The sequence below is a fragment of the Dermacentor andersoni genome, chromosome 7, assembly GCF_023375885.2.
Source record: "Dermacentor andersoni chromosome 7, qqDerAnde1_hic_scaffold, whole genome shotgun sequence".
Classification (NCBI taxonomy): Eukaryota; Metazoa; Arthropoda; class Arachnida; order Ixodida; family Ixodidae; genus Dermacentor; species Dermacentor andersoni.
The window spans coordinates 50698355-50770443 of record NC_092820.1 but is presented as its reverse complement, the minus strand read 5'-3'; the positions used below and the strand labels follow the sequence as shown (position 1 = coordinate 50770443).

General features: G+C 47.7%; 1 protein-coding gene across 1 annotated transcript; it reads left to right on the top strand.

Annotated features, from left to right (window-relative positions):
• Positions 1-23908: 23908 nt before the first annotated feature.
• On the top strand, positions 23909-59046 carry LOC126534892 (ATP-binding cassette sub-family C member 2-like). Its single transcript, XM_072289452.1, has 4 exons — positions 23909-24115; positions 31868-32034; positions 48797-48991; positions 58753-59046. Exons 1-4 carry the CDS (start codon positions 23909-23911, stop codon positions 58916-58918), a joined length of 735 nt encoding a protein of 244 aa, XP_072145553.1. The 3' UTR covers positions 58919-59046.
• The last annotated feature ends 13043 nt before the right edge of the window (positions 59047-72089 follow it).

Sequence of the window (72089 nt, the reverse complement as noted above, 5' to 3'; positions counted from 1 at the left end):
TTATGGCTAGGGTTCCGTGCATTCTAGTTCTCTGTGTGCAAAAACTGGGTGTGCTGATCCCGGAGACAGTGAAATACCGGACCGATGCTTGGTGGAGATGAAGTATGTATGCTTCAAGCACTCCAGCGCTAATAATAACAGTAAATATATATTAATAAATGAAATAAGTCAATCAATATTGATTCTTTCAAGTTGACGGGTATACTGGAATTGTTTACGAACAGCACATGTACTCACGAGCAGGGGGCGTTGCCATACACGCACAGGACCAAATGTATGTACAGCATTACGGCCTTGACTCCGAAGAGGACAGTGACGCCGGCTGTGGGGGTGTCTGTGCCATACAATCGAAAGACTGAATTGTGATATTCACTGTGTATATAGCTCCATGCCCAAGTGTGATATAGAGAAGTTCATGAAAACGCACTTTGTCATGGGTTAGATGTGATGACGCTACCCTGTGATTATCGTTGGAGAATTCAATGTGGACCTTTGATAACTAGAGAAGAAATGGTGCTAGGTGATTGCTAGGAGGGCTTGGATTAAAGTCCCACACCAATCCAATTAGGTCACTCAACTGCTCCACGATGATCGTGTGTGGATTTAGGTTTGGCCAATATTCGTGCTAAGGTTGAAACCCAACCGATAAGTGTAACAGTAACCACAAAGCTATCATCACTAGCATTACCGCAAGATCCGAATAAATACATGTACCCTTGTCTAACCCTGTGTGATGGGCTACAGCTTCGCTCGTCATCCACGTTCACAGAGTGTAATGGCGCCTTAATTATTCCGGTTAGCTAATTATTATATTTATCTCATTCTTTTGAGGTTGTGACATTGCCTTTGTATAACTGTGCCCTTCCTGCTTGGACCTAATCTTCGTTGCATTATGTACATGAATGAAAAATAAATAAGAATATACAATGTATCTTTATGGCGATTGCTCGGTCAGCCAAGTCATCCTTCCCGCCATTCTGAAGAAGTCCATCCTGCAAACAAATTGATGTTCGAATTGCTGAACGGCGCTAACTCCTACTTGTAACGTTTTGAACGCAGGTTATCATTTAGGTTTGTTTCTCGTGGCACTTGATGATATTGTGGGCGTAATTTATTAATGTGGCCAGATTATAGTATGACGACTTTGGCCCTCAGCATTTATAGACATTTCACACGATTCTATGGCACAAGCGCAAGTGCTATTGTCACTTGGGAGCCGTGGCACATCAAAGTCATTTTAAAGCTGCGCACTTATAGCCGCCCTTAACGCGGACATTCCCATGCAATTTGCGGTTCATGACTTCATGTGACAACTGCACTGTCGTGGCGAACGAAACAGACGGCTGATCGAATGAACTTCTCATAGTTAACGGTAAACGAAGGCTACTTGAAAAGCGTCCAATAAATTCTGCAAAAGAGGCATATTGCGCGAGTTATTTTGTTTTATTTCTGACCTCAAGCGAAACAACCTGCAGTAGTGCGTTGAATCGGGTTTGTTTGGTACATTTCGGAACTTGATGGTAGCGGTTCCAAAAACAGGACCAAAGCGATAGTAGACGGATGCAGCATAGCATTCCTCTGCACTGGTGTTGGTCCTGCTTTTAACCCCGTTACCTTTTTCACTACTTCCCATTTCACGACGAAGAATTCGCATTCTCAACGCATCACGCAAATCTTGTGTCGTTAGGCTTGTAACGCGTGTGTATTTGCTGTTCGTGTTATGTGGAGCCTTTCGCAGCACAACGAATGCGTGCCTTCGCGGTAGGACACTTGTTTGTTACCTTCATAATGCGCTTCTGTCCCATGCGAGTTGCGAACGCCACACAACCGCAGAATGTGTTTTGTGTGGTCACTTATCCACGCCTTCTCACCTCGTGTTCGCGCGACCAGGTAACTATTTAAACGACGTGACGGCGGTTTGCAGAACCTGCGGCATCGGGTAGTGTATTTATACATAGTTTGCGGAAAGGTGCTGTTTATTCAGCATGGAACAAATAAAACAACCACCTGGGTATCTGATGAAGTGACGACAGTTCGGTAACACTTGTTGTTTGAAGGCGTACTTCCGCAGAGAAAGAAGGTGGCCACCGACAGGTGTGCAGCGCGAGTACCGATAGGTATCAAGTGAATTCGTCTGTTTCGAGATTTACTGTGATAACTACACGTCGAGAAACATGAACATGCCAGCTACGTTCCAAATTGGTAGACAAAGAAAGATGTGCTCTAAAAATGCCCCAAGAATGCTGACGAAAGGGTATTGTTTGCCTTGCAGAGAAACACAGACCTATTTTTATCTATTGTGCGGATGTGTGGGCCCTCGCTGGCTTTCTGCTGCTCGAGTTTCCTGCTACGAGCATGTGCCGTGGGAACATATTTTGTCTGGATGAAGCAGTGGACAGATGCAAGCACTACGCAATGGAGTACGTCCGTATGGGTCGGAGGACTGATAGCTATATGCATTTGCGATGGTGAGTTGATGTTCACTGTGTTCCACATAATTATTCATAGAACGTTGTATAGCTTGACTTGTCATGTATTGCCACTCTGTCCGTCCTATTTTATTTAACAAGAAGAAAGGGAACCGAGTGTTCCAGTTCTTGCGACAGAACCATATGAAGCCAACCGTTAATGAAGGTAACGAAGTTTGGAAAAATTCATGTTTTTCTCCCTTCGAAGAGTATACGCGAAAACGTAAAGGAAATTGAAGTGCGCGAAAAGCAACTTGGCGCTAGTGGACGTCGAACCTGCACTTTTAGTATTGCGTGCGCGTTCAATACCCTGATGGGGATATGAGTGAAGTAGTGATGTAGTACAATGTAGTAGCTTCAACCACCTGGTGTTATTAAACGTGCACCTTTATATACTTCATACGCAAGCGTTTTAGCATTTCATGCCCATCCAAATGCGGCAAAAAATTAAACTCTCAACTTCGTGCGAAGCTTCTGATTACAAGATACACTGAGCTGCAGCAGCGATTGAAAAGTGTCCTTCGCATAGCGCGTTCTGGGCAGCAGATTGGAACTTTGTTTAATACATTTGGTGTACTAAGCGTTACAATGCTGTAAGTAATAAATTTCGCTTTTCTGGTATCATCCTAGTGCTGTTTGGTTGTCTGGGGGCCTTCACACTCGCTGTGAGCCAACGCAACCTGTCCCACCGCCTGTACAACGCGATGATCCGGAGCGTCCTAGGCTGTCCTGTGGTTTTCTTTGATGCCACCCCGAGGGGCCGTGTGCTCAACCGCCTTTCCACTGAACTGGACGCCATCGACTCGCGTCTTTTTGTGGGCTCTAAGCAGCTGCTGCAGTCGCTCACTGCAGGGATCGCCAGGATCATCGTGACAGGACTCCAGGTGCCAACGGCAGCAGTTCTGGCAGCTTTGGCTGTCACATTCTACTTATTTGCAATGGTAATGTGCCATTTTAATTCCAGTTTTGTCTCCGCGAACTATATAATTAAGGAGATAAAGGAAAGATGATGTCATTGATGCTAACGCTATACAGGCTACTCGCATTAATGGCGACTCGCAATGGTGTTTTTGCGGGTGTTACGGTAAACATTGTTGCGGTAGACTGGTTGTGCTGTTGCATCAAAACTGATTGCGAGCGCTGGTCCAGCCATATCGCGGCTTTTGAACTTTGTTCTAATCTGAAGCTAAACTACTCTCAGAATAAGATGAAGCCACGTGAAAAAAATTGTCGGGCTGAAAGGGCACTTCACGACTCAAAACTCGAAAGCTGCCGCTCGGTTTGTTCTGTTGAGGGTTGCGCTCAACAACGTAACGCTGACGGCAGGTTTTGCTATATTAACCGATATATATATATATATATATATAGTACTGAGCATTAGATTTTAGCATTTGTAAAGAACAATGCTGGCTGCAACTTTTTTCAGGTCTCTCAAGTGCACTAATTAAATAGTGGTGCTTACGCTGATGGTAAAATAAACATTAGGCGGATTAGTGGCTCGATTTGTCCCTCCTTTTTTTTTTCGAAGGCGAGGATTTCATATTATCGGCTCGTGGAGGAGAGGGGGAGAGAGAGAGAGAGAAGAATACAGGAAGGCAGGGATGTTAACCAGTCAATAGTCTGGTTGGCTACCCTACACTGGGGGAAGGGAGAAGGGGAAGAGAAAGAAGGGAGAGAGAAGGTGTAAGTACGTGTACGGACAGCACTTCAGTTAAAGTCGCTCGAGCAAACCAGAGGTTCTGAGAAAACACAAAAGTGCCTTCACTGCCTTCTGAGCCGATGATCGGTCGGGACGGTGCTCTAATATTGTCTGTTCGCTCAGAGGACGATGGTCTAGTTTCCTCAATGTGTCGGACAAATACTGTCTTTGTGCTTGAAATTGAGGACAATGGCACAATATGTGGTCAATGTTCTCCTCGCATGCGCAAACATCACATGCAGGACTATCAGCCATTCCAATTAGTGCTGAGTAGGCATTCGTGAAGGCCACTCCAAGCCATAACCGACACAGAAGAGACGCTTCACGCCGGTGCACACCGGCTGGAGGTCTGAGTTGAAGTGATGGGTTTAGTCGGTGCAGTCTTGTGCGCCTTGTATGTACGGTATTCCACTCTGCTAAGGAGATCGTGCGTGCCAGAATGCCAAGTTGTCTCGCGGCGTCGGTCCTTGAGAGTGGAATGGGGACGCAGCGGTCTTCTTGGTTTGACGTCCGAGCTGCCTTATCGGCGTCATCATTACCAATGATACCGCAATGACCTGGTATCCACTGAAAAGAGATATCGTGGCCTTTTTCTCCTAAGTGATGGACAAGTTCCGCGATTTCGCACGTGAGCTGATCGTGATTCCCATGTCGGAGAAATGAATGCACACATTGCAAGGCCGGCCTTGAATCGCAGAAGACTGCCCATTTTCTAGGACTTTCAGTATTTATCACTTCAAGCGCCTCGCGGAGAGCCGCGAGCTCTGAAGCTGTAGACGAAGTGACATGGGAAGTCTTGAATCGCTTGGTTATTCTCATTGCTGGTATAACTACAGCGCCGCCGGAACTGGTTGATGTAGTTGATCCATCAGTGTAGACGTGTGTGCAGTTGCTGTATTTCTCGTACAACAGAAGTAAAGTTAGTTGCTTGAGCGCTGATGATGGCAAGTCCGACTTTTTCTGAAGTCCTGGGACTGTAAGGTTCACTTGAGTACGGCGCATACACCATGGAGGAATAGAAGGCCTTGCCGCAGGTGTGTAACCTGACCTGAAAGAGGCACGGCGCGCGAAGACAGTCGCACTGAATGTCGTGTGGGGCCTATCTACTGGGAGACTTGCTAGGTGGTGGGTAGGGGTCCGGGCGACGTGTCTTATGTGCACACGCATTGTTTCAATGTTAATGTGCGTTCTAATAGTGAAATCTTGAGCGACTGCAATGACTTCAGTCGTTGACGCACTCCGCGGTAGACCGAGACATATCTTGAGTGCTTGGGCTTGGATGCTTTGGATTGTGTTCAGGTTAGTTCTGCAGGTGTTGGACATGACAGGTAGGCTGTACCGCAGGAATCCAATAAAGAGGACCCTGTACAGTTGCAGCATAGAGTGTATTGGCACTCCCCAGGTCTTTCCTGCAAGGAACTTAAACATATGGCAAATTCCTGTCAGGCGTTTTTTCACATAATTCACATGAGGGGTCCAGGAGAGATTTTTGTCAAGGACCACCCCCAAAAATCTGTGACTCGTGCTGTACGAGATGATGTCTGTCGATGGATATCACTTATGGAGACATTGATTTCCTGGTAAATGCCACCGCTGCGCACTTCTCGTAAGATATACGAAGTCCTTGTTCTCGAAGGTAGGATGATGTTAATATAGCTGACTTTTGAAGCCGCGCGCGAAGCTGCAGTCGCGTCACAGCCGACGTCCAAATGCAAATGTCGTCGGCATAGATGGAGAGCCTAACGGTGCCTGGCAGGATGTCGGTGAGTCCAAGGAGTGTTAGACTGAAGAGCGTTGGGCTGAGTACTCCGCCCTGAGGCACCCCACGGTTACTGTAATGCTGGGAGGTCGGGCCATCCTCGGTAAGTACGAAAAAGGATCTCTCATGTAGATAGCTACTTATCCAAAAATATACTTTGCCGCCAAGTCCTACTGCCTCTAACGCGTTGAAAATCGCTTCGTGCGTTACGTTATCGTACGCTCCTTTAATATCCAGAAACAGGGCAGCAGATAATCTTTTGCAGGACTTCTGGTGCTCGACGTACGTCACCAAGTCGATAACGTTGTCTATGGAAGAACGGCCACGCCTGAAACCGGACACTGCATCTGGATATACCTGGTAATGTTCGAGGTACCATTCTAGCCGTGCTAGAATCATCCTCTCCATTACTTTTCCGATGCAACTGGCAAGCGCAATTGGTCGGTATGATGCAATGTCTACAGGCGACTTGCCAGGCTTGAGCAGTGGAATTAGGCGACTGGTCTTCCATTCTTGGGGAACCGTACCTGTCTGCCAGGAGCTGTTGAACAGGAGCAGGAGCACTTTTCGCGCCTCATCGCCAAGATTACACAGGGCACGGTAGGTTATACCGTCGGGTCCTGGTGAAGATGAACGCTTGCACAAGGCCAGTGCAGCTTCGAGCTCGTCCATGGAGAAAGGACTATCCATGCGGGAGTCGCGTGAAATCGGTGAGTGGCGGAGCGTCGATGTTCCAGCGCAACTAGTTTCACCAGCAATCCTCCTGCAGAAAGCTTCCGCTACGTCAATCTCGCTGCATTGTTGGTGAAGGGCCAAAGACTTGAAAGGGTGGCGCTGCTGAGGGGTTCCACGGAGACCACGAACAGTTCTCCATATGTGAGACAATGGTTTTCGTGGATCCAAAGATTCGCAGAATGCTTTCCATCTTTGTGATGCAAGTTTGTCCATACGACGCTGAATCTTCTTTTGAGTTCTTCTGGCCAACCTCAAGTCATGTACAGACTTCGTGCGCCTGTATCTTCGCTCTGCACGACGACGAATTGCGCGAAGCTTCTCTAGCTCAATGTCGTATTCGGTGCGTGTAGACGTTCTCAGAAGCGAATGTTTCGTAGCCTCTAGGGCACCTTTTATGATGTCCTCTAGGCTAGTGGACAAGTCATCACGACAGCCGTCTTCGACAATTGACTTGAACATTGGCCAGTCGATACATTGTGTGACGGCGGCTAACCTGGAGTCTGTCAACCCTTCAACCCTAAGATAAGTGGGTAGGTGGTCACTTCCCCGCGTTTCAATATCCGGAAACCACCTGACCTTTCTAGTGAAGGAGCGTGAAACAAAGGTCAGGTCCAGGCAGCTACAGTAGGCAGTTCCACGTAGAAAGGTGGGGCTTCCATCATTTAACAAGCACAGTTCTTGTTCGGAGGCAAATGACACTAATCTTCTGCCTCTCGAGTTTATATTAGAACTTCCCCAGAGATGGTGGTGGGCATTAAAATCTCCAGTAATCACCAAAGGCTGCGGAGTCGCTGTGGTGATTCGCCGTAATCTCTCGCAGTCCAACCGACTTGAGGGCGATATGTAGGCTCCAATTAATGTGAAAGTGAGCTTGCCTTTCTTCACTGTCAGACAGACGTATTGGTTTTCTTGGTCAGGCGACACTGGGTGATGGACATATGTAAGATCACGTCGCATGAATACGATGATCTTGCTGCATTCTCCGTGGGTGGCGGACATGAAACATTCATACCCGGACAGTCTGATGTTATCTGATAGGGGCTCGCAGATGACGATGACTGGGAACTTATTCGTGAACACAAACTGTCGAAAGTCCGACATGCGTGACTTCAGTCCTCTGGCGTTCCACTGAAATATCGACGCGTTTCGGACTTCGTCACGAAACGACGGCTTCTGGAGAGCCATGATTTTAACCAAGAGCTGCAAGTACTGGACTCAAAGTGTCCAGCACCTGTAGTGCGCTTTGCGCAGACGAAGACTTCATGTTGGTAAGTATAACGCGAATGGCACTCATGAGCGACCGCAGAATGTTGATGACCTGGAGATCATCAGCCAGCGTCGCTTCAACAGTTGCAGAAGCCGTTGAAGTCGGTGCGTTTTGAGGTAACTTAGCAGGGAGTTGTGCCCTCGGTAGCTCAGGCCATTCTTCAGGACGGGCGAGCCTCTCCTCTTTGTTCGCTTTCCTTGAATCTGTCTTGGTGGCGCAGTGTGGAGATGCGGCAGCCCTTCTGACTGTAGCTGGCGTGTACCTATCTGCAGTAGCGGAATTTCTTGAACGTTTTCGGTGCCGATGCCGACGTCGCCGAACAGCGGTAGCAGCCTCTCGATGCGTTGAATTGTCGCGCACCATGCATTTTAGAATCGTGAATTCCTTCCGCATCCGCGGGCAATCCTTTGATGAGGCCTTGTGAGGACCTCTGCAGTTAGGACACTTTAGAACATGTGCGCTGCAGGCGTCTTCTGAATGGGACTCAGAGCACCGCGGGCACACTACGCTGTTCACGCAGACACCCTTCACGTGGCCAATCTTGCAACACTTGAAACACTGGAGGGGCTTCGGTACGAAAGGTCGTACTGGATGGCGGACATGTCCTACTTTGACGTGGGAAGGAAGGCTGTCTCCTTCAAACAAAATCTTCACACAGCGTGTGTTTCCCAATCTGGAAATCCTTGTAATCAAATTGCCTTCTGTCGTTGGCTTTATCAGCGTTGGCAAGTCGTCATTAGGAATGGCAACGTCGACGTCATAAATGACGCCCGCAGTACCATCGCCGCCTGTAGGGATCATTGATCGCACCTTTACCTTGTCGATATCAGTTATATTACGTAGGTGTTGTAGGGCACTGCGATGTAGCACATCAACTGCCAGGACATTTTTCCGCGAGTTTATTCGCACGTCTTTAATTTCATTTGGTGGAGGAGAGGGAGCCAGAAAAAAAGTTACCACTACCGGAAAATGGGTAATGGGGGTAAGCAAAGCTTGTTCTGCGTGCACCTGACCTTCGTCAGGGTTAAGCAACGCGCAGGTAACTGCCAGATTGCTTAGACCTCCCGCTACATCAGCTCGGGATCTTCTCGTTGGTATCGGTTTTCCTGGGCGCGGGCGGCTACAACGGCTGAGTCAGCGCAGCGATGGCGAGCGCTTTCATGGGCAAATTCTCGCCGCCGCTCATCGAACGCTGCCCGTTAGTCGGCGGAACGCACAACGCATGGCCATCCCATTGGTTTCTCGAGACTAAACTGACTGGAAACGAAACCGGTGCAGCGTGCACCAAACTCTCTCCCGCCCTTTCCCTTCCCGGCTGAAGCGAATCTGCTCTGATTGGTTGCGAGCGTGGCGTGAGCGCGCGTTGGAATGGTTCCGAATGGCTCACGCTCCGGCGCAGCTGTTAACTCATCAAACTTCCCTTTCCCACAGCTGCTCTGATCGGGGAACGAATGAGTGGAGGCGTGGTCATGTCGCCACCGAAATTTGTGAGCGAATACAAGCTTCGCTTGAAAATAAAACACTACGGAAAGGCAAGGATGTCAGGACGTCAATGTTTGGGTTAAGTTAGGTTGAGGATGTCGCTTCGTCCGAATGTGCGCATCCAATGTACCGTCAGTGTTGTATAACAATAGGCGGTCACTGCTATTTCTTTCGAGAGCTTTCATGGCGATGATCTTAAGTTAGTGGTAAATAAGTTTGCTGTCTTAGCTGCAGGACTAAGCATCTGACATCTGTAAGCGCAATATTAAAGCATCAAAAGATATCAGGTTTAGATTGTTACGGCAGCTTAGCTATACCATTATTCACAAAACAATGAACAGCATTTTGATTGATTTATCAGGGCTAACTGCGTTAAATACCTTAATATGCTGCTAGACAACCTTTGAGAGGGCAGTATAATATGCGAGGAAAGGGTTTGCTTACTCATATGCGCCATCACGCGTCTAAGAACTACCATGAATAGCGTGTATAAGGCATGCATATCTTTTGTATATTTGAAATGGGCTCTATGACAAGGAGGTAGAACAAAAGGAGCTACAAGTATCGTTCTTGCTTGCGTGCGTGGTCTGGTGCAGACAGAGAAAAGCTGAAGTGGGTGGGCTCGTCAGTGTGAAAATACGTCAAAATTGAGGGAAAAAAGGAAGGATGCTGGGACAGATGTTCATTTTTGTTCGGTATCATTGATAGCTTTCTGAAGTGCTTATCAGGCAGCAGGAGAGGTTGTACTCAACGAAAAACATATCGTTCGTTTCATAATACGCAGTTCTGTGTCCAAGGTAAATATTGCTCAGAGGCGCGTTTTGGTCGACTTCCCTTATTGACCTAGTCCTCCTAGCGGGCAATCATCTGGCGCCTTATCCTAAGTCAACATAAGAAAAAACGTTTCTTATGTTTTTCATTCATGTTACTGCTACTATAATATGACGAAAAGCAGCAATACAACCTGACTCAATGAGCCACCCATCTGACCCACTTTCAAAGGCTAGCTCATTCATCTGTTCACTTATTACGGCTGAGCAGCGAAGAGAACTTCCATGTTGTGTGTATCATGACTGATTTTACGAAATGGCAAAAATTATTACAGTTCCTAGAATGTGAACGTAAACCTGTGTAGAATTTCGCCTTATTGCAGATATTCGTATTCGGAACAATTGCTAATACGTACTATAATACCAGTTGCTCCGAAATCAGGTATCCGCAACAACCGCAACGCTACAGAGTCTTATTTTTTTGCTCATACTAAACAAATTACGAACCTAATTAATACATCCAACAGCGCCGTCGTTAGCCGTCTGAATGCCTTCTTCTTTCTGCGAAATTCCTGACTGTCATTTTGCAGGTGGTTCTGGCCAAAGCCTCGAATATGGCGCGCCGGTTTGAAAGCGTACACGTGGCGCGGCTCCTACAACACGTGGCTGAGACACGTGACACGCTCAGCGTGATCCGTTCCTACGGCGTCGAGGATCGCTTCTGCGCACATTGCTACCGACTCGTGGACGCAGCGATGACGGCCTTGCTGACGCTAGCGGACTGCCTCCGGTGCTCCCGTTTTATCGGTGGCTTGTGTGGCTTTGTTGTCATCCTGGCATCCGTCGTGTTTGCCATTCTTCCGCCGGGACGCATCCAGAACGTTGCAGCGGATGGAAGCTCTGTTGGGCTTGCTCTTAGTTCGTCTATGGGAGTGAGTTGTTGCTTTTTGTATTTCTTTTTGTATTTGGTAGTATGCGCAAGCATGTATTGCTCTCCCTGCGTAATACTGCAGGCACAGTTGGGCACAGGGCTGAAACTTGTCATGCGCTGCTATACACTTACGCACGTTTCAAGGACCTACGGTGGCCGCAGAACGCATTATTGACCCGCGATGGTGGAAGCCACTACTCGTTGTGCCAAAACGGGCCACTATGACCGAAGAGTAAATTAACATGTATGCTCCGAAGCTAAATATCAATTTTAATGTTGCACGCGTCCAGCGTATAATGACAGAAAACAAGGTAGCGACCACTGAAATATATCGGCATTGGTTATTATTAAATACGGATCCCTACGTTGGGAGCATCTTTTGTTCATTCCGAAAATATTTTTCTTATTTTTCCAAATACATACTAAAAACGAGTAAAAAGACATGTCTGTAGAACACCGAAGTAAAAAGTGAACGGTAACATTTTACCACTACGCATTAAAAAGCATTTGATGTCGACAGTTTCTGCTACCTTATGCAATCTCCTGCACATGACTCTTTAAAATTGATCTATTCAGTGATCTTGTTTCATTTATAGACTAGTTTCGCATGTGAGTCAGATTGATTACATTTGTGTACGATTTAAAAAAAAAGCACGCCAGCGTTGTAGACAGCACCGCTACGTGGTCTCTGTGCTGTCCCATTGAGTGCAAGACAGACATACAGACAACGAACTTTATTTTACCATTGAGTGCAAGGTTATTTTCCTTCAGTGCCAATATTCTATGTGCCTGATGCGCCGGAGGTTTGAACGCACCGCGCTGCTACCTGTGGCTAATGAGAAAATTTGCTGGGTGGTACAAGTCGCAGCTCTTCTCCCAAATACGTTACGCTGTTTTTGGGCTGTACAGCCGGACTGGCTCGCTTTGTTTGTGCGTTCAGGCTGCACTGTTTCATTTATGCGGGTGTTCAATGCCGCAAGAGGGACCTTCGCTCGCTGAGCGTACGTGGTCTCTCCCCACGCCCACCGTGCTTCGCATAACAGTGCACAATGTTGTAGCAAAGATGCGGTAAAGTTTCTTGAAGCTCGGGTGGAGTCTTTCTTTTTCAGGAACTGCCACGCACAGGTATTTCCAAGACTATAGCGATTTCCTTGTGCCGAGTGGCACAGGTAATATAAAGCAATCCCCATAAAGCGGTAGAGACTCCTCGTGAATGTATTGCCCATAGGATAAACAAGAGAAGATGGAATCACGTGGTACATACACTCAGTTACGGCGCAATATACACTAAATATACATAAAAAATGGTTATTAAAGATCTGCTCTAACATTATATGTTGCTGTTAAGCCAATGAATGACAAATCAAACAGTGGCGGCCCCATCTATCATCTCTGTATGAGCTAAATTCCTACGGGTGAACGCCAAGGCTCGGAGACACAATGGCGCGATGTGGCGACGCCCACTTCCTCGAAAAGTGCAACTGCTGCATAGGTGAACTTCTGTGCGGCATTCCAAAAGGCAGACAGCGTGGAAACGAATCAGAACTGGTAAGACTGAGTATTAGGGACAACACTAAAGCAGTGTATTGTTACATTAGCTTAACCAGTTCGTTACATTTGTTCTCGGGTGCCGTGGTTCCACGTTTATACGCGTTAAACAAGAAAACAGATCGCAGCGGTCTGTGGTTTCAGCTTTAGGTTGCGAGGCTTCAGCTGTAGGTGCTTGAAAGTGGCACCGCAACGCAACTGCATCAACGACTTCTCCAACGCGGCATAGGTACACAATCCGGGCATCACTTTGCTTCTTCTTGATGGAAGGTACCGTGCAAAGTCGCCCATATGCGAAATCCTCCAATACCCCGCCCGCAGTACAGCTCACAGGAAAACGTAAACAGTGCGGTTTCGCATTCTCTATCAGGACCTCGTATCTCATAAAACCAGAAACAGGCAAACGCGGCATGGAGAGAGCCGGAAAACCAGCGATTCACTGCACAGCCTGCACAGCGCATTAGGCCCCCGGCATCCAGATTAGGTACTTTAACTTTTGAAATCCCCTTTATACTTTTTTTGTATGCGCTTACGGCTGCTCTATACTTTTGCCGATTTAGAAATGTCCGTGTGACAGATTGGCAAATTGGTACCAGTGACAGCTTTCGAGGGTTTACTAAAGTGTTCCGAGAAGGTACGTTCTTTATATTATCAAAAAATTATCTTCGCACTCATGTCACACGGAGAAATGTACTGAGGTTTGCACTGCCTAATCAGAACTGACCGACTAAAGTAACAACGTTCTACGCCCAATGAAGAATGTATTGATGAAAATGGTGCTAGAAACTTAAAATGTTCTGCCAATCATATGATTTCATTGCGTGTTGAGTGAATCATTAGCTACGCTGAAGAGAACTTTTCTCTTGCTTCCCAATAACAACCTTCATAGTCTTTCCGCGCGTAAATTACCATATTACAATTGTACTTTAGTTTTTTTACTATGTTGACGGGTAGCTGATGAATTAATTCGACATTCTTAATCGACGTAAGCGTAAATATTCCCAGGTAAATATAATGAATGAAATCAGAGTTCTACAAATTTTGCACCTTTTCAGCACTCGTTCTGCTCAGTTGTGTTTTCCCGTAGCTCTGGATTTTTCGCCCGTTTGGCGCGCCATGATCACCGCTCAGAACGTGGCCTCTGGATGGACTGGTGCTCCTCTCGGGGTCCTTCGTCGTCAAATACCTCTACTTGGCGGACCTTCTGAGTAACAAAACGTGGTCGGCCTCCTCCAGCCTGCGCCCTGCCAGCATCGGGCCAGATACCAGCAGTATTCGCGTAAACTGTCGCCCCCACCTTTTTTTCCTGCTTGGGACACAGCACCGCCTGCTTTCGTTGTTCAAAACTGCCTTCCCGCGGATGCAGGCGCGCCTACGCTCTCCGACATCGAGGCTATACAAGCTGTCCTCACTATGGTGGAGTTTTCAGCGGCAATACACCTGTCGAAGCCATGCAAGACACCAGGACCGGTCGGTATACCGTATCAACTTTATAAGAACACGGAAGGCGAAGTTCTTTATGTGCTATTGGGGGCCATAAAAGAAGTTGGGGGGGGGAGGGGGGCTACAGGAGTCATCCCTGATTCTTGGTGGCATGCAGAAAGGGTCCCTATTCTCAAACCCGGAAAACCCCGATACACTATCGCTCATACGCGCCCAACAGCGCTAGCCTCAGCGTTAGGCAAGCTAGTGGAGCGTATGCTCGCGACACGTATTGCATGATGGCTCAAGCGATACTCCTTTTATCACCTTGGCCGAATCGGGCTCCGTGCTTATCTCAGTGCAGAGGATGGCCTTGCGTACCATGCTTCTATGGTCCTTATCATATGCCGTTCCCGAAGAATTTGCACCATTCTGGAAACGGACATTCGTAAAGCATATGACCATGTGAGTCATGAAGTCATTGTTGGAATTCTCGATTGGCTTCAGTTCCCTAGCCCTGTCTGCACATTCGTCGAAGCCTTCCTGCGCGCTCGCACCTTTTCCATTCGCCTGGCTGGCCAAACAGCAGGTCTCTTCGTCGCACATCGGAGTGTCCCACAAGGATTTATGCCCACACCAGTCCTTTTCAACATTGCCCTCCTTCCACTAGCATGGAAGCTAACGACGATACATAACGCACAGTACGCAATGTATGCAGATGACATCACTGTTTGGTCAGTTCATCTTGAAATCTGCCACCAAAAACAAGCGATCCAAGAGGCCCTGAACGTGACGCACATTTGATGTGCTCAGATAGGGCTTGAAATTTCCAAGGACAAGACGACGTACATGTCCGTAGCATACAAGTATGGGTGCCATCTTCTGGTACTTCAGCCTCTGCAGCCACTTCTGGACCAGTAGCCACTACACGAAGCTTCAACTCCCGTGTTATCGCCCTTGAAATGGATTCCTCCGGATCAGGGTACCATGGGTCAAGAATGCAAAGCAACAGACCGCAGAAACGATATAGTTGATACGTTTAGTTGCGAAGGAATCTGGCAGAGCGAGCACCAACATGGCGCGCCTTCTTGTACGTTCTATACTACAACCACGACACGTCTACAAAGGCCAGTTTCATCATCTCACGAAGACAGAATGGGCTCGCCTTGAGGCCACTAATCACGAAGCCATGCGGGCCGTGACGGTACTACCACGTCTCACTCCGTTGCCAATCCTACGGGTGAAGTCCCAACTCAATACTATTGACGAACTCGTCAACCAATGCGCATGCAGCCTAAAGCCATCAAAATTCGGCTCGGACGCTTCACCAGCCCGGTACATGGCACATGAAATAGACAATCCAATTTCTACGGGAACCAATGTCGCTCCGTGGAACAGGGTACAATTGAGTGACAATAAACCTCTTGGTCATCTGTTTAGCCCGGTTCCTCGCCACGCGAGTTCCAAAGTTTCCCGCCTTCGCTGCAGCGATGATAATCAAGACAATGCGACTCATGTAGCATGCACTGATGCTGCTGTTAATGACACCGTCATTTACACCACTCTCGCGTGCCCATAGATAACAGAGGCAGGCCACACGTTCTCATATGTTGCCGATCCTGCACCACCGGCCTATTTTGCCGAGCTTTCCGCCATACGAGACGGCTTGTCCAGATTGCTCCTTGCTGTTAAAGCTGCTCGACATTCTCAGCTCATCATTCGCACAGACTCGACTCAAGCCATGCACGACATACCTAGGGCACCTCAGTCCACTCTACTCTCACATTGCATTCACCGTCTTGCTGCCACTACGAATATACTGATACGCATATAGTGGGTGCCTCGAAGAGCCGTGCCTGGTCTCCTTGAAGCAGGTGTGGTAACCCATCCACAGATTACAACGTACCCACTTCTGAATTTTCCGGAAGGCGCCTGCAGGTGCCTGATCTGGGAAAATGAAAACATCCGGCGTACCACACGAGCTATTTTACATACGTGTGGGTCAGACCTCCCTGGTGGTTTAACTCGCCGAGAGGAGGTTACGCTAAGGAGGCTGCGTGTCGAGGTCATACTCAACCCGTCTGTGACCGCTCTCTGGCCACAACAGTAACATCGTCTTTACGGAGCGTCATGCTCATTTCGTGGCACAAAAATCCAAAATGTGACAGTACTTCATATAAGCCGTCTCCGTCACTTCCGCGCAACAGGCCTTCGGCCTGGCCGCCCACCCGAACTTGAACGTTGGATTCATGGACCATATAGTCCTTCACTTCTAGATTTTTTGCACGTGTTAAAACTGTATGAGTACTTTTAACATAATTTCTATTATGCCTAAGGGCAAGCTTTCAAAAAAAAAAAAAAAACTATCCGACAGATAGTAACCATTGAACCGATACCATCTTCCAGGAAACAGTCTTTCGACTTATAAACCTTAATGATCAAAGCCTCACCAATAAAGTCGGCGATATAGAGCATGTGCTAGCCAGTTATGACCCCCATGTAGTTATTGTTTGCGAAACATGGCTGCGGCCAGAAATACAAGGTAGCGAGTTGTTACCTCCAGATTTTAAGATAATACATAATGAGAGAGAAATTAGAGGATGAGGAGTTCCAATTATAATACAGGAAAATATTGAATCTTTAAGGATGAACGGTATCCCTAATCACGATAGCGCTTGGTGCCAAATCAAACTGGGAACTACTTCAGTCATAATAGGAGCAATTTATAGATCCCCTAACCTATCAATTGAATATTTAGAGGCCATCCAACACTCCTTAGAAAAACAGAAGGTGAGAAACTAAAGGATCATAATTGCCGGGGATTTTAACTTGCCAGGGGTTGACTGGAACTCGATTACTATACAGTCACGGGAACGAGGTGACTGCGAAGTGTTTCTCGATATTGCTTTCGCTAACGATTTAACAAAGGTAGTACAGGAAAGCACTCGAAAAACGGGAACAGTACAGTCCATATTGGATTTAGTATTTCTTGATGGACGGTTTGAGAATTATCTGGTAGCAGTTGAAGCTGGCATATCAGACCATCATCTTGTATTTCTACAAATCAAAACCAAGGTTCCGGCAACAAATCCCAAAGAATGCACTACGCACGTTCCCAGTTTTCATAAAGCTGACGACACGAGCCTCGTTCATTATTTGTCGTTTCATCTAGGCAGTGTGAGCTCTGACGATGACGTCAATGTGTTGTGGGCAAGATTCAAAACCATTATCTTGCACTGCATAAACTTCTTCGTACCAATAAGAAAAAAGAGAAGAAATAAAGGAAACCCCTGGATAACGCGAGAGAATGTTCACCTGAAGCGAAAAATAGGAAGAGAAAGGAAAGTAAAAATCGTGGAAAGATATCTAACCTATCAGCACAGCTGCGAATAAAGCTTAGGCAAGCAAAAAAGAAATATTACGAGGAAACACTTCCTAACTTCATGGTATCGTCTCCGCAAAAGTTTTGGCGTCGCTTGTCGCCAACAACTCAAAGCCAATACAGCATTCTTGTTAACAACGAAATCATAACTGACTGTTAAAAAATTGCGTCTTACCATAACCAGTTCTTCCAGTCTGTCTTTTCAAATGTTTCTAATACTACTGCTCGAACTACAGTAACATCATTTTCACACGTGTCTGATATGCCAGAAGTACGAATTAGCTACGAAGCAATACTATCGCTGCTGCTAAACATCAGAGAACATAAATCTGTAGGTCCGGATGGAATTCCAAATGCCTTTTTGCGAAGATACGCTGAATTGGTTTCTAGATACCTAGAAGTTATCTTTAATGCATCCTTGCAACAAAAACGGGTCCCAGACGACTGGCTTATTGCAAAAGTTATCCCGATATATAAAACCGGTGACTAGCAGAAAATACAAAATTATCGACCAATTTCTTTAACCTGCGTCTGCTGCAGACTCCTCGAACATATAATATTGAAAGCAATATATAAGTACCTAGAAGATAAGAAAGCACTACATTCGAACCAACATGGCTTCCGGCAAAAAATGTCAACTGTCACACAGCTGGTTGAAACCATCCACGACATTTCAAAAGCAATAGATAACGGAAAACAGGTTGATGCGATATGCCTTGATTTTTCAAAAGCTTTTTATAGGGTCCCTCATAATGAATTAATTATCAAATTGAAACAGCTTGGAATAAATAACAATATAGTGGAATGGGTCAGGTCACATCTATCAGGTAGGACGCAGTACGTGGAAGTAAACGGCTACCAGTCCGATCGTTTATTTGTAACTTCAGGTGTTCCTCAAGGGTCTGTCCTTGGAACGGTATTATTTCTCGCTTATATTACCGATATTTGTTCAGATATTAATGAAAACGTAACTGTGCGACTGTTCGCCGACGACTGTTTAATTTATCTAGAAATATGTAAGCACAAGGATCAATAAATGCTCAGCGAGGCACTGGCGTCTGTTGAAGAATGGTGGGAAACACCGAAAATGCAAGTAAATAAAGGAAAAACTTGTTTTAGTGTTACAAACAAGGTTAAGCACGTCCAAAATTTTGATTATCAACTAAGTTCCACTTTGCTAGCTACCTTTAACAAATGTAAATACTTAGGATTAACAATATCTGAAGACCTCGACTGGACTCAACATATCACTAATATTTGCTCTACCGCTGAAAAAAAGGTATGGTTCTTACGTCGCAAATTAAAGCTCGCTCAAGCCCCCGTAAAGTTAACAGCGTATTTAACAATAGTAAGGCCTACACTGGAATATACAAGCATCATATGGGACCCCTACCAAAAAGGACTAATTCATAAGATTGAGCGAGTGCAAATGGGGCGGCTAGATTTATTCTTTCAAGGTACTTCCGTACTGATTCTGTGACATAGATGTTGCAAAAACTAAATTTGCCCCCCCCCCCCCCCCCGCTCTTGAAACGCCGTCGCATACCCAGACTAAAATTATTCTTTTTGCTTTCTCAAAATTTATTTAACTTTGATGCGGCGCAGTACCTAATTCCGCGACAAGTCCGAAGCCTACGAAGTGACCACCACAACAACTTTCTAGTCTGTCAATCTCGTGTGAACACATATGCATACTCTTTCCCTAGAACCATAAGAGACTGGAATGATTTACCGAACGCCATATGTGATTCTCAAACTGTAGAACGTTTTGAAACCGAAGTTACAAAATATTTTCTAAATGAATCCTCATGATCTAACATTTCTCGTGTAAGTTGTAGAATGTAGTATTGTTATATGTATAATGTTGCGATGTATGTGATGTAATATGCATTATGTAAGTTGTAGTATGTAGTACGTGATACATTTTTCGGCTGCACATTGCTGCTTTATGTTTCACATAACGGTTGTTTAGTCAGAGTTTGTATTATATTTATTTACAATGGAACGCTGTGATTATGTATTAGCTATACAGTGCTGCTTTATGTAAGCCATGATGCATTTTGTGCCATATTTGTGCCCCACCCTTGTAACGGCCCAATCGACCAACAGTACCTACAAATAACTAAATAAATAAATATTTTTTTAGATACCTTGCCTTACCATGAAATAATGGCACATTACCTTATGTTAGTCGAACCAAAACAATCATTTTCTAAGTGGGGAATAGCGATTGTTGCATTTGACATTATTTATACAATTTATTTTGCTATGACAAAAGATAAATTACAGAGGATTACATCGCAGTGCCATAAGGCATTATAGTAAGGTCAGTAAATAACTATCATGTATTGTCATATTGGCCACATACTTAAGAAATGAACTGCATCAGATCGCAAGACAAAAGAAGCAACACTTTGGTACGAATGTATATTTTAACAGCGATGCTGTATAAGCTCGTGTTTAGGACGGCGAACGTGCGCATGGAGAACTGGCCGATGGACGAACTCATCGCGCGCGCCGACACTGCTTCACCGTAGCTTTGCCTCGCCGCGCCCTACGGAGGCCGCACATGCGCAGAAGCTGATCTAAGCCGTGACGTCACCACGGGGGTATAAAAGCAGCTCCTTTCTGCCGCCGCTCCGACAGAAAAGCCGAGTCGCCGGCGAAGAGAGAAAGGGGCGAAAGAAGAGCGTCGCTCCCGAAGAAAATGAAGCGCGGCGCCAAAGCCGCCGCGCCGCTACTCGATGCGACGACTTCGGTCCGATCCCGAATATCGCACCGGTATAGCGGCGGCGAAACGTCAGCGAGTTTGCAGAAGATCCGGAGTTAAAAAAATTATGGGGTTTTACGTGCCAAAACGACTTTCTGATGATGAGGCACGCCTTAGTGGTGGACTCCGGAAATTTCGACCACCTGGGGTTCTTTAACGTGCACCTAAATCTAAGCACACGGGTGTTTTCGCATTTAGCCCCCATCGAAATGCGATCCGGAGTTACGAGCTCGCGTTACCGAGCAAAAGCGTGCGTGCAACCAGTCGCGTCGACAAAGAGATAAGGGCGGGCGAGTCATAGAGCACTTTCAGCGGCAAGTTAAGAAACCCAATGTGAGGTGCCGACGGACGGTTTGCCCGCGAGTTTCTAAGCAGTGAGTTTGGCCACGGTTGCGGAGTTTTTGATAGGCTGGTACTGAAAACAAATAAAAACGTTCTAGATACTTTATAGACAGAGTGTTGATTGCTCTTAGTGGGCTAACGACGAGACCACGTAGAAAACTTCCCCGAGAATCAAAGCATAATCACGCGTAAAGCTTGGCGAACTATCCAAGCATAATCCTGCATATACTTAGTCGAAGCAAGCATAACCTAGGTGGGGCCGCCTCCTTCGTTATTTGCCCAGTCATTGCGCGACTAGTGCGAAGCTGCCAGACTTCTATGTCGAATTAAAATAATTTTTTTTCTTTCTCGCAGGTTTCGCTTCTTGTCATGGCGTCCACGGGCGCCGTGTTCTTTTTTGTCCAAGCATTAGTGTCCTTCGAGAAGTGTCTCGAGTACACTCGATTGCCGCAAGAGGTAAGTGGTGTAAAATGGTTTTAGAAAAGTCAGTAGTTATTTAAGCGCTTTCGCGGCATAAAATTAGAATTTGCGGCAAAGGAGAACAATACATATACTGTAACAGAATGGATAACAGGGCCAGTCATTTCCTTTTAATAAAATTTTTCAGTTGTAAGTAAGCGCTTTGTACTGCCTCCTCTCTTCGTTCCTCACCTCTGCGCGCTTTTACGGTTTCAAGATGCAAACTAGAGGATGTACAAAAGCCTTTGTAAACAAGTTGTCAACATTGTCCCCCACTCCACCAATGTTTTCTGGTGAGAGCTGACAATCGGTGAAAATATGCGTTCGCAAATTTATCCTCATTCCTATAAAAACACTCAGTGCCCTTCCACTCTGTAAGGAATGATGAAAAGCGAAGCTGTGTATATGGATCCCTTAATGGCCAATTGCACCTCCGCCGTGGGTCGGCCTGGCGTTGCACTATCTTCGGGATTGACCCACGTATGGGGAGTTTTGCGCGCACCGAAGAACATAATCCTCGGGGAACTAGTCGTTAACAGCTTCGCTGTAAAACTGGTTAAGCCTTTATGTTTTTAATTTAGTTAATTAGTTAATGATGACGAGGAACGCGGGTGCTGTGGCGAGTGCTGTGGCGAGTGCTGTGGCGAGCCAGCTGTGAAACAAGACAGCGATGCTGGAGCCAATCTTGATGATAGTTGTGCGTTCACACAAGGACACGGTCTTGGGGAAACTAAGCCCTTAAGAACTTCGTTGTAATCAAATGCCTGGCAAACGCATTCCATATGCATCGATAAATAAATATATAGTAATGGGATATTGTGTCGGTAGAACATATTAAATGGAGCTGTGTGTTATTGACTTCCCGAGTATTTCGTTTCGCAACGCAAGAGGGTTCGGGTAGCTTTTGTCATTTAATCGATACCAAGACATATCAGAAGAAATTTGTTTTTCATCAAACTAGGTTGACGATGACGAATCACGGAGCACCATCGACAATGCTCGGACAAATGCGAAAGGATGTGACAGCAACCAGATCATCGGCTTTCGCCCACTGCATGACACAACGTGGCCTTCTGAAGGAAAGCTCGAATTCGACCACTATTCTGCGTCCTACAAGCCAGGAATCCTGCCAGACGTTCTCACCAATTTGTCGTTTGTTGCGCATCCTCGAGAGAAGGTATTTATTTATATCTTCACATACAGCTTTCTTGGGCGCATAAATAACCTAAAAAAAATTTGACTTCTTTTTGAAGAGGATGATAAGTTGGTTTTCAGGGTAGAATTTTCATCAAAAGTATAGATATGTTGTGAAGATAGAAGGGTTGCGTTCTTGGAAACTAGGGTGGTACATACGGGACGCAAGAAAATTGTCCACAACGAAAACAGACACGCAGTACACGCACACATTATATATATATATATATATATATATCGGACCCCTCTGCTAAACCCCTTTCTCTCGTTCATATATATATATATATATATATATATATATATATATATATATATATATATATATATATATATATATGAACGAGAGAAAGGGGTTTAGCAGAGGGGTCCGATATTTATTAATCATATCATAAGAAGCCAACAAACACTGACACCAAGGACAACATAGGGAAAATTACTTGTGCTTAATAATTGAAATAAAGAAACGATGAATTAATCGAAATTAAAGTGGATGAAAAAAACAACTTGCCGCAGGTGGGAACCGAACCCACAGCTTTCGCATTTCGCGTGCGATGCTCTACCAATTGAGCTACCACGGCACTGCTTCCCCATCCACTTTCTTGGGTATTTATGTGTCCTAGTAGGGCTCTGGGAGTATGTATATATATATATATATATATATAACACTCTTGGTTGGGTCAACCTATGCCAAGCAAATCAAGCGGCATTCAAAAGCACTGCGACAACGGTGAGTACAGTGACAGCGATGATTGAATAGTGACCTAAGATATAATGCATACATGTATAATGTATAGTGAAAAATGTATAAAAGCGCGTCGATTTTTATACAGTGCTCATCAAATGTTCCAGCGTAATCATTGGTTCCCGCGTGTCTTCCAGAAACCACTCTAGAATTTGTGTCGCGCATATAATCTGATTACAGAAAGTTCGACTAGAACACACACAACAAATACTATGAACGATAACATTCGAGTGAGTTGCAAATTATGCGGGCGCGTCTTGCGCTGACTAATAACCTTGAGTTATAAGCGGGCGAAGTGAAGTCCCCGGAAAAAGAGATATGAGTGTACGTGTCAATATAAACGCGCGTCAAAAAAAAAAAAAAAAAAAAAACATTCTCACGGCCCTTTTACATAAATAATTTCGTCAACCTTTCATACAACAAATCGACGAACGGGAGAACTGTTCATCACTGTCGCGATACGTGCTCCAAAGCAGCAAATATTTGCCTGTTTGCTATAATGGTGTTTGGTTGAGATGTGTCTCAACCGGACTCAGATGCTACCCGACCAAATCTGAGCTTCTGCTTTAAAGAAAAGAAAAAGGCGGCAGATCCAAGGGCTGGAAACTGGTCTCGGAAAGTGACATTCACCTGTTCACTCGGAGCGGTGACCCGATACCCAGGGTCGACACCATGAGAGTCCTGGGTATGCTCGTCAAATGAGGTGGCGACAACGGCACTACGTTGCGCAAGATCATTGCCAAGACCGACAATGCTTTTCGCCTCGTGCGAACGCCTTTGTGCTGTGTCACTTCACCTACACGGTGGCAATGCACAACTGGCTCAGAGCCGAGCGGGAAAAGCTTAATGCCCTCATTAGAAAATTTGTCAAGAGAGCCCTCGCGCTGCCCGTCAGAACGCGTACCGAGGACCTCCTTCGGCTCGGCATACACAACACCATGGAGGAGATAACCGAGGCCCAGGAACGGGCCCAGCTAACTCCGCTGGCTACCACGCCGGCCGGCAGGCATATCCTCGAGATCGGACTCGCACCCACAAAGAACTTTGCAGCAAACGCCAAGATCCCCAGAGAAATATGCGAGGAGATCGTGGTCGCCCCTTTGCCCCGCACCGTTCCTCCAGTTCACAACGCAGGTCGTCGCAAGGCAAGAGCATTTGATATACCGAAGCAAATAAACAAGGACAAGATCGAAGCAAGCTTCGTGGAGGCAACTGCATACCGTGACGGCAAGGCTTTTGCGGTTTCCGCCGTGGACATGCTGGGAAAGTCATCCACTGTGCTTCCATCCGGACGACAAACCCCGAGGTGGCCGAGCAAGTGGCCATTGCAGTCGCCACGGAAGACGGTCGGAGATAAAGGGTGTATCGCGATTCGAAAATGGCCATGAGGGCATCCCAGAAACGCCGGGTAGCCCGGCAGGTAATTCAAATTCTGAAAGGTATCAAGCACGGCGACACCTCCATACACTCCAACCTTTGGTTCCCTGCCCACGTCGGGGCGATTGAGGGAGTTCCTCCGAACCCCAACGAGTCTGCCCACGAGGCTGCGCGTGGCTTTACCGACAGCGCTGCCCTCGGATCGGTCGACTCTCTCCCCGGACACAGAGACGCTCGTATCATGCACAATGAACTTACTAAATTCTTTTACTTAGAGAGAAGGGTTTTTTGCCGCCCAACTCCAAGCTAAGCAGGCCGCAGGCGGTCACCCTCAGACTTCTGCAAACGAACTCCTACTCAAATCCGGCGTCCATTAACAGCATATATCCCGAGATTTATCTGGATTGTTCTTGCATGGCCTGTAGGGAGGTTGCTACTTTGCCTCATATGCTCTGGGAGTGGGAGTCACTGGGTCCGAAGTTCACCAAGGAAGAGTGGGACGCGCTCCTGCGAAGTCCTGTCTTTGAGGACCAAATCCTGGCCGTCCAACGCGCCCGCGAAGCCGGCAAGCTAGACATGTCAGTCCCATCTTGGGATTTGCAGGGTGCGTGTTTTATCGCGTTTAGCTGGACCCAATAAAAGTTTATTTACTCACTCACTCACTCACTCACTCACTCACTCACTCACTCACTCACTCACTCACTCACTCACTAATGTGTCTGATGATCGTTTCCTGCGAAGTGCTTCAATGATCGCTAGGTTCAATTTCTCTGTATTTTTACCCGTGCAACTGACAGAAAGCACAAACATGAGAATGGGACACACACGGCGCTGACGTACAACTGCGTTTTTTGGGAACACACAATTGCTTTTTGACGCCTTACATCAACTTCAAGCCTTACTTTTTCTGTTGGACAACGTTTCCGAATTGACTGGGCCATTAGGCATGTGGATGCAGTCATGATGCCGTCACGGTCATTGCATCGTCGTAATTCCTGCTTCGTCACCTGATACTCATCAAGCCATCGTTGCAATGCCATCGCCTTCATGCGGTTTTTATGCATTCATTGTAATACCGTCGTTATGACGCCGCCTTGGTCATTCCATCGTATTTACTCCAGTTCGTCGTCACATTACTTTCATAGAGTCGTCATCATGCCATCGTCGCCACAGAGTCATGGTCAGATGATCTTCGTTGCGCCATTGCGTCATCCTATTGTCATCCTATTGTGGACACTCCATCATTGTCATTCCGCAATGGTCGTGCATCGTTTGTCATTTGTTCGTTGTCAAATCATTTTGAGATGCCATCTTGGTCTTTCTATCACCGCGCTAACTTTGTCACCGGACTATCGTCGAGCCGTCATCGCCACGCATCGTCAGGGCGCTGTCATCATCATGTCATTGTCGGTATGCTGTCATCCTCACTCTGTCCCCTTACTAATGTCATCACTTCACAAACGTCATCCTATTGTCCTCATGAAATTATCGTCATACCAGTTTCGTCGTTCCTTTTGATGTCACCAGTTCTTTGAGATTCTACCCGCTTTGTTGTGGCGCAGGGCATCGGAGTTGCGCAGCTAAGCACGAAGTCGCGGGATTGAATCCAAGCGACGGCGGCGGCATTTAGATGAGCCCGAAGTGGTAAAACGTCCATGTACCACGGATTGGGTGTACGTTAGAGAACCTCAGGTGGTAAAAATAAGCCACAGACGTGTCTAATACCCGTAAGGTGGTTTTGGGGGTCGTGAAACGCCAGAAATAATTCGCCGTTCTATCGTAATAGTGCTTTCGTCATTAATTCGTGCTTATGCCAGCGTTCTCATTACATCTTCCTGATTACGTAGTCGTCTGACAGTCGTCATGCATTGGTTATCATACTGTCGCCCTGATGCAGTCGTCATGGTTGAACCGCCGTCATTCCGTCGTCTTGATCTAGTTGTTGTGGTACCGTCTTCGTGGCGCCTTCGTTGTGATAGTGTTCGTCATATAGTGGTTGCCATGCCATTGTTATTATACATTCGTCATATTCCCATTGTCCCCATTCCGTCGTCTCAAGCAATTGTCGTTACAGCAGCGTCATTATTTCAGAATCGTCACATCCTTCACGTCGTGCCGCCACTGTCTATGTGCCTTCGTCGTTCGGTCGATGTCGTTCTTTGGTCGTCTTTCCATTATGGTTACTGGGTCATCGTGAGATGCCGTCATACTCACGGTTGCCCATAAAAAAGTAAGAGTCATAGCAAAGTTCGCCAATACTAGAGAAGGTGCATGTCGCATATACTCAGAGCAAGGAAATTTAAGAATGACCACAGCAGATTCTCAGCAATAAGCATGCTTTCAGCAATATAGTGTCTCATTACACTTATTCTACGCTATTCGCAGTACCGTCGATAGTAATCGTGAGATAGGTGCTGTCCAACTTTTCTTATTTGATTCTGTGTTCCCTGTTATTGCACATTTCCTTCGTGATGACTCTGATGAATATATTTCGTTTCATTTCATTGGCTCAATCGCAGTTCACAATGAAATGGGCAACGTGACCCACAAAGCGCTCGCTTCTGCAGGTCCAACCAAGTATACGCGAGAAAAACATGCAAAAGAAAACCGTATGCACAGGCCCTCTGCACATGCTCGATTAGTTTTAATGCTGCATGCTGACTAAAACTTCAAAGTTGAGCAAACTTTTGCCATAATCTCCATATTGTAATAAAACACTGTCCAATAGAAATGCCTTAGGTCAGGTCATTGTCATCTACCCCTCAACATAAGCCCTGGTTTTATAATTGTTTCGTTTCGTATGTCAGTTACTATTATCTTCGGCAATACAAGTTCAAGATAGCACCACATGAGCACAATTAACGACGCGGGCTTGAAGTGATCGTTATATAAGTCGAGCCTTTGTTTTTTCTTGTACCTTAGGCCGCACGCCCTCCGAGCCTGTTCTAAATGTCTTGATAAGGTGCAAGGTTGCAAAACAATTATCACTTTGAAAATATGGTACATGCAATTGTCCATGCAGCAAATCGGACTTGAGGAGGGCACCTTTATTCGCATGAGTTCAATAATAGTGCTCACCAAATCAGCTGATAAAGCCCATGAAATATTTTAATAGAGATAATAAAATATATTTTAATAGGGTAGCTTTCTGTAGATTTAAAGGTGCAATCATATGATCTAAAATTTTCTAAAAAACTTGGATACTGACAAACTTCGCTCGGCGGGTGCGTTATCTGCGCGTTATATCTTCAAATGGCTGTGTTGAACTTTGAAAGGCACACTGGTGACGATCAGCTGAACGAAATACCGTACTTTACAGCAGTTTGAAGTTGGGCTCCGTTGTTTAGCACCAACGTTACAATAGCGGGTATATTAAAAGCACATAGATGAGCCGGACTCCGTTGTGTCAAGAGCTACGCAAGCTGTATGGGATCGCCTTCTAACCTTTCGCAACATACGTAGCCACTACCGCCTAGGCCATTTAACTTTCCTGCATCTAATAAACAAATCCCCGTGCAGGTTCGAGGTGCTGTGGCGACAGCTGCAGACTCAAACCTTTCCGTGTCATCACCACCTTCCCCTCATCCACCCCTTTATCTACCTCGCCTCTAGCTGTAAATTTTGCTCCTCAACCTAAGCCGATCCTAATAACACCATGTGGGGGTGCCATAAGCACCCCCTTCCCCGTCCCTCTGTAAATTAATGGGAAGCGAGAAGCAGTGGGAGGCTGCTTTGCGCAGCTCCAGGCCCGATATCCAGGAGGCCATCCTTGGTTGAGCTAAAAGGGTTGCGAGGGACTACCATGGGTAGCACTGTCACCCTTCTGTCCTCTCCCCTCAAAAAGAAAAAACAAGTTTTAAGGACCACCACCACTACATAACGACCGAAAATATGGGCTTCCTTTCTGTGTCCTATAACCCGCATTGCTATTTCGGTATATTCGAGTGTTTATTCAGGAAAATCGTGCCTATTAGAAGTGTAGTGCATCTGGACGGATTTACTAATAACTGAATGCTTACGAGACGCATAATAAGTGACGTACCTTATTATTGCCGTCTCTGTGAATATAATTCTTGATCAACAAGTGAAAAAACCAATAATATTTGAACGTCTAAGGGTTGCGCACAGCCTAATAAAAGTACCATGCGTTTCTAAGTATACGTGTAATAATAGTGAAGAAATATAATCAAGTGCATGAAACATGGCTCGTTTCTTGCCCTAAATATAGTAGCTGTCATCCCATAAAATATAACCAAAGTCAAACGCAGAACGAAACAGTTCACACCCTCAACAAGCAACGGTAGCACACTGGCTTTTGGTGATTGTGTTCTTGTTAAACAACCACCTCCAATATTATTGCGCGCAAACAAATCAAACTCCTGGACCTCGAAAGCCATGACAATACGTGGAAAGGCTCGAAACACCTTGAATAATTGACTTTTATAACTTTTCAGTAGTCCAGTTTTAATTTCGTTTCCCAGAGGGCGTATATGTCAGGACGTCCTGACACAGAAGGTCACCACTGGGGAGCACAGCGTCAGGACTATGTGGCCCATACTCCACCTTTCCCCGTTGCCTGCTATGCTGCTATATCGGTCCATAAAATAGGCAGCAGCCTAGTTGATGGCCTACAAAGCCGGATCAAGTAGAAGTCCATCGCGATACGCATCTCTTGAATGACGTCAGGACATATAAACGAAAACAAAAGTGAAACTGATTCTGGGGCTTGCTGTATATTTTACGAGGCTGGAGTTCATGTTACCACTACTTAAGACGAAAAGACACAAAAGTGAAAGATGTCCGGGAATTTTCAGTGAGGAACAGCATGCACGCCTTCGTGTTATATAAAGTTCCTGAGAGGAAAGTAACGAGCTCTGTGTATTAGACATTAGAGTGCATAGCAATCAAGACAGTAATGCACAGCCCACTCGGAAGCATGATGGAAGCAAATGAACGTTTAATCAGTACTCTAGTGTCTTTGTTCTACCCGCCGCGGTTGCTCAGTGGCTATGTTGTTAGGCTGCTGAGCACAAGGTCGCGGGATCGAATCCTGGCCACGGCGGCCGCATTTCGATGGGGGCGAAATCCTAAAACACCCGTGTACTTAGATTTAGGTGCACATTAAAGAACCCCCGGTGGTCAAAATTTCCGGAGTCTTCCACTACGGCGTGCCTCTATTCAGAAAGTGGTTTTGGCACGTAAAACCACATAATTGAACTGTCTTTATTCTTGTGCTCAAGACGCGGGAGCATGATCAACTCGACGGGAGCTCAGCACGTGTTGGCTTAATGAGATGCTTAGCCATTTGCTTGAGACGGGCCATTCATAGCGGCCAGATCACACGAAGATTTCATACGACTACTCAAATAGATGAGGATAACTGGTCTCCGAGAAGATCACCTCCATAGACGCCAATACAACATATTTTCAAATGAGATTAGGTGTAAGTCTTTGCGGTATTCAATATCTCTTTTCTACGTGCGGAACTGCCTTTAAAAGGTTTCTCTATCTATTTCGATTTCAGGTAGGCGTTGTCGGGCGCACCGGCGCAGGCAAATCGTCACTGCTCATGGCAGTTCTCAGAGTCTTGAACGCATCCGCTGGCTGCATCCGTATCGATAATGTCGACATAACAACGGTGTCGCTCCGTCGACTACGATCCGCTGTCACCATCATCCCACAGGCGAGAAGAAAATTCACTTATTTTGGCTAAATCTACATGACAAGCCAGAAACAATGAAAGGGGCGGGAAATATGCACCTTAGAAAAAGAAAGTCAGTGGAAAAAATATGATAAGCTGATGTCTTCGCCAACCTTTGACTTTATGCGTAGCATTCAAGTTATTAATACGAAAAACGTTCTCATTATTGTGTTCACCTTTTTTGCTTCAAATAGTAAGAAAACCTGTTTGAAAAGATCTGAAGCTAAATATTCCTTCACTGAATATTGGTGCTGGAGCTGCTGGGCCACCTCGATAGCAATGTGCTGACAAATGCTGTGACATACTATACAGAATACATTCCGAAAACTTCAAACAGGTTCAGAACTCGCCTGTACCACAACTTCCGTGCCCAAGGGTAATCCACTATCAGTACCTCTTCTTTAAACAGGTGGGCTTTCGACATCATCATACTTTCAATTAAGGGTAGTTGAAATTCTAAATGGAAAAGAAGGAGTCATCCAAAAGAAAGTCACAGAAACAGCGACAGTGAATTGGACATTGGAACCACAGAATGGAAGGAAGACCATGCAGAGTTACACAAAGGGAAGAAAGAAATTAGAATGGAAAATCTGTACGATAACACAAAGAATCGAGCTGATTCCCGAAGGACAACAACATTCCGGAGTAAATAATGGCAATAAGATGAGGCATGTCTGTGCTGCAGCGAAAATCGGGAGTTCACACATCTTAATGAATAGTGAGGGCCTAGTAAGGCCCTAAGTAAGCTACGCCTTCTATAAGCGTTTATGTTTAAAGCGGACGGAAGCATCAACTGGTCAGTAGCTGGGACAAGTAAGACGCATTTAGGATATTGTGAAAAAAAGCAGGGAAGTTATTGATAGGACCGGATCCGTTGCAGGCATCGTCAAAGGTATAAGTTAGACAAGTTAGGTAGAGAAGTTCTGATGAAAAGAAAGAGATTAAGGAAATGTATACAAAAGTGCTAGAGGTTCCCTTATGAACAGGCTAGGCGACTATTTATCATGTCTCTGTGTCAAAGAGGGGGTCAATACGTCTTAATGGTCATCATCATCCTTTTATTCGCTCTTACTTTGTGTCGAGCAGATTCTTTAGTTGCATTTCCACAAGTACTTATTGAATTGTTAAGCGGTCGCAATGCGCCGGCTTTAGAAATCATGATGCTCGCATACGCATATTATCTTCTTCCGAAATCTGAGCTCCCGAAACAGAGAATGTGGTATGGGCGGAGGGAGGGGGGGGGGGGGGGCACTACACACGTCGTGATTGTAACAATCGCTTGATTGTGGCTCTTCAATAAATATACGCCTATATGGCAGTACTTCTACAAACGCACTGTCAAAGTGGCCTGCTAATAACGAAACTTTATGTGTTGCTTTAAATACAAAGATGCCTCCAACACCGCTAATCATACACCACAGGTGTTTCAATATCTCCCCAGCAATGTGGCCACATGAATGGATGAGAGAATTATTGTTTGTGATGTCGTGAACCCTGCTAGCCGTGGATACGGCACCCAATGCAGGCCCTCGAAAACTTGCTTTCTTTAGTACCTTCCACATACAAACACGCACGTAAAATGTGATTCCGTATGTCTGTGCAAATATTAATAAACTGCAAATAGGATCTAACAAACTGAACAATTATGCACCATTCTCTTTCTCATAAAGTCTGTACGCATACGGTGAGAAATGCCGCTAAAGTAAAAAATAATTTGTGTTTACCATTTTAGAGATATATGTGTTTTTACGAACGCAGCAGACGCTGCGTAAACCGGCAATGGGCGATCTAAAATTTCTGACTAACTTTTATATAATAGGACCCTTACTTGACACAAGGCGCACTGCGGGAAGTTTTGGACCCGACTGGTAGTCACTCTGACAGTGACGTGTGGCGTGCACTGGGACAAGCACACCTGACCGAATTCGTCTCGCGCCATTCCATGAACTTACAAATGGATGTGGGAGATGGTGGCAGCAATCTCAGGTAAGGCGCTGAGGCTCTCCTTCCATAAAAGCTTTATGAATTCCAGGTATTTGTGGGAATTCCGGCATAGCGAAGCTTCCGTGCACGCTTACGCGATTGTTGAAGCATGTATAGAGAAATAACAATGATATGTTACGTACCCATATGGTGAAAACGGTAATACCACGGTGAAAGAATTGACAGGTGCCTCAAGGATGCCCGGGAATCGGTTTCTGCCTTGCCCATAGTTTCCGCTTCTCTCCCTAGGGATGAAACACGATAGGGGGACATCACTTTTAACCGCGGAAACAAAGAACTCTAAGGAGGTGATCCCCGGGAGTGTGTCTATATAACTGCGACAAAATGAAAATATTGTGGCCATACAGTCCAGGTGATCACTGCCCAATGTGATCGCTGACCAATGTCATCAAGCAGCTATCCTCGGAGCATAGACAAACTTGACCCCAAACCGCAATGAAGGCACGCCTAGGAGAAAACGGAGCAAACGCATACATCAAGAGCAAATAAATTTCTCCTTGGTAGTGCCTAGTAAAAGTCAGATATTCAAGAAGCAAAAGCCCTAAGATTTTCTCTCTCGCACACGCTCTTACTCGACCCGAGCCTGCGCACAAATGTCGGGCACCTCGGAAAAAGCCACGCCCCGATGAACATACTCGGAGTTGTAAAGACGCGGAGACCTGTCCGCGGTCGCTGCTCGAAGTGCCGTGGTTTTGGCATAACGGGTCGTGTGATAATGGATAACAATAATGGATAATGGATAACAATAATGGAGCCACTTCCACATGCGCGGTATGGAAGCGGGCTATAGCGGTCGATGCGGACGCGGTCGAACGGCCTAACAGGAGGCGGTAGCTGCTGTAGTGCACTAAGAGGTCGCTGCTGAGGGCTCTTGATTTGTTGACAGTTGGTGGAAGGCCAAACATACTGCTTCACAGTATGGTTGGTAGGTTTCACGTCAGTAGTATCGTTCACGAAGCCTTTTGAATGTTTCTAGGACACCGGCGTGGGCGCTTTCAGGGTCGGCATAGAAGTACGCGAAGATAGCGGAGCGCTTGTCACGATAGATAGCCAGAAGCCATTTCCAACCATTGGACATATAGATGCAACAGTAGAGGGTGCTGTCTTCCACGGCAAACTGGGCTGCTTGATGGCGTAGCGTCTACGTTGAAGGAACGCGCGATGGAGCGGCAAGGTAGTGAAACAGCGGGACAAGCGATGGGTCATTGCGCTGCTCGGAGGGCATATGAATGCCCTCCGAGGCTTAGGTCGGGGCTTAGGTCGTAGAGGCAACAGACAGACAAGCCACATCAGGTATCATCGGCGTGCAGGATGACGCGTCAGTGTCGGAATGCTTTTGACCGGAGTGGTATACGACAGAAATACCAGATTCCTGCAAGCAAGGCGCCCAACGACAGATACGACCTGACGGGGCTTTCAAAGAGGAGAGCCAACAAAGGGTGTGATGGTCACGGATGATGTTGAAAAGACGTCCGTAGAAGTAAGGCCGAAACTTTCCCAATACCCAGAAGATGGCGAGGTGTTCCTTCTATGTGATAGAGAATTCAATTCAGCATTCTTATGGGTATGACTGGTCTAAGCCACGACGTATTCTTAACTCGTGGCTTGCCGTTGGAGCGAGACCGCCCCGAGGCCAGCAACACTGGCTTCGGTGTTAACCTCTGTCGGCGCAGTAGGGTGATAATGGCGAAGAACCATCAGGGAAGTGAACGGTCTGCTACATTTTCAAGGGCTACAGCGTGTGCTGACGACCACGTGGAAATGCCTTTGCTTGCGGTAAACAGATTCATCAAGGGTGTGGTGTTAATGGTGAAGTTCCAGACGAATCGACGAAGATAAAACTCAGGCCTATAAAACCTCGAAGGGTCTTGATAGATGTGGGCTTAGGAAGATCGGAGACTGCGCGAAGCTTGTCGAGATCGGTAAGTATGCCGTCTTTCGAGACAACGTAAATCAATATAGTTATTTTTGGGCAGCGAAGTCGCAATTCTTAAGGTTGAGCTGTAAGCTACCTCAATGGAGGCATAGTTAAATGCCACGCAGACGGACGAGATTTGACGGAAGATACTTTGAGAATACAACGAGGTTATCGAAAAACATAAACAAGTTTCCAACTTTTAGCCGTGAAGAAGGCATGGATCATGCGCTCGGACGTAGCGGACGCATTACAGAGCCCGAACAGCATAACGGTAAACTCTTACAGACCTTCGGGAGTGACGAAACTTGTCTTTTGGCGGTCAGCCTCAGCCATGAGAACCTGCCAGTAGCCACAACGGAGATCTAAAGAGGACAAGTATTGTGCACCTTGCTGACAATTATGACCATCGTCTATCCGATGCAGTGAGTAAACGTCTTTTCTGCTAATACTGTTTCGGCGGCGATAATCGATCCAAAAATGCATCGAGCCATCTTTTTTGCGCACTAGAACGACACCTAATAACCACGCACTTTGAGAAGGCTGAATATCTCCGCACTGCAGCACGTAGTCCACTTATTCCGTACTAACTCGGCATCCTTCTCCGGAAGCAAGATGCGAATGCTGTCGCAAGGGTGCATGTGAACTGGTGTCAATGGTATGAGATAAACATGTCATGTGACCCAAGGGTGGTTGGTCGTAGTCGAACGACAAAAAAAACGAAGTCGTTAAGGAGGGTAAGAAGATGCGTTTGATTATACGAAGAAATGTCTCTGGCGACGGGGGCAGTAGGAAAACGGCTGAAGGCGCTGTTGATGAGACAGAAGTTATGGCGTGACCATGTAAACAGGAGGCGCCATCATGTACGTCAATATCTTGAATACACATGACAGCTTGCGCACATTCCAAGGTCTCGCCACCCAGTATTGTTACTGGGTACCGGCGCAGAATACATGTGGGTATGAAAGCGGATTCAGACCTAATAGTGAAGACTGATTTATAGGTCCATGCGGTGACCAAGCATGTCAGTTGGCGTAAACGCAACAGTGGAGTCCGGCACGGCAGCATACGACAGGGTCACAAACACCGAGGTCTCAGCAGGTAAAGCAGTATCAGCGTCAACGAAGACTCTGCGAACGCCGAGGTCGACGCTGACCGCTTTTGACCCACACAATGACCAAAGGGCCACTTGCGCGCAAAAACAATCGATGATTGTCTCAACCGAGGTTGAGATCATGAGAACAGGATGCCAGCACAAAAAACTTCGATCATGTAGATAACGTGTTGGATGACTTCGCGAGTGGTCCATGGTCGTCATGGCGTAGTAGTCTCTTTAACTTAACCTTTACCTGGATCTAATCGTAATATGCACGATATGACTAAATGGCATGACGGTGCTCTTGACACCAATGGCATGAATGTAATTATCTAGGCTCTTGCATCGTCGTGATGCCCTCCTGGTCATTACCTGTATGATATGATGATATGTATGCCATGCATGTACGACCAGACAAGAATTACCTGCATTCAGGGCATGCATGCCATCTTACAACATGCAGGCAGGTGGCGTTATTCATTTCGATTTACGCGTTGTTAACTTGGGTAACCAGTTACGTACTCATGTTTATGCATGTTCATGTTCTCATGCATAGATGTCATACATGACGTTCATGTTCATGTCATGCCATGTTTTTGTTTTCTTGCGCGTGAAGCCATGCGTGCGTATTATTCCTGTTTGGCATGTCATGTGATATGTCATTCTTCATATCATGCATGCAAGTTGCTCTTGTCAAGCCGTAACACCCTAGTCATTCATGTCGCGCATTCTTGTCATTGCATGAATTCTCATATAGGCTCGTCATGAGAAGGGTAAATTTCGCGCATGCCATGTTTCTATTTCATACCTGACATGCAGTATCATTCTTGTAATGTCACGTGATGTCTTTTTCATTTGATGTAATTGCTGACGTATTATTGACGCTATAACATTCATAATGTCATGTCACACATGGCATTTCACGAGGGCATATCAATCACGTCATGTAATCCTATTTGCAGCGATATGTGTAATGTTATGCCTGTTACCGAAGGAGCGAATTGGGATGTTGGTGGCATTCACAGTGACAGAACGTCAATGTTAGGTCTTTAGAAATTGGCTTCTTTGCAGCGTGGCAGAACTGTTTGCTGTCATTTTAGACTACTTCATGGAACACGGCGAATAGCGGTGTGCGCCACGATAGAAAAAAATAGGCGGCACTATGCTCCGTATTGTAGCGTTATACAGGGATTCTAGAGTTCCATAGGCTGCCTAACGGAACGCACGACATCGCCTGTGGTGGTGGGGAGGGTACGCGCACCTATGGGCGTCTTGCGCTGGAGTTTGAGGTATAGTAGCGGCGCCTTGTGGCGGTACGCGATACGTTATCTGGATAGTACCGGCTTGGGTAGTATTTAGCCCTCGCCGTGGTGAAGCACGTATCTAGACCGAGTTTTGCGTCGATTTGCGCTTTTTTTTTGCCCTGTTGCGAGTGCCAAAAGGCTCGTCACTTCTCACAGACCACGGCCACGACAATGCGAGCTAGCCGCAGCCTATAGTTTAACGAAAACGGACTCTCTGTGAGATGTAATGCTTGAAGCAGAAGGAATCGGTGACGCCAATCCGGGGAGACTTAGCTCAGCCTAGAAAAAACGCAATCGTCTTTACTTCTGCGTCGTGGGCTGCCATGAACAAGAAGGCCCTGAATCTCAACATCAGATTCTACCGTTTTCCTTCAAGGCCTCACGAAGTGGAGCATCGGGCGTGCTGGATAGCTGCAGTTCGTCGCGCTGGGTAAGCGAAACTTCGCGCCATGCTGACTGCTTCGCCTGTCTTGAAGCTTGCTTGATTATCTTCGTTCTAAATTTCGGTCTTTTGCGCCTACAGACTCGACGGCAGACCGACTCACGATTTCAAGATTTCACGAGATTCACGATTTGAGACCCGGCCACAGCGTCAATTAACAATTCAAGTGGTGCGAAGTGGTGAAGTGGCCAGGTGTGTGCAAATGACCCCAAATTATCGGGCTGATTCGGTGAAAATTCACTACCCCACTACGAGCAGCACAGGTTAGAGAGTTAAATGGGCGCATCCTTGACCTCAAGCCAGCACTTTCAGGCAGCGCAGCAAGGCACATCGATGTTTGAGCGCAGTCATGAAAAGCTACATCAAGCGAGCAGCGCACGAGCTCGTGCTGCAGCGCGATTCGCACGTAAGTTACTGTGAGCTCATATGTATTGCATCAGTTATTTATCAGTTGCTAAGGGGCAGATGGCCGCTACTACAGTGCAGTCATAACTACTTGTCTAGCGGCATGCAGTCAACAAAGATTGCAGGAGGCCCGCCGTTTCGCGGCATGTCGAAAGACCGCTGCCATCGTGGCGCGTACGGTCGTGCGCTCGAGCAGTTCGGTACACATAATATCTGCTTATCGCTGCTGTGAATTCATTTATAGCAAGCATTTTCTCGCGTTTGTGCGCCTGAACCTTACCTGAAGTTCAACTTCGTACGCGACTCGCTTCAATTGCGATTGACACCACGCTAAAACTTCGCCGCTTATTTCTTGAACGGCATACACGTATTCGGCGTTTCATAATTTATTGCCTTTACGCAGCGTGCCACCCCTTAAAAAATCTTCGGCGTCTGGTATTCGCGGCAAGCCGTTGTACAACAAAACCTAAAGTGGCGGGTCCATATTGTAAACGTGCTTTTCGAAGCAGACGACCGAGCTTGGTACTACCCAGTTCAGGACAGAAGGCGCTTTTTAGCACAATTTGCGCAGCGCCCCCTGGGCAATGCAAGAGCCTCACAGCTATGGTAAAATTTGGGAAGCAAAAGAGCTGGCTTGGATCAACGCATCTGAGTGCGCACGAACGCTCTCATCCATGAGTGCGCGCCGACCAGTCTCACTGATATTACTCGGTGGCCAGCCTTTTTACGGCGTTCCCGTGGACGCTGCCACGTTGGATCACGTGGTGACGCGTCCATTGCTTGCCTCAGCTGCTTACGTTGCCTCTGTCTTTGCAATGAACGTCCATGACGCTGGTACGGCTTTGAAAAGCTGTTTGATTCTTTATTTAGCAAATACTTTTAAGCAGCGGTTTGTCACGTTTCCGACTCGGTAAAGTTACCCGGACGGTCACTGTGTAATAGTTTATTTTCTGCATATTCGCTTGCGAATGTGCTCAGTCGCGATAGATTTGTTTTTTCTCGGCACAAGGCTTGTAACGTAGATATTCTGTATGTTGTGATAACTTGTACCAGATAGGCATTATCGCTAGTCACTCGCTTACTGTGCGGACCATTACGAAACGTTCAGCTTCGAACATTAGTGTGCTGTTGGGGTAGTCGGCGTCATCCATGGTTTAATGCTTATTCAAGTGTGCGTACGTTAACTTAGTCTTTACACTTGGACGATAGAGGGGGCGTGAATTTGCATGTGTGTTGGGGCGGATGTGTGTGGATAACTTGCGGGAAACCTATGTCGAGAAGCGGCGCTACTCCCTTTGTCACCGTATAACGAGCGGGACTCCATCGTCCAGACGTACTGGGCTTGAAGTCCTTTCCTTGGCGATTAGCGCTACATAAAACGCTGGCAAATGAGGGAATTTTCGTATCCTCGAGGGACGCCGTGCAATACCAGGAGTCGACAACACAGGCAATCCGTATGTAGCAGCGGTCGGGGAGTTTGCACACATTCATTCCATTCCCTAATATGCGAGTCACAATTTTGCAGCCAACTACTGCAGATGTCTTCACTTCACCGCTCCATATTCTGCAGCATGAATGGAGCAGAGTGCGTTAGCGAAAACCCAGTTGCATTTCATGAGCTTATTGCACAGATGCAGGGAAGAAGAGGTAATGGTTTTATTTTCATGCGCTTTCTTTGAGGCAGCGTCATGTGCGCCGCCGAAAGCGCCATTTCGTTTCTCTAGAGCAAAGTGCTTCGCGGAAAGCGTAAATGTACCGTTGCGGCGTTGCAGTTTGGTCTAGCGGAACGAGATGCCGCTTTCGGTGGCGCAGCGCACGTTGCCTCAGGGAAAGCGCACGAATACGAAACCATTATCCCTTGTTCCCTGCTACTGTGCGATCATCTGTCCGAACAGCAACTGAGTGTTCGCTACCGCACTCTTCTGCATTCATGCTGCAAAATGTGGAGACGCGAGAGCATGAAATAGCAGGATCGCGGCGCTGGAACACGGTAGAAAAGGCCATTGTTTTCTTATCTTAGTTGACAAATACATGAGGCGGAAACAAGGCAACGAAATGGGGGTACCCTTACATCTACGGTACGAAGTAAAGTTAAACATTAAGTACGAGGCTTTTCTTTCGAGGAGCCCGAGCAAAAGCCGCTTGGTCTGAAATTTGAGCTCTTTCCACCGCGTGTAGGGATCTAATACTTAGCAGACACGATCGTTAGCGCGCATTGCAAGCAGTGTGCTCGCCTGCCCAAAATGGGCAGGCGTGATGAGGGGCCCTTACCAGGTCCCATCCCAAATTTTGATTATACGCTGAAAGTTTTTACGTGTCCCCTATGGAGCATTCCGCCACAAAAATTTTTGACATCGGCTCGTTATTAGCCGAGATAGAAATATTTCAGTGCTGCAGACCCATGATTTCAGCTGGCAAGCTCCACTGCCAAGCGAGACACTCTCTCCAGTCGCAGCGTCTAGCCTTCGAAAGCGAAATTCCTTCCAGGCGTCCTCCCACACCGCACCCCAAGGATCACGTGGCGCATACGTCACGGGCCCCGCCTTCATTTTTTGTGCTCGCCTTTTTTTTTTGCGGAGCTGAGCATTTTTGCTAACGCCGTTGCACGCGAGCTGTTGTGATTGTCTCGCTTCGCGCAGCGCGGAATTTAGCGAGGGCATATGAGGACATATGACTAGCGGTATATTTCAGTGCTACACGAATACTGAGGCAGGCACAAGTGGATCGCAGAGCATTGTGACGTGCTGGAGCACGGTAGAAAACGGCATAGTTTCCATAACCGCGCACGTGACTCTACTACCAAGGGAACAAGCAGACGAAGCGCAAGTGCATTTCTTTTGCCTCGGTGCCAGTAAAACAAAAATTACGCAGAGACTCCTTTTGAGTGTTTTATTATTTCTCTAAACTTCAATTCGTCAATTCAAGCAACAGATAACACAAATAACAGATATTACATTGAGCAATTCTCGAAGTCACGTGTCTCGATGATTGACGCCACATTGCGAACACGACTACGTAGGCGCAGGAACACGTGTACATCACGGTCCGGTTTGGAAGACGGTCGCCGCGAGGGAAAGGGACAACGGCGTTTAGATTGAAATTTCAGACCTTTCCGCGGCACGTAGCGATGTAATACATTGCGAAGACAATCGTGAACGCGCATTGCATGCTCTGCGCTTGACAGCTCAAAATGGCCAGACTTGGTGAGAGGCCCTTTAAAAGAAGACGTGTGAAGTAGTTGGCCGCAAAAATACATGCTAGCATAACGTGGCATGCATGGAATGAACCTGCCAGGTGAAATTCAGGGACTGCTGCTATATAAGCACTGTCTTTGTTGCTGGCCACTTCGTGATGTACGGCTTTTTTCGAAGCCAGCAAATTTCACTTATTTGGCAGTGTTTTATTGCTAACCTCCAAAAAAGCACGTCAACCCTTCAACGTTGGGAAAAGTTCGTACCGCTCGTTACACAGACATTAGGGGACTGGCGCCACTTTCTGACGTACCAAGCTTCACGGACATTATCTGCACACATCCACCCCTGCTCACACTCGAAACATACACCCATTCTAGCTCCAACCTATGAAGAATATATGAATGGACGCACTTTTGAATCAATGCCTCGAAGCTTCCGTCACCGCAAGTAGGCCAACAGTATATGAATGCACGAAGCTGGTCGTTTCGTCACAGTCATCAGAGTAAGCGAGTGACTAGCGATAATATGCCTTTGCTACAAATTATTACAACCTACAGAACATCTATGCTTCACGCCTTCAGCGCAGCAAGAAAAACAAAACCTATCGCCATTGAGCACACCCGCGAGCGATTAGCGCGAAAATAAACAATCCCATAGTAATCAGACCGACGAATGGTACTGAGTCAGAGACACGACAAACGTCTGCATCAAAGCCTTTGCCTCATAAATAACGAATAATAACACGCTGATCTTGATCAATTCATGAGGTAGAACGTTTGAGCAGTTTAGAATATATTTCTAGACTAGCTTTTTTGTACGACTATTGCATACGTGGCTCGCACTGTTTGGACAAAGGCGTATTGAACTCCGAAAGCTCATAAACTTAATCTGAAGCTGGGCCCAAACCTTTTTGCCGTCTACCCAGTCACCGTGTACGATTTCAGCCTGCATAAAATGTTTCCTCAGCCGCACCAGCGTCATCGGCATGTATTGTAAGCACTGAGGAAGATGAGTACAGCAGTTGACGCGTCCACACGTGATCAAACATGTCCCACGCCCACGGGAGTGCCAAGAAACGGATCTACAGAATTCCCAACTAGAGCCATTCTGTGCTACAGACCCTCCTGAACAGCGGCACTTTCGGTAGCACATGATTATATCGGAGGCAGCTCGGTGCCATTCGTGCAAATTTGTGTAGGAAGCATGGTCTGCGAGATTGTGCATCCCGTGCATTTGTTTGGACATGCTTCAGTTCAGGGCCACAACTGCCTCAAAAATACGAAGGGCAGACATCTGCACGTGAAATTGCACATTTTTCCCGGCAGGTAGTGCAATAATGAGAGGACGAAAACCTGCACCATTCACTGCTGTTGTTTACAGAGTCAAGTTTAGGTCGCGCTTGCTCGCTTTCGCATTCAAAATACTATTTCGCACAGTTGGGTGTTTTCAGTGTAGCAGGGTGCGGCCGGTGCAGTCGGATACGTTTCGCCTTAAATCAGCGCTCTCTCGTCCTGCACTTCTGCGCATGCGCTACGGCAACAGCTGTGCGCCGCGCTTCTTCGGGTCACGTTCAACGCGCTAGGTAGGGGTAACCTTCGGCGATGCTGGCATCGCTGGCGAGGCGCATCCGAATGCGCCGGGCGCAGCCTGGGATACTGAAGACGCCAGATTATATAGGGTGTACCAGCTAACTTTAGCCAGAGTTTAAAATTATGCCGACGACTCTGCGACGACGCGACCAAATGCAGGTAGCTGGCTATTCCATAGAAGAGGTCACAATATTTTACAGCGAAGCTCTATACGATGTAAATATACCTGGTAGCGAAGTTTCCATAGGAGCCCATACTTTCAAAGCATGGCGGTCCATCGGCGGATGGATGGATGGATGTTATGAGCGTCCCTTTTGGAACGGGGTGGTGGGTAGCGCCACCAAGCTCTTGCTACTATGCTGCCTAATATCCTGCCTAGGTTAACCAATGAAAAAAGAAAAAAAAACACTATGAACTGCCGCGTCCAAACTTTCTGATCCCCTATTGCGAAATGTGCTTTTGTACGTCTCCGTCTTTTGTCGTTTCGCTACTTTTCTTCCAACAATCCTCCAATCGCCTCTTACTAATGTCTATTGCTGACCTGTTTGCTTTACCACTGCTCCCGCTGAACCCAAGGGCTTCAAGGAGGCCAGTGGTGCCTAAATCGACCGCTGGGTAGACGTCTTCACATTCTAATAAAATATGCTCCGTCGTTTCCCTAGCTTTACCGCAGCAAGCACATGCTTCTTCTTCCTTCTTATATCTCGCTTTATAGGCGCGTGTTCTAAGGCATCCCGATCTCGCTTCGAAAAGTAATGAGCTTCCCTTTGAGTTATCATAAATGGTTTCTTTCCTGATTTCGTTTTTTCCCTCTTAAGTAGTTACTCATGCCAGGTTTCTTTTCCATTGCCGCCACCCATGAGATTAATTCAGCCTCTCTGACTTTCCGCTTGACCTTCCTTGTTGCTGTGTTGCCCACTCCACAGGCCGCATACTTGCTGGTAAGCTTCCTAGTTCTTTTCCTCCACTGTGAATCAATGTTTTGCCTGTACAGATACCTGAACACTCTCCCAGCCCATTTACTTTCTTCCATATTTCTCAGCCGTTCTTCATACTCAATTTTACTGCGAGCTTCCCTCACTTCAAAACTAGTCCAGCCCATATCCCCCTGCACAGCTTCATTTCTAGTCTTCCCGTGAGCGCCCAATGCGAGGCGACCCACTGACCTTTGGTTCCCGTCGAGTCCTGATTGTACCCCTGATTTAAAGCAAACAACCGCATTTCCAAAAGTAAGTCTTGGAACCATTACCCCTTTCCACATACCTCGGAGGACCTCGTACCGGCGGTCCATGGGGCTTAGCGCCATCTGTATGTGGTCGGAACACTTCCGGCGGAAGAAAAAATAATGTGACGCCATGTCCGTTAAAAGCAGAATTGACGTCATTTTGTTTTCAAAGGCACGAAATTTGTTTTGTTATCCTGCTTTTGGAGCTATATATTCAAATGCTCCGCCATTTGACTGGATGGGCGTTTCGAGCTTTTAGCGCGAAAAGCGATGCAGGAAAAGCCAGCCGCACGGTTGTCGAAATCGCACCCCTGCCCAGAGCATACTTTCTTTGGAGGCCGACGAAAGCTTTAGGTGCAGAGTGCTGATCCTATCGTCGGACGCCAAGCTCGTTGGCCGGCGCAGTCGCACGAAAACAACTACACAATTATCTGGCGGACGTAACTCACTACTTTTGACTGAACAGATTAAGAAGCGATGAAGCTACCCGCGTCACAAAATTCAGACAAACTTCGACAAGCAAGAAAGCGCAAACTGTGAGGGGGGCGTATTTCAACAGGTGAACTTTACGAGTGCGCCTTTCTGCCGATTTCAAGACGTGCATTGCATTGCGAGTGATGCGAGCATTTCGGCGCCCATCGTTACAGGAAGCGTCAATGCCCCCTGTAACGATGGGCGCCGAAAATAAATGCATTTATTAATAATATTAAAACTGAATAATCTTGTATTTTCTTAACTCGTCACGAATATATAAAATTGACCACAAATTTTATTTTCGTTGAATGAATCTAACTGTGTCTCGCTTGAATTAAAAACGCTTTTTTCTTTCCCAATGTTTGTTCCCTCCAAACATAGTCGCGCTTCAATCGCTGCTCCATTAACCCCCCTTGCTGATGTCGGTGACATTCTGCACTGAACCACTTTTCGCCCGAAGCTTCGCGACCTATTTGGAACGACCTTGCTGTATATCTCTACCGTGCAAAGAAATGTTTGTGCCGTTGTAGTGAGCAAAAAACTCCCCATACGTGGACCGATCCCGACGATAGTGCAATGCCGGCCCGACCCGCGGCGGAGACGAAGCAGGCGTTAAGCACTCCGCATACGTGTACCTATACCGAAGATAGTGCAATGCGGGGCCGACCCTCGGCGGAGATGAAGAAGACATTAAGCACTCCCCATAAGAGGACGTGTCCCAAAGATAGTGCCATGCCGGGCAGACCCTTGGCGAAGGTGCAGTTCGCATTAAGGGACCCCCCCCCCCCCCCCATCCACAGGTTCGCTGGGAATCTTTCTTCACAATGTGGAAGGGCACTGCGATATTTTTGTACTCTGCTTAATGCCATAATTAGTCCAGATTTAATAACAAACTTCTGAAGAAGCGAAGTTAGGCAAACATTCCAATTAGAAAGTTGTAGAGAGCTGTGCGAAACATCTTATGAAACAGTTTCTAATTTTCTATTTGTTAGGTATAAGTGTTTTCCCGTTTATTCAAGATGCCTGCGAAATAAAAAAAAATACCACGTAACATTCCTCTTTGTGGGTCGTGATTGCTTCTCGCAACTCGCTTCTCGCAAAATGTATATTATGCGCTGCAAAATTCCTAATAACGGCCACGAACTGAAAGCACCGTGAAATTATCGGTATAACTGAAGGTGGCCTAGCCGTGCCATTATCATTTTTTTACGCATACATGTTCATTCGTATTGATCTTACATCGTATACGCACATAAGGCAGTATAATTACGCGCACACTGTTATTCAACGCCTGATATAGGCCCGGTTCTTCATCTCCAGGTCTTTCAAAGATTGTGCAGAATTGACACCATACTCTGGCCTGTTTAGATGGACTACACCTGGGGCAGATACTACTTTAAAGATATTTGAATTTCCACGGCCCCGAAAAAAAGATTCAGTTGTTGATATTTAAATTGCTATCTTTACGTTGGAGGCTGCAACTGTGTAACCTAAATCTAGCAGTGGTGATTTGAATACTGTTGGTACCATTTTTGATATATCCAGCGTTAAAACGTTATAATGTTTACATTAGTGCTCCTGTCAGCATTATTCGTAAACGTTCTTCCAGAAATCTCAGATAACGTTTATGGACACAAAATTAAGACAAATTGAAACACCAAAGGTAATATACGTATTGCAAAGGAGAATATGCGGTGCCTATGTGCTTTATTATCCTCTAGGCCAGTAGTTCCTGTGTATCTTCCTCTCCTTCTTGTTCCTTTGTACTGCCGTTTTCGCCCACGTGCATACATGGCTCCAAAGCGCAAATCTGCATGTTTACCCTCTATGCCCTTTCCCTTGTTATTGTCTCTTTTCAAACGAGATGTACGTGTCTTCGATGGCCACATGTCCCTCAATATGGCTGCGTGTTAAATGGTTGAAAGCAGCCTGAGCAAACTAGTGCACTAAAAACAAACGCTGCGCCTAGATTGAACTTCCGATGAGTGTTCTGTTAACCCATTTACAAGCATCGCATTTTGGGGCCTTCCCAGTATTTTAAAGGCTGTGAGAAATACGAATTCTTCTTGGAAAGCCACAAGTGCGGCATACATTTTTTCATGCCACTGTAATTTTTAAGTGAGGCTAATATGTGGTTATTCTGTTGTGGAAATGTGACATGTGATGCCTAATTTCACAAAAAATCAGGAAATCACACAGGTCTCGTTAGTACACGTCTTCAGGTTCAGGTATGTTCAATTATCGGTGAAAATGGGCTTCGAATTTTTAAAGGGACCCGGAACCACCCCTTAGGCTTGGGGAAATAATATGATCCGCGGGTAGCACACGCTGCTGTGAACTTCTCTGCAAAGTTTTGCTGTCGTACTCGGAGCGTAGAGCTCACAAGTGGATCGCGAAGTCACCCTTTTCTCAAACGTTATCTTTTCAACAGAAGCAGGCGTCCTTACTTTTATTAAGCAGGCAGACTTTATAATTTATTTCGTAATAAAGCCGATTCCCATACGTTACTGCTATTGGTAGATGCGGTCGGCTACATATTGTAGATACCGCGGCCGCCACGGAGTGCCGCCACGAGTCTATGGGCTAAGCGCACTGCGGCTCCGTTAGCACAGCCGCGTTTGACTTAATGTTTAGCGCTTCCTAGGCACCAAAGTCTGAAGTCATAAGGTCTACGTTAATATCCAAAGTGAATGTTGAACTCCGTGCCACGGTGAAAATTAGAAGGCGGAGCGTTGTGGGCACGCCCCATTGCTCCGTAGCCGTCGCAGTGCAAGGCATTGAAGAAGGAACGGTAGCACAGCGGAGGCCGCTTCGGCTCAACGCGTTGAAGTAGCTTCTGCGGCAAAGTATTTCTTAAATAGGCTACTTTCACAACAGGCTACTTAGACTTCGATAAAAAAGTGGTTCAGGGCTCCTTTAAGGCGAAAGCTTTACGTGGCTCATTGCAATGGCTCATACCTAAAAAAATCGCAACCATTCCATTGCGTGAATGTGGGCTACCGGCAGAGCTGTCAAAAAAGACAAAGCACGTCACTGAGTGCAAATGTTTACTTGTTTTGGAGCTTTTCCGTATCGCTCTTGTAGAATAGCCTGCGAACGCGCCCAATCGCAACTAATAGCAGCTCAACATGTCGAGGTGTCTAAATTGAAATAAGCCAAGCGTCTCGAGGCAATAGCTTGCCCGCAAGGATCTTATAATCGTGTTCTATACCGCTTGTGAATGTATTCGTCCGGTCCAGAGCGGTTTCAGTTTGAAGAATCAGTGCTAGACGTCTTGTGTTGGAATCCTGCTGGCGGATAATTTTATTAATGTTCATTTAGTTATTTATTACACAGTGCTTTGTTGAAGATGAAGAACTTATAAAGTAGAAGACACGCTTAAAGCCAGAGGAACGAAGTTTAGGCAAATCCATGTACTTACTACAATTTTCATGCTGCCGGAACCATTGCAGCTCTCGTAGATACGAGCAGCAGAGTTCCCTCTACTAATTATTGTATGGAACTGTGGTTTCTTAGCTTTCCTTTTGCTACGCCAGGTCTCAGCCCATGGCTTACTGGCTTGTTTTGTCTGCTCAAAGAGGGCGCAGGAGTATCGAGGCATGGACATTGGGAAGTACATGAGAGGATGGAGATATACAGCTCCGCTGTCCAACGGGACGTCTAGTCGAGTCTTACAAAAATACCATTAACAGCAATGGCTCATACCCCTGTAAGCACGCTAAGGGGCAATGGTTCACACCCCCGTAACCAACGGCCGATGGACCGATACCCCTTAAGCAAGCAAAAATGCAATGACTCATACCGTCATAAGGCAGAGGCTACAAGAGCTCAGCGAAGTGAACCGAACAGGGCATTCATAAATGGATATCATCAACAAAACACACTAAGCAGCGTACGTTTCAATTAAGAACAAGCTGAACAAAAACATCTGAACCATCAATAATGCGTTTCATACTCCTTTGGAAATACGCTACGGCCGAGGATGCTCGCCAAGCGAGAAAAAAGGTGTGACGCGGGAAGCGGCGAGAGCAAGGAGTCGATAGCGAGTGCTGCTTTCCCCTGCTGAGAGCATGCAACGTAAAATCGAAACGAAACGCCGTTGGCGCACGTCTGACCCCACTGTACGAGTGCGGTAAGCCGGAGCTGAGCGACTAAAACGACCTGTAGAAGCCAAACTGCGAATGTAGCAACGGGACGATGCGAGACGGAAACGTGGAGAGGAGGCCGAATTTCGAAGACAACGGTTTGCCGCTGGTTTACTTCGCACTGCAGTTCGTTATGTCTTACAAGTAGTCTGATCCCTCCGATCATATAACTTAATGCATTACCAAGTGTGCAGCAGGCTTTCGTCTTCACGTGTTATGGCAGTGTAAAATGCTGCCTAGCCTTTCTTTCCCTAAATCCGATGAAAAGGGGCTAGCGAGACTTACCCACATGATTGCTCTGAAAAACAATATTTCAACATATGTGAAAGTTGTTTCACATCACAACGTGACCGGTTGCTGAAAGTCGGACTCCGCAATCCGCTCTGATCTTGGTGGCTGGAGGATTTCGCAGATTGCCGAAGTTCACCGTAAGAATTCACAGCTTTCTGGGCCGGACAAATTGAAGCACAACAAAAAAGAGACGCACTCATTCTGTACATTTATGTAGAACTTCTAATAAAGAAGATTGGTAATAGCGCAAATATAGTGACCTTCCTTTCAGAACCTAGACGCTGTCTAGTATGTGCGGGAAAAGCTACCTTCTTGCTGTTGCTGGTTGCGAAAATAAACAAAGAATATAAGTTTTCCTGGTTATTCACTTTGTTTTCTTAATTATTCCAGATTCACATGTATTCTTAGAGGGTTGGTGGATATCAGGATTTAAAAAAAATATATATATATTCTTGGCACAGAGCGATCATCCAAATTATTGTGCACCTACGTTGAAGAAGTCAGTGTATTCAACAATGGTTTATGTGTGTCTTTTGACTGATCTGCCGACTGCAGCACTGTAATGTAGCTCCAAATATTCTACCAAACCAGTGTTGCAATATTTCAGCATTTATAATGCCCTACTATTGAGTCTATCTGCCTTTTTTCGGCTGTATATTTTCAGTGCCGGACAGCGACAGCTTGTATGCCTCGCAAGGGCCCTGCTGCGGCGACCACGTGTGCTGCTCATGGATGAGGCCACGTCACACATGGACAGCGACACTGACAGGATCGTGCAGGCTACGCTACGAGAGAGCTTCGCCTACTGCACCGTACTTACCATCGCGCACAGGCTGGAGACTATACTAGACTACGACAAGTAAGCTGCCTTGCTTTGCTTGTCAGCTGCAGTATGAGGGCACAACGTCCAAAGAGCAGGTGTTCCGTTAGTGTAGGGGTCAAGTCTCGAACACCATAAAAATGAAGTCATGAGACACAGCCGCGTTTAATATGAGCTGCAACATGGTGGCCTTTGGTTAAGGGACGCAGAAACTGTGCGACGGTAGCAACATACAAACAATGGAGATCTATCATTCTGCTTGCTGCGCACGCTGTTATACAAAAGACGAAAGACACAGACACACATATGCGCACATGAGTGTCGGTTTTTTGTCTTTTGTATAACAGTATAGCGCAGGAAGCAGAACGATGCCATACCAACTAGCGCCAGTCGAAGCTTCATTGAAATGTCGAACTAAATCCTCTACCACTTACTGGTATGTATACATATATATATGTATATATGTATCAGATTGTTGGTACGTTGGCACCGCCGTGCAGTATCAGCGCCCTTCCGTCGATGGGCAACATGTTAAAAACACATATTGGACTCAACTTCAAACTTCGGCTACTAAAGGACAACCACCTACTGCTGGCTCTGCAGCCTTGTGGGGAGGTAATTCTAGGCGAAGGCCACTTTTTGTTGTCCTGGCCACAAAGGTATCACGAGAACGAACAGGCACACAGGGACACACAAATCGCTGTGTGTGTCCCAGTGTGTCTTCTTTTGTCCTGTCTTTCAATCACGCAACCGTACACCCCTTGAGGATGCATTACTAACAAGCCCACATTGCAACCCTCGTGTAGCTCAAGGTTTTACTAACCGAGCTTGAGATACGCACAACGATCAAAAAGAAGTATCCATATTGGTCCACGGTATACTGGAGCACCAGGGAAGGACTCGACAACAGTACGCTCTACCACACAAACTACTTGATGCGGAGGAGGCGCAGAAATCTAGAATACAGACGCATACCTACCTACACTTAGGTAGATCATCATCATCAGCCTAGTTACGCCCACTGCAGGGCAAAGGCCTCTCCCATACTTCTTCAACTACCCCGGTCATGTACTAATTGTGGCCATGTTGTCCCTGCAAACGTCTTAAAGTCATCCGCCCACCTAACTTTCTGCCGCCCCCTACTACGCTTCCGTTCCCTTGGAATCCAGTCCGTAACCCTTAATGACCATCGGTTATCTTCCCTCCTCATTACATGTCCGGCCCATGCCCATTTCTTTTTCTTGATTTCAACTAAGATGTCATTTACCCGCGTTTGTACCCTCACCCAATCTGCTCTTTTCTTATCCCTTAACGTTACACCTATCATTCTTCTTTCCATGGCTCGTTGCTTCGTCCTCAATTTTAGCAGAACCCTTTTCGTAAGCCTCCAGGTTTCTGCCCCGTAGGTGAGTACTGGTAAGACACAGCTGTTATACAATTTCCTCTTGAGGGATAGTGGCAACCTGCTGTTCATGATTTCAGAATGCCTGCCAAACGCACCCCAGCCCATTCTTATTCTTCTGGTTATTTCAGTCTCATGATCCGGATCCGTGGTCACTACCTGCCCTAAGTAGATGTATTCCCTTACCACTTCCAGTGCCTCGCTGCCTATCGTAAACGGCTGTTCTCTTCCGAGACTGGTAAACATTACTTTAGTTTTCTGTAGATTAATTTTCATACCCACCCTTCTGCTTTGCCTCTCCAGGTCAGTGAGCATGCATTGCAGTTGGTCTCCTGAGTTACTAAGCAAGGCAATATCATCAGCGAATCGAAAGCTGCTAAGGTATTCTCCATCAACTTTTATCCCCAATTCTTCCCACTCCAGGTCTCTGAATACCTCCTGTAAACATGCTGTGAATAGAATTGGAGATATCGTATCTCCCTGTCTGACGGCTTTCTTTGTTGGGATTTTGTTGCTTTCTTTGTGGAGGATTACGGTGGCTGTGGAACCGCTATAGATAGCTTCCAGTATCTTTACATATGGCTCATCTGCACCCTGATTCCGTAGTGCTTTCATGACTGCAGAGGTTTCGACTGAATCAAATGCTTTTTCGTAATCAAGGAAGGCTATATATAAGGGTTGGTTATATTCCGCACATTTCTCTATCACCTGATTGATAGTGTGAATATGGTCTATTGTTGGGCAGCCTTTACGGAATCCTGCCTGGTCCTTTGGTTGACAGAAGTCTAAGGTATTCCTGATTCTATTTGCGATTACCTTAGTAAATACTTTGTAGGCAACGGACAGTAAGCTGATCGGTCTATAATTTTTCAAGTCTTTGGCGTCCCCTTTCTTGTGGATTAGGATTATGTTAGCGTTCTTCCAAGATTCCGGTACGTTCGAGGTCATGAGGCATTGTGTATATAGGGCGGCCAACCTTTCTAGGACAGTGTTCCCACCATCCTTCAACAAATCTGCTGTTACCTGATTCTTCCCAGCTGCCTTCCCCCTTTGCATAGCTCCCAAGGCGTTCCTTACCTCTTCCGGTGTTACTTGTGGGATTTGAAGTTCCTCTAGACTATTCTCTCTCACCTTATCGTCGTGAGTGTTACTGGTACTGTATGAATCTCTATAAAACTCTTCAGCCACTTGAACTATGTCATCCATATTAGTAACGATATTGCCGGCTTTGTCTCTTAACGCACACATCTGATTCTCGCCTATTCCTAGTTTCTTCTTTACTGCTTTTAGGCTTCCTCCGTTCCTGAGAGCCTGTTCAGTTCTATCCATATTATAGTTCCTTATGTCCGCTGTCTTACGCTTGTTGATTAACTTAGAAAGTTCTGCCAGTTCTATTCTAGCTGTAGGGTTAGAGGCTTTCATACATTGGCGTTTCTTGATCAGATCTTTCGTCTCCTGCGATAGCTTACTGGTTTCCTGTTTAACGGCGTTACCACCGACTTCTATTGCGCACTTCTTAATGATGCCCATAAGATTGTCGTTCATTGCTTCAGCACTATGGTCCCCTTCCTGGGTTAAAGCCGAATACCTGTTCTGTAGCTTGATCCCGAATTCCTCTAGTTTCCCTCTTACCGCTAACTCATTGATTGGTTTCTTATGTACCAGCTTCTTCCGTTCCCTCCTCAAGTCAAGGCTAATTCGAGTTCTTACCATCCTATGGTCACTGCAGCGCAACTTGCCGAGCACGTCTACATCTTGTATGATGCCAGGGTTCGCGCAGAGTATAAAGTCGATTTCATTTCTAGTCTCACCATTTGGGCTCCTCCACGTCCACTTTCGGCTAACCCGCTTGCGGAAAAAGGTATTCATTATCCGCATATTCTGTTCTGCAAACTCTACTAATAACTCTCCTCTGCTATTCCTAGAGCCTATGCCATATTCCCCCACTGACTTGTCTCCGGCCTGCTTCTTGCCTACCCTGGCATTGAAATCGCCCATCAGTATACTGTATTTTGTTTTGACTTTACCCATCGCCGATTCCACGTCTTCATAGAAGCTTTCGACTTCCTGGACATCATGACTAGATGTAGGGGCGTAGACCTGTACAACCCTCATTTTGTACCTCTTATTAAGTTTTACAAGAAGACATACCACCCTCTAGTTAATGCTATAGAATTTCTGTATGTTACCAGCTATGTTCTTAATTATCAGGAATCCGACTCCTTGTTCTCGTCTCTCTGCTAAGCCCCGGTAGCACAGGACGTGCCCGCTTTTTAGCACTGTATATGCTTCTTTTGGCCTCCTAACTTCACTGACCCCTATTATATCCCATTTACTGCCCTCTAATTCCTCCAATAGCACTGCTAGACTCGCCTCACTTGATAACGTTCTAGCGTTAAACGTTGCCAGGTTCATATTCCAATGGCGGCCTGTCCGGCCTGTAGGTAGATACCATAAACTAAGTCCAACCTTGTACAATAAATGTTGCCCGTGGTACGGGACCCGGCCTTCATTGGCTCAGGTAACATGGGAGTGCGCCAAAAGACCTCGTACTAATAATTCACCTTTGGTACTCACCTTACTATAACAGTATAGCAGGATAGCCTGGGAGGCCATCCTGCTCTTGCTGACCTCGAGGCCCAGAAGGGCCTGTTGGATCTAGCTGGGTATATCACGGTGGCCACTGGAGTCTTGAAATAAGGACCCACCCTGCACTGCTCCCTTACCGCCACGTATTTTTCGCTGATCAATAAATATTTACTCCTCCTGTTCCTAATAAAAGGAAAATCAGACATCCACCCGTTCGTAGCAATTGCTAGAAAGGAAACCCATACGGGTTCCTCGAAAGAACCCGTAGGACAAATTCGACTTCGCCCTGCCATCTGATAGCCGCTTGGTTAGCTCAGATGGTAGAGCGGCTGCCCAGGAAAGGCGGTGGTCCCGGGTTCGAGTCCCGGACCAGGACGAATTTTTCTTCAACTCTGAGGTTTCCCTTTATTAATTACATCTCTCCACCTTGCGTGTTTCCGCAGAACATCTACGACCTCCTGTTCCTATGCGACGATTTGTAAAAGTCATAGTGCTGCTCTCCGGCTAAACACCCCTAGTCTTGAAATACATTTTCCGCGTGAAAGAAGGCACTGATGACATTTCATACCATTTTCTTTCGTGGCCATTCAGACAAGACAATGGCTTCACAGGAAGGTAGTGACTAAAATGATCAGGATTGGGAGGGCAAACTTCATCTCTACCTGTGCCGAAGTTTCGAGAAGGCAATTTGTTTTCGCCCTAGCAACAGTTGATTTTCTCGGCAGCGTTTTATAGCTCACTCACCGATTAAAGGAGGATTATTATGATTGAGTACGAGAGAGACACGTCCGATGAATAATAATGAAACGCTAAACTTTATTTGGTTATGGCAATGAAGCGGGTGTGCATGAAACACAACGTGTTCTTCTAAGCTGCAAGAAACAGAAAGCAAAGTAGGAACCACCAGTTATAAGGCGGTCACGTCAACCTGGTTGTCTTAGTTTTCTGAAGAAACAGAAAAGAAAGATAGCTACGAAAAATGAAATGCGCCCAACTATATCTTTCTAAGTGCAAAAGGGGCTAATGACAAAAGGGAACAGTAAGTACGTCCTGTCAAAACAGGATATAAAAACAAAATCGCCAATCGCAGAGTGCATAAAAATAAACAAACCAAACTAGAATTTAATGCAGTACAAAGAATTTAGGATGGCAAATTAGTAAGGAATATGGTTCATAGAAAGAAATATAAACAAGGGAAACATCTAAATTTCTTTTGCTGCTTAAAAGAACTCGACAAGTTAGGCGCTATTGCTCAAGTTCTCCCCAGTAGAATATATTTAGAGTCCGAAGTTAATCTTGAAGACAAATGGCTATTTGTTACAGCAGGCTGAAGCTGTGCATGAGATTGTAGTATATGTTCTGCCTCCGGAAAAAGAAATACCCGGAACGTAATTTCGAAGTTCATCGGACTTGAGATCGAGCACATCAATGTACCGTGACTGGCTTGGGAAGCTTGGTGCAGTATCTATACGAAGTCCGTTTATTTACCATTGATTCACAGTCCTGTTGTGCGTGTATGTTTATTGTATCAGAAAGCTGAGCAGAATGCTGAGTGAACGCGGGAGACAGAATTACGATGTTTTACTGCTACCTGACTACATCCCCAAGATGACAGCCCACGAAGTCCGCGTGGCGATCTACGCCGATGACATTGCACTGTTCGCGTGCGGGCCCACGGCCCTCGGCTTCCAAGTGCGAGAATCCCTGCAGTCGGCGATCAACGCCGTCGATGAATATCTCGCCAGCATAGGGCTCCAGCTCTCGGCGTGAAAAACTGAGGCGTTGTTAGTACACCCCCGTGCTCGTGCGCGCTTCGAACTGCCTTGTCTCACGCTGCGCGGAAGCCCCCTCCCGTGGCAGAAAAAAGTGCGCTATCTCGGACTTGACATCGACTGCCGGGTCAACTTTAACGCCGCCGTCTGCCAGCTCTGCAAGAATTCTAAGAAGGTGGCTGGCGCCGCACGCTCCCTGCTCACCCGTGGTCGTGGTTGTACACCGCAACTTGCGCTTCGAGTTTACAACTCCGTCGCAACAACGCGAGCACTCTATGCGCTTCCCCTCACGAACGCCAGAGCCACCAACTGGAACGCCATCGACATGGAGCACCGCACCGTAATTCGTCAACTTTACGGGCTTCCTCGCAACTCGCAAGTAGGAGCAACTCTCGCCGAAGCGGGAGACTGGCCGCCCTCACTTCGCGCACGGAAGCAAGCGATGAACCACATCGAGCGCCTTCAACGTTCGCCGCAGGGACAACGCCTCGTTTGTCGCCTCCACACCCTCGAGGGCTCGGGCATGGGCCAGCGTGCCACCGAGTTCAGCGCACTCGTCGCGTCGACGCCGCAATTCCTACCTCTGCCGGTATCGCCGCACGCCTCCGCGCTACTCGATGTAAACACCACGGTGCCAGGCGTCAAGTCCAAGCGTCGAACAGCTGTTTGTGCTATGCAGCAGGAAACGGCCGCACTGCTACACGAGCGCCTAGGGGGCCGGCTGCTCGTTTACACCGACGGCTCCGTGGCGAGTGATGGTTCTGGTGCTGCAGCGTGCACGGCGCCGGATATTTGCGCTACACGGCAGTGCCGCCTTCGTGTTGTGTGGTCGTCGACGGTGGCCGAGCTTGCGGCGATCGACCTAGCCGCTGATCTCCTGCTTCAACAGCGCAGTGTTGTTTCTGCCGCGATCCTTTCGGACTCGCGCGCGGCACTGTGTATGCTGGCGAAGGATTACCTTGGACCTCCGTTGGTGCAGCGCGTCGGCTCAAAGCTCCGCCATCTCGTCAGCCAGGGCTGCGATTTGGCGTTGCAATGGGTTCCAGCGCACATCGGCCTGCTAGGGAACGAAGCCGCGGACGCTCTCGCAAAGCAGGCTCACTCGCTGCGCTTCCCCCTCGCTACCTCGGTCAGCGGCTTCGACGTGGCCAAAGCAACCATTCTGCGAACGCTCCGTGCGCAGCATCCGGACCAGCGCGTCGCCGCGGGTGCGTCACTTCGACTCCTCCCCCGCGTGGGCTTCTCCCGGGCGGACCGCTCTTTCCTGCTTCGCCTGCGCGACGGCTGCTACAGGACGGCTGCTAGAACGCACAGGCTACAGGGAATTGGCGACCCCGCGTGCAGCAACTGCGCCGATTTAGAGACGCTCGACCACTTGCTACTTCGCTGCCCTGCCTTCGATGTGGAGCGCACGGACTTGTGTACAGTCTATCGGCGACTGGGACTGACTTACGATACGGCGACCGCGCTGCTATTCCCTGCAGCCCACTCGTCCATCGTGAAGCACGCTCTTTCGGCACTGCTAGACTACTGCGATGCGACGCACTTGAGAGCGCGGCTCTGAGCCCCGCACTCACATTTTTTTTTCCCCTTGCCACGTTCGACCTGTCTTTCTCTCCTTCATCTTTTTCTTCCCATTCCCCCTTCCCCGTGCAGTGCTGTTGAGGTGTCCTCCTGTGAGAGACAGTTACGGCGCTGCACTCATCTCTTCCTTTTCCTTTCCTAAAATCACTTCACACACACACATGTTTTACTGCGATTAGTTCTTTTTCGGAACTTTACACACCTTGTGCTTTGTTTGTATCGAACTTCTTTACCCATTGACACAAGTTTTCTACAGCATTCGTCCACTACGTCTGTTCTGGTCGTTCGTTTGACAAGCAGACAACATGAGGCAGTGTATATGGGGAAGGAAACAACTTGCAGACGGCTGCTGTCTGGCATTCTTTATTCTTTATTCAGACATATCTGTTTAGCTCAACCACTTGATTGAAAGCGGATAGAGGAAAATAAAATTTAAGACCCAAGCGTAAATCGCAGTTTCAACTGAGATACAGTGAGAACAACAGGATATGCTTGAAAAAGAAAAGGTACAGGAATTCTGACGTCTACTAATGCGTAAGCATTGTTGACTCGGCTGTGACTTCGTGTTTGGTAAGTTTTGCTTACTTGCTTTTCCTTGGTTATGTGCGTCTTCCCATGGCTTTTCTGGTGGCGAAGAGTGCTTAGACTTTAGTAGACAATTGTCGTCTTTTCTCACCGCATCCGTCCCCATCAATGGAGTTGTGCGAATTGAGCCTGAACGCCGGGAACGAGCACTCCTCGACAGAGCTGAGCGGTCGAAAGGGAAGACCAGCTGCCGTAGTAGCGCGTAAGGCATTGTGTTAGGGTACAGCGCATCGCCACAATGGCATTCGCCCTCGCTCTTTCTCTCGCCAGCCTGTGGTATGCGCGCGTTCCTTGTCCGCGCAAGCTCTCGCCTGCGTTCTGACTGCAGCTGCGTAAGGTCGCACGCAAACTTGTCAAGCGTCTCAACGCGCTCACGTGCCACTTATGTCTTCATAACGCTCTGCAGCGTTCAGTTGGAAATTTAGTCAACCCAAAATATCAAGTTGGCTGGTCCGCAAATATAAGTATGCCCACCCCAAATTTCAGATTGTGACAACGCCACATTTCAGTTGTGAAAAACCTAAATTTCAAGTAGACCTACCACCAAATTTCAGTTGAGCCACCTCCTTTCCCCGAACTTCAATTTGACCAATGCCTAAATTTAAGTTTGCCCACATGTAAATTTCAAGTTTGCCCACCCGGAAAGTTGAGTTCGCTAACCTCCAAATTTAAGTTGGCTCGCCTTCAAATTTCAATTGGAGCGCCACGAAACTTCAATTTGCTGACTTCAAATTTAAGTTGGCCAACCCCCAGGTTTCAAGTTGGCCCATCCCCAAATTTAACTTTTCTCATACCCTGAGTTAAAGTTCGTTCGCCTCCAAATTTAGGTTGACGTACCTCCAAATATCAAGTTGGCCACCCCCCAAATTTTCATTGCAGAACGTCCAAGTTGAGCCATCACCAAATTTCAGTTGGCACTCTTCAAGACTTCAACAGGGCTCACCCGCGAATTTCAGTGGGCCCCCGTGGAAGGTTCATGCTGGCCCACCCTCAGATTTAGTTTGGTTCATGTATAACTTTCAAGTCGTTCCATCCTCAAAATTTATGTTGCGCATCCCCCAATTTAAGCTGGCCCACACCAAAATTTAAGTTGGCCCATCCCTATTATATTCTTCCCTAGGTATTTTCTAAGGAGCCTTGTGTAACTCTATAGGTAGTATCTTTTCAAATAATTTATCCTTTAAATTTGTCCTTATCGCGTAAAATATACCAATGATGAACATTTACACTATCATAACGACTAAATAGCTTCGCAAATTAGTTGTTAAGAAACAGGGCATTGCAGTTCTTACTTGACAGGATTGGGGACCTCACCACAAGATGCTTGCGCATAAAAAAAAAGCTCATCCAGCCGAAAGAAGCAAGAACTTATCAAGAAAACACATACGGGGTTTTCAGAACAAAAGCTTCGCAGTTGAGCCAAGTTTGTCTGTCTGGGATCCCAGATCGGGACTAAGGACCACGTTCCATGATGCTAGACCAGGAGGAATCTTTGTTCAACTGCGCAGCATCTTTTGCGAAAATCCGTTGTGCGTTTCGTTTGTAGTTCACTGCTACATTCGTCTGGATGACAATTCATGATTTACTGATGCTTTCTCCACCCTGTGGCATACCACAGAATTGATCTGCCGTAACATGATATACTGTGTAGTATTATCATTAATCAATGTGTGTGTAAGTGGTCGTAATATACCAGCGGGGCGAATGCCTTAGTCAGGGTGTTTACGCCCTTGTTTCGCCTTACCTTGCGGGCAAACCCTGTATTTGTTTTCCACAAATTAAGAACTTGCAACACATAAATATCATGGCTTGACGCGATGAAGTGTCATGTTGTATACACATTCTGCTCTTCTCTTTTCTACTCGCAGGATCTTGGTGATGTCCAAAGGTCGGGTAGTGGAGTACGGTTCCACACAGAAGTTGGCCTCTAATCGAAATTCCGCATTCCACACAATGCTTCGCCAGGCTGGTCTCCTACCAAAGGACCATTCGCGAGTTTGTAATGACCTACCTTGTCACAAAACCCGTTTGTGAGCACCGGGAGAACTGCTGCCTGTACATAGCTGAACATTTCATTTGTGCTGAGATGTTTGTTTAGCAGGCATTGAGTGTCATAACACTGTCATTGTACGAAATAGCAATGTTATCAAGGTAAAATGCTTTGCCCTAGCGAAAGGAATTTCATGTGGTCTGTGTTTGATTAAATCGCAGCTGTTCGTGTAAATTTCATGGAGAAACTTTACCAACGGAATATGTTCGTATTCAGTTCAACAAATATGTCGAAGACTCAAACAGTTTTTTTAACAATTGAGCCTTCAAAAAGTGCACACAACTGTTGTTCTTGACACTGCGAAGGAATAATATTAAGCGGTAGGCAATGAAGATGCTAGCTGCAAAGACAATGTGCAGATTGTAAAGCATGTCTAGAGCCACCGCGGGACTGTTTCAGGGGCTGGAATGGCCGCGAAAAGAGGACATATTTGGCAGCGCAGTAGTGTAAACGCTGCAATCATTCGCCCAGACAAATACATTGTTAAAGAAGCAACAAGGATACTAGTGCCCATAATTGAAAGATGAACTTCCTGTATCCAAAGCAAGCACCAATATTACTGAATGGGAATAGATCAACTTTCTGTTAGCGGTTGCGTAAAATAGTTTTACACTATAGTGTGTGTTGGGATCAAATAACGTTATCCTCTGTCGAGTGCGGCGAGAAGCAATATATCTTTTCCATCATTGCATAATGTACTGCTTGCTTATATATGGAGGCGTCACTGCAGAGATAAATAGGAGTGTTTCTTTCATCTTTGACAATTCAATACACTGTTTCGGTGTTTTACTGGAGTGTATGTATATATATATATATATATATATATATATATATATATATATATATATAGTAACGAAGAAGAATAGCCTGCCTGTGCCACAGCACCATCGCTACCGGCATGAGCTCGTGGTTGCTCTCTTTCGCCGAACGCTTGTGACGGCTGCCCGTTCGCGCCCATTGCTAATAAATCTCTTAGCAAGTGGTGGACGTGCTGGGTTTCGACCACCTTGGAACTTCGGAGTCGCACTCTACCCCCCATCATGCCCGACGACGCACGTACTCCTCCAGCTCCTCCAACGGCACCGGCCACCTTGGTTTTTGCCGATGCTTTGCGTCAGCGAGATCCCCCTATCTTCTCCGGCACAGATGACAAAGACGTTGAAGATCAGATCTCGTCTTATGAGCGAGTGAGTGCCCATAACCAGTGGGACGACGTTACCAAGTTGAGAAACGTCGCATTTTATCTTACGGACGTTGCGAAACTATGGTTTCTAAACCATGAAGCCGACCTCACTTCGTGGTTGGTCTTCAACACCAACTTTACCCAAGTTTTCGGTCGGCCTGCAGTAAGAAAGCTTCGTGCCGAACAACGTTTGCACACACGATCCCAAGAGGCCGGAGAAAACTTCACGAGCTACATTGAGGACATTGTCGACCTTTGCAAACGGGTGAATGTGTCGATGTCAGAGGAGGAGAAGATCAAACATATAATGAAGGGTATTCAGGACGACGCATTTCAAATGTTATTATCGAAGAGTCCTCACACTGTCGCTGAAGCGATAGAATTGTGCCAGAGTTACGACGAGTTGCGCAGGCAACGGCTTCACACCCGACGTCCGACCCCGCCCGCCGACTCTCTATCAAGCCTTGGAGTGGACGACAACCATGCAGCTCTCTTCGCAAAAATCCAGGAATTCGTTCGCGCAGAGGTCGCCCGTCAGCTATCTTTGATATCTTCTGTCCAGGAACCACCACCTGCTTTGCATCCTACGATCCGCGACTTCATTCAAGAGCAAGTATCTCAAGCAGTTCCTCCAGCCGCTGAACAGACACCAGTCACGGCTCCTCTCACTTACGCTGAAGCTGTTTCCCAATCTCGTTCCCAAACGCCCCTGCCGCCCTCTATGCATCGACCACCGACATTTTTGCCGCCATCTATGCCGCTTCACGACCGACGGCATTTTCCGAATCCTCAACCGTGACTCGGACCTTACCCCCACCAGTGGCGCACCTTGGATGACCGCTCAATATGTTTTGCTTGCGGTGGTGCTGGTCACGTGGCGCGCCATTGTCGTCGTGGCATGCTTCCTCTTTAAAACATCCGGCGAGCGCCACCTTTCCCCGCTCCGTTTTCCTCTTCGCCTTCCAGCCTTCCTACCTCCTCCTTTTCCCCTGACCGCCCAACCGCCTCTACTCGCCGTTCACCATCTCCCCGTCGTCGCTCGCTTTCTCCGATGCGGCGCCGTCCCGTGTCCACCGAGCAGGAAAACTGATGGCCGCAGTTCCCGAGGCACGAACTGCGTCCACGTCGCTATGCCCAAGTCCTCCTCCCTCTCCAGCCAACGTAATTGAAGTCTCTGTCGAAGGAATCGCCGTCCTGGCACTTGTAGATACAGGAGCCGCCGTATCCGTAATTTCCGCCGAACTCTGCCGCACACTACGAAAGGTTTTGACGCCTCTCTCCAACTTCTCCCTTCGAACCGCGAACGCTCAAAATATAACGCCTCTCGCTGGCTGTACTGCTCGCGCCTTCATTCAAGGTCTACTGTATACCGTCGAATTCGTCGTGCTGCCCACGTGTTCCCATGACATCATATTAGGCTGGGACTTCCTTGCAAATAATAACGCCGTTATTGGCTGTTGTCACGCCGAACTCGAACTTTCTGCACTTCTCGACGTCGAGACTATCGAAAACGACCCTTCCAATGTTAAACTGTTTGTTTCCGAAGACAATTCCGTCCCTCCACGCTCTTCCCTGCTTGTGCCTGTGTCGTGCGCCGCTATTTCTGATGCCACTGTTCTCTTTACGCCCTCTGAGCTGTTCATTCGCCGCCGATGTTCTCCGCTGCCCTTTGCTCTCCTTACTCTTCGCAATGGCGTCACGAAAATGGTCGTCGACAATCCCACAGCCTGCCCTTTAGCTTTATTTCATGGTGAACGCCTAGGCGTTGTTCAACCGGTCGACACCTTTTGCATCTTTGACGCTCCTGCCGTTTCTACTTCTGCGGGCCTTGGCGCACTTACTTGTGACTCTGCGGTTGATCAGTCACTCCTCGACGCTTTCCACTGCTCCATCGACGATGGCACGTCATCTTCAGAACGAAGCCAGCGTATTGCTCTCCTGCAAAGGTTCAGCGCTTCTTTCGACAGCCATGCTTCCGGTTTGGGCCGCACATCGACCGTTTTTCACCACATAGATACCGGCAGTCATGCACCTTTACGGCAGCGCCCTTACCGAGTATCCGCCTCTGAGCGCCGTGTCATTGACAACCAGGTTGCTGACATGCTCAAGCGTGGCGTTGTGCAGCCTTCCAACAGCCCCTGGACATCACCGGTCGTCCTCGTTAAGAAAAAGGATGGCTCTATTCGATTCTATGTCGACTACCGACGTCTGAACAAGATAACGCGCAAGGACGTTTACCCGTTACCGCGCATCGACGACGCCCTCGACTGTTTGCAGGGAGCTGAGTTCTTTTCTTCGCTGGATTTACGTTCCGGATACTGGCAAGTCCCCTTGGCACCATCTGATCGACCTAAAACAGCATTTGTAACACCTGACGGATTGTACGAATTCATCGTAATGCCTTTCGGCCTGTGCAACGCTCCAGCCACTTTTGAGAGAATGATGGATAATATTTTACGTGTCCTCAAATGGAACACATGTTTATGCTACCTGGATGACGTAGTTGTCTTTTCCGCTGATTTCCGAACCCATCTCAGCCGTCTCGAGCAAGTTCTGAAATGCCTTACTGACGCGGGACTTGAGCCCACAGTTCCATCTCATGCACTGCGCAACATGCCGTCGGAGCAGCGCAAGAATCCCTGGATCAGTGCTCTCATCAGTATCCTTTCTGATCCATCCACCTCTTCACCATCTCGCGCTCTTCGCCGCCAGGCTACCCACTTCTGCATCCGCGACGGCCTTCTTTATCGTCGTAATTACCTCTCTGACGGTCACAAGTGGCTTCTCGTGATACCCCGCCATCTCCGTGACCTTATCTGCGATGCTTTCCACGCAGAGCCTGAGTGCGCACATGCCGGCCTCTTCAAGACCTATGCTCGACTACGCATCCGATTTTATTGGCGCGGCATGTATAACTACGTCAGAAAGTTCATTCGCTCCTGTGCTCAGTGCCAACGTCGAAAATTACCTCCCGGACAGGTATACCCGTCACAACCCCTTCCCTGCCCTAGTCGGCCCTTTGATCCTGTTGGTATAGACATCTACGGACCGCTACCCTCCACTCCAGCAGGCAACCGCTGGATTATTGTTGCAGTGGATCACTTGGCCCGCTATGCTGAAAGAGCTGCTCTGCCAACTGCCACCGCCCGCGACGTTGCATCGTTTCTGTTACGACATTTCGTTCTTCGCCACGGTGCCCCTCGCGAACTTCTGAGCGATAGAGGCCGCGCCTTTCTTTCCGATGCTTTGAAGTCACTAGTCGACGAATGCCGAATCGTTCACCGCACCAGTACAGCGTACCATCCGCAAACTAACGGCATGACCGAGCGCTTCAACCGTACTCTTGGCGATATGCTCTCCATGTACGTCGCCTCTGATCATTCAAATTGGGACCAAGTTCTCCCTTTCGTGACGTATGAGTACAATACTGCGGGCCAAGCAACTACTGGCTTTTCCCCTTACTTTCTCCTATACGGACGAGAACCTTCTACTACTCTCGATACCATTCTGTCATATACACCTGACGCTTCCGAAAGTACTCCGCTATCTGAAGCTGCTCGTCATGCCGAGGAATGCCGCCAGCTTGTCCGCTCTTTTTCCACCGAGGACCAAGAAACCACCGAGGCGGCTCCCGAGCAGCAGCTAGTCCGCGGCGGACCCGTGGCGGCAGGCAGCCACCAAGCCCTAGGAAGCAGCACCCCGTCGACACAAAGCTCACAAGTAAGCAACAATGGCGGAACCGACACAGATTGGGAAATCGCCATGTCAAAAAGGCAGAAAAGACGCCAACGCAGCGATAACAAGCAGCAAATTTTGGCGGGAACGCCGGGGAATAGAAATTCCCCAGGCGAGGCGAAGGTCACAGATGGTGCGCCAACTGCGCCAGAGAAGAAAGAGAGGGAGGAGGAGCGCCGAGGAGGAGACTGCCGCCACCCCCCAGAGACGACCTTAAAATAGTCCTTCGGCCGAGGGGACTGGCTGTTAAAAGCCTGCAGACGCACCAGGTGGCGCGAGCGGTGGTTGCGGCCACCGAGCAAGGATGTAAGGCGGAAGACCTCATCATCCGACTGCGCAACTAATCCAACATCATCATCATCAGCACCGACAACGAAGAGGCGGCCCAGACGATTAGGCGCATCACGCAGCTGAGCTTCGGGGGCAAGAACTACGCCGTCAACGCCCACGTGGCGGCGCCGGAAGGCACGTTGCGCGGGGTCATCCACGGCGTGGACCCGGGGACCTCGCCGGAAGAACTCAAGACCAACCTCAGAGTCCGCACGCAAGGCGTGAAGATCCTTGCAGCCAGAATGCTTGGGAGATCCAGCATGGCCGTCATCACCTTCGACGGACCCATCCTCCCGAAGCAGGTGCTGTACTACGGTGGGGAGATGTGGTGCTACCGGTATCGGCCAACGAGGCAGCTGTGCTACGCCTGCGGCCAACAGGGGCACCGAATGGACGTCTGCCCGAACCCGTAAACCAGGACCTGCAGGCTGTGCGGCTGCCAAAACCCGGAGGAGGTGCACCAGTGCACGCCCAAGTGCCTGCTATGCGGCGGCGACCACGCGGTGGGTACGAGAGACTGCAAACAACGCCTCAAATCAGCGAGCGAGCTGCGATGGGGCACCCAGCAGCAGCTACGGCACAGCAGAAGCCGAAGCCGAGGAAGAAGACCACGATGGTACCCGGACGAGAGCCAGGACCCGGGCCGGAGCGGATCGCGAAGCCGCAGCCGCGGCAGGAGCCGAAGCCGAAGCCGAAGCCGAGGGTCCGTCCGGGATGAGTCATACCCACCCCTGGGCTACACCGACAAGAAGCAGCTGCAGCAGAAACAACAGCAAAAGAAGAGCGGCGAAGGAGTTAAGGTGAGCTGGGGAGACGGCCCTCCCAAATCGCTTTTTGCACCGCACTCGAACAACTAATTGAAGAAATCAAAAGTCTCAGGCGCGAACTCGAGCAAAGTCGCGAGGAATCGAGACAATTAAAGAAACAGCTAAACGACTTAATCAGGGAAAAACAAAAAATGAGGGCAGGTTATACACCGACTAGCACACCTTCTCCGCCACCCCACACCATGGAGCTGGCACAACAAAACAACGAAGAGGGGAACCCCATTGACGACATCAGAAGTCTCATAATGAATCTACAGAGCCAGATGCAAAGTCAAATGCAACAGATGCAAAGCGAAATACAGCAAACACAACAAAAGCTTGCCCTGCAAGAGCAGAGTTTCCGAAATTACGTAAAGAACCAGAATACGCAAAGAACCACCAACGACGCCAGAGACAGACTATACAAAGAACGTAGGTTCGGCGCAGAAACCCCCAACGCAACCAACAATAATCAGACATGGCAGAACGGAAACAACAACACTTAGAAATCTGGCAGTGGAACTGCAGGGGGTACAAGCGCAAGCAGGGCCTCCTACAGCAATTCATATATTCAGCAATTCATATATTGCGGACATCACCAAGAAAACGGAGGAGTACGCGACGCAGCTGGCCAGACAGGGGTGGCAGCAATTTAGCAATTCGCTAAACGGCACCCTCAGTACGGCCAGAACGTGTCAGATCCTCAAGGCCCTCATGGACCCGAGCAAAAACAAATCCGAAGGCAGCAAGTCGATACAGAGGCTAGTCCACCAGTACGAAGGCACGGACGAACAACTCCTTGAGGAAGTCCGGGTCAAATGCTACGGCAAAGACCAGGTCGAGAGCTACAAGGAAGAATACCGCGGCGAAGAAAACCCTACCACGGACCGACCCATCATGAGAGAAGAGGTCGTCGAGGCGATAAGATCGGCCACCAAGAACACGGCGGCGGGGGCTGACAAAATCCGGAACTCGCTAATCAGAAATGTCGGCGACGAGGCCATCGACCAACTTACGGCCTACCTCAACAAGCACTGGCAAGATGGAAGAGTTCCGGCGGAGTGGAAACACGCCGTCGTCGTAATGATTCAGAAGCCAGGGAAGAAACTCGAAATAGAAAATCTCAGGCCGATATCCCTAACGTCGTGTCTGGGCAAGCTGTACGAGAAAGTGATCACGAAGAGAATCCAGTCGCACTTGGAAAACGAGCGATGGTACCCGGATAGCATGTACGGTTTCAGAGCCAACCACTCAACGCAAGACGTGCTACTCCAACTCAAGGAGGAAGTGCTCGAGACGATGCCGAAAACGGGCGAAAACGTCGTCATGGCCCTCGACATAAAGGGGGCCTTTGACAACGTGAGCCACGCGGCCATCATGGAGGGCATCAACAACACCAACTGCGGGAAGAGAGTGCACGATTACGTCAGGGACTTCCTGAGCAACAGAACGGCAACGGTGGGGCTGGGCGAGCTGAGAAGCAACGTCTTCCCCACGCCGTGCAAGGGCACACCCCAAGGATCCGTCATATCGCCCGTCCTCTTCAACGTGGCAATGATTGGCCTGGCAATAAAACTTAAGGAGATCCGAGGAATCCAGCACGCGATATACGCCGACGACGTCACGATCTGGGTCACCCAAGGATCCCTCGGAGAGAAGCAAGAAAAACTGCAGGAAGCGGCGACCTGCGTGGAGAACTACACCAGAGAAAGGGGACTGCGATGCTCCACGGAGAAGTCGGAGCTCCTCAGGGTCGGCAAGCACCCAACGCAAGCGACACTGGAGGTGACCCTCGAGGGACACAACATCCCGGAGAAGAACATGATTAGGATCCTGGGCATGTGGCTACAAGGCAGCCGGAAGTGCAGCCACACCATTAGCCTGCTGAGCAAGGCGGCGGAACAGGTGGGCCGCATGATCAATAGGGTATCCCAAAAGAGATACGGAATGAAAGAAGACGACACTCTCAAGCTAGTCAACAGCCTAATTGTCAGCCGAGTCACGCACTCCCTACCGTACCACGTGACGACCAAGGCAGAAAGAGAGCAAGCAGACACCATCCTCAGGAAGGCGTACAAGACGGCTCTGCGTCTACCGAGAAACACGTCGAACGAGAAGTTGCTCCAGCTGGGCATCAGCAACACCTTCAGCGAGCTCGCCGAGGCTCTGCTGGGTACGCAAACCGCGAGACTGAGAGGCGGGTGCCTCTCAGGACGAGCGCTCCTGAGGCGGGACGAGCGCTCCTGAGGAGGTTGGGTCGGGATACGAGCGAACTGACAGACAGATACGCGGACGTACCAGACCACCTCAGGAAAACCATTAATGTGGGACCACTGCCGAGAAATATGGATCCCAACCTACACGAAAACAGGCGAAAAGCTAGGGCCGAATCGTTGAGAGAACGCTAGCCCAGCTAGACAATACAGTATACACGGACGCCGCCGTATATCTACACGGAAGAGAACGCGTGGCCGCGACGGTAGTGGTTAACAAGGAAGGAAACCCAATCACGTATGCCACGGCAAAGGTCGCTGGCACAGCGGAGGCCGAGGAGATTGCCGTAGCGCTGGCGGCAGCGGAAGGTTATAGAACAGGCCGATCTCTCAACATACTGACGGACTCAAAAGAGGTGTGCAGGAACTATACGAGAGGCAGAATCAGCAAAACTGCCCTCAGAATACTCAGCGGAGCCACCTCCGCCGAGAAGGAAAAGCCCAGGCACAAACTAATCTGGATCCCGGGTCACGTAGGCATATGGGGGAACGAAAGGGCAGACAGCCTAGCTCGAGGCGAAGCGTTCCGAGCTGGGCGGTCGGATGCCCCGGAGACCCACCTACAGGCTTGCGAGGGGGGATACGCAGAGACCCTGAACTTACATAGAGGAACTAGAATTAGATATCCGCCACCACACAAAGACCTCACAAAGGAGGAAGCGACCAGCTGGCGCAGACTACAAACAAACTCCTTCCCCAACTTACACGTGCTCAATAAGATGTTTCCGACACAATACAGGGCCACCTGCCCTTGGTGTGGTGCCAAACCTACACTCTACCACATCACCTGGGAGCATTCCACAAACACGAACACCCGAGTGCGGAGCAATGGGAGAGTCGGCTCACCAGCAGCGAGCTCACGGCCCAAAGGGCCCTAGTGCAGCACGCGAGCGATGCAGCACGACTCAGTGGAGCCTTGGAATAGGGGCCCACCCTTGCTGAAGAGGAGTCTCAAGTCGCCAGCGCCAAGAAGATGAAGACGACGGAGACCTCGTAACCGCGAAACTCTTGAAAGACTCAAAAGTTTTCACTCACTCACTCACTCACTCCACCGAGGATCAGTGGCAGCAGCAATCCCGTCAACCTGCCGGCCGTTCTGTACCAACTTTTTTGCCTGGCTCTCTCGTATGGCTTCGGGTACCCGCTACTACACCCGGCCTCTCGTCAAAACTTGTCGCAAAGTACCTAGGACCCTACCGCGTTCTCGAGCAAACGTCCTCCGTCAATTGCATCGTAGAGCCCCTCACGCCATCGACGGACCTACGCCATCGCGGCCGCGAACTTGTCCACGTCTCTCGCATTAAGCCGTACTACGACCCAATAGTAGTCTCTTCGCCTTAAGCCGCCAGGATGGCGCCTTTTTCTGCGGAGGGCGATTGGAACGAAGAAGAGTAGCCTGCCTGCGCCACAGCACCATCGCTACCGGCATGAGCTCGTGGTTGCTGTCTTTCGCCGAACGCTTGTGACGGCTACCCGTTCGCGCCCGTTGCTAATAAATCTCTTAGCAATATATATATATATATATATATATATATATAGATATATATATAGACCTTGCTTTTCTGTAATTTTCTGGAATCGATACGCATCATTAGAACCACAGATATAGAGACATAAAAAACACTCTCGCAAATATTCAACGCAACTTGCAATAGTTGCCTATTTTATGATGCTGAGCATATCTATCTAACCCTTTAGGCCCACACAGTGGCTATTGTTCTTTTAGCTTTGACCACTAAGTACGTGCTCGTCCACGTGTTGCCATCACATTCAATCCCTCCTCGTCATTCGTAATTTGTCACCTTGATCTCTTCATGCCATCATCATCAGCCTTTTGCGCTGACCAAGTGGCCCAAATTCCACAATAGCTAGGGGCTCTAGGTATGTTCTGGTGGTCATGATGCCGTCATAGCCGTTGTATCGTTGTCAACGGAGTCTTCTCAAACAGTCAGCACAATATAGCCATCGTAAATTTGTCAGGAAAATCCTTGTCATAACATCATCGCGATGTCGGCATCGTCTTTTCCATCATCACTCCATTTTCATCATCCTAAGCTGGTCATGCTGTCGTCTTCAAAGCATCGTCGCCATGTACTTGTCCTCATACAGTCGCCGTCGCACCATCGTTGATGATGCCATCCTAACCATCTCATTGTACTCGTACAATGGTCATACAATTCTCGCCATTGCATCATCATGCACAACATCATGTTTGTTGTGTTGCCATCGTGCTTATGCCATTATCATTATTCTAATTTTGGCAGCCGTCTGTTGCTGATAGGGTGGCGCTCAGGGCATGAAATCCGCCTAGCCCATTGACTGCTACCTCGGGTTGTAGAAAATGAAAGAAAAACAGTTTATTTAGAATAGTTACATTACTTCATTTATGGAAGACCACTGGACGCGGGAGCAAGTTAAATGTCGAAGTTCACATGAATGCCCTCTGTCCCCACTCTCGAAAAGTATTCGCCTTTAACACCGTCGTCTTCGCTAGGTGAATCGACTAGAGAATGTGAAGCCCGTCTAGAAGCAAATCACCTTTGCAGACTCTGTTGCGATACCACGCCCATGCTCGCAATAACCCGTAGTAACTCCGCCTCCGAAGAGACTGGTTTGGAATATGCGGCAAGAAAGCAACCTGTACCTTTACGGTCATCGACCGTTGTTCCCCTTCTGTTGATCCTTCGCTCAGGCTGCTAGGTAAAGGGCAAGGTGAGAGCATTTTGTGGGACCCGTCAAGAGTTGGTCTCCAGATGGCGTTGACCTCTGGATAGGCGCTGATGGAAGAGTGGTGGTTTGGTTTCTAATAAAGGTATCCTTAACTGTGACTCGCACATCGTCGTCGTTGTTCCCCTCCTTTTTATCCTTTGCACAGGCTTCCAGGTAAAGGGTGGGGTGAGGGCCTTTCGTGGGACCCTTCAACAGCCGGTGTCGGCGCTGCGTTGACGCCGGGGTAGGCGCTGATGGAGGGGTGGTGGTCTGACACGTGGCAAACGTCCAAGTAACGTCTTTGTGGTGTTAAAACGTGACAAAGACCTCCGTTGCAAAGAGATAGATTCGACCTGAAGGTGACCAGATGTTAGGTTGCCCGAAGCGTCGATGCTGGGTCGCAGCCTCGGGGATCGACCTAGGTGTGACGGCTGATGTCATACGACAGATAGAGGGCCTAGCGCTCGCTTCATTGTGTCCACCGCCCTGGGAATACACACACACACACAGCCCCCCCCCAGACACACACGCACGCACACACACTCTCGTCCGCACGCCCGGGCGACACGTCAACGGGACGCTATGATCCCCGTATCGCTTCAGAATGTTTTGCCCCTCTCCCTCTCTTCCTTCTTTCTAGTCGTGGTCGGCTCACGACAAGACAGCTATAGGTTGCCTAACTTAAAAACATCACTAGCAATACGTACAAAACACGTTCCTAAATAAGCTAAGCTCTTGTCACCGGCCCAGCTCGTCTGCATTTTTATTCCGACCAAAGGGGACCCATCTCATTCGTCTTCCGTTTCTTTCTGCTATTTCTTTCAGCCATGCAAGTGGGCCATGGTCGCTCTTGACCGTGAATATAGTGCCTTGAACATCGTATCCTTGCTTTTGAATTGCCCATACCATGCAAATACACTTTCTCGGAGTTTGCTAAAACGCCTCTTCTCGCGGTGTCTGTTTTCGACTGAGGTAGCGAACAGAATGCGCTTTCGTTAATTTGGGCAACGATGGCATTGGGACCACGGTTGATGGTGTCACATCAGAGAATGTATTCTCTGCAGAAGTCTGGCGAGACAAGTACAGGCCGTGAAGACAAAGCTTCCTTTCTCCACCCACATTTTCGGATAAGCTCCCCTAACCTTCAACTTTCGTGCGACTCACGCACTAGCCTTTTCTTTCGCTTGTCCACAAAGTACCCGTGCTAATGCAAGAACCCAAAATATGTCGTGTAACTTACGCACTTGAAATTTTACGAAGATTCTAGCTTAGTTCCAATTACTACCCACGCACGCTCTAAGCTATTCTAAAACACTGGTGTCTGACGGAGACACGTGTTAGGCACGCAACTGCGCTTCGCTTCTTTGTGTCCGATCATGACATGTATCAAAGGGACAGTACCAACACTTTCTAAATCGGGCGTTCAACAATGTCTCCACTAAAACAGGCGTCGTTCGTCCAAAGAAAAAAACCTCGCGACCACTTACGAAAACCGAACTAACTCTTACGCGCCACTACAGGTTCCAAACCTAACCTAGAATGGGCAGTGCAAGCGCATAAAAAATTTAGCCTATCTACTAAAACCACACATCGAAAAGAAAGATTCGAAATATTACGCGCGCGAACAATTGGCTCCTCAAAACGCACTAGAGGTGGGCGCTGTCTGAAAGCTCTTGCCAAACTTCTCAACCCTAGAATAGAAATGGAACGTTTGCCATTCCTCTCACTGCAGTGGAACGATACCCTTCGTACTGTCCACCTACCTATCTGGCATACCTCTCGGAATGCACTCCCTTGTATGACTACGTCGCGTCGCCTGACCGCTGTGTTCTACCCTGTGAGACACGCTACACCTCGAAAAGAACTAAACGAGGAGCCCCCTGGTTTTTGTCATCCTCCGCGTCGAACGTCGCTTTCATTTCAACCTCGTCTGACGACTCGAACGCGCTCTGACTCGAAACCTTCCAACCGACAAACGCTCCATTCTAAATCTTTCTCTGCGCTCCCCACAGGGTTTACTGGCTTTAGAATTACTCGGCCGCGTTGTCTCCTCTGCCGCAATTCTGAATTTGCGACGCCTCTTTCTTTTCTCTTTGTTTCTGGTGCGCCGTTCCGAATG

Bases quoted from the DNA above. Each gene is read 5' to 3' on its own strand.
- LOC126534892 (XM_072289452.1), top strand. From the start codon at position 23,909: ATGGAGGAGATAACCGAGGCCCAGGAACGGGCCCAGCTAACTCCGCTG. The intron at 24,116-31,867 runs GCAAGAGCATTT...TTTATATAATAG, and splicing joins ACAACGCAGGTCGTCGCAAG to GACCCTTACTTGACACAAGG. The intron at 48,992-58,752 runs GTAAGCTGCCTT...TTCTACTCGCAG, and splicing joins ACTATACTAGACTACGACAA to GATCTTGGTGATGTCCAAAG.